This window comes from Coregonus lavaretus, assembly GCF_964263955.1.
Source record: "Coregonus lavaretus genome assembly, chromosome: 8".
Classification (NCBI taxonomy): domain Eukaryota; kingdom Metazoa; phylum Chordata; class Actinopteri; order Salmoniformes; family Salmonidae; genus Coregonus; species Coregonus lavaretus.
This window is the reverse complement of record NC_139995.1, coordinates 55293040-55353987: the sequence shown is the minus strand read 5'-3', so window position 1 is coordinate 55353987 and position 60948 is coordinate 55293040. Positions and strand designations below refer to the sequence as shown.

General features: G+C 42.8%; 5 protein-coding genes across 7 annotated transcripts; 1 reads left to right on the top strand and 4 right to left on the bottom strand.

Annotated features, from left to right (window-relative positions):
- Positions 1-331: 331 nt before the first annotated feature.
- On the bottom strand, positions 332-18238 carry LOC311133314 (DNA replication licensing factor mcm2). Its single transcript, XM_084166817.1, has 16 exons — positions 17736-18238; positions 16568-16761; positions 16224-16387; positions 15932-16056; positions 15624-15762; positions 13735-13954; positions 13265-13472; positions 12730-12864; positions 12266-12457; positions 9634-9727; positions 9174-9424; positions 8553-8792; positions 8169-8411; positions 7779-7961; positions 7287-7442; positions 332-1813 (listed from the first exon to the last, which is right to left on the bottom strand). The coding sequence occupies exons 1-16, from the start codon at positions 17739-17741 to the stop codon at positions 1703-1705; spliced, it is 2661 nt and encodes an 886-aa protein (XP_084022943.1). The 5' UTR covers positions 17742-18238; the 3' UTR covers positions 332-1702.
- A 7-nt stretch (positions 18239-18245) lies between these two features.
- LOC311133316 (mitochondrial potassium channel-like) lies at positions 18246-21823 on the bottom strand. 2 transcript variants are annotated; one of them, XM_084166819.1, is made up of 4 exons: positions 21735-21823; positions 20710-21144; positions 20224-20388; positions 18246-19998 (listed from the first exon to the last, which is right to left on the bottom strand). In XM_084166819.1, exons 2-4 carry the CDS (start codon positions 21082-21084, stop codon positions 19177-19179), a joined length of 1362 nt encoding a protein of 453 aa, XP_084022945.1. In that variant the 5' UTR covers positions 21085-21144; positions 21735-21823; the 3' UTR covers positions 18246-19176. The 2 variants fall into 2 exon arrangements, with proteins under 2 accessions (XP_084022945.1, XP_084022946.1); XM_084166820.1 differs by lacking the exon at positions 21735-21823 and adding an exon at positions 21326-21411.
- A 4030-nt stretch (positions 21824-25853) lies between these two features.
- On the top strand, positions 25854-27921 carry LOC311133324 (translation machinery-associated protein 7-like). Its single transcript, XM_084166828.1, has 4 exons — positions 25854-26005; positions 26477-26532; positions 26686-26773; positions 27215-27921. The coding sequence occupies exons 1-4, from the start codon at positions 25990-25992 to the stop codon at positions 27247-27249; spliced, it is 195 nt and encodes a 64-aa protein (XP_084022954.1). The 5' UTR covers positions 25854-25989; the 3' UTR covers positions 27250-27921.
- On the bottom strand, positions 27551-35079 carry LOC311133320 (deoxyribonuclease gamma-like; the record flags this gene model as incomplete). Of its 2 annotated transcripts, XM_084166824.1 has the most annotated exons (10): positions 27551-27735; positions 27923-27989; positions 28194-28290; positions 28461-28618; positions 28836-28948; positions 31401-31513; positions 31652-31738; positions 32061-32149; positions 34134-34222; positions 34667-35079. In XM_084166824.1, 9 exons carry the CDS (start codon positions 34212-34214, stop codon positions 27716-27718), a joined length of 825 nt encoding a protein of 274 aa, XP_084022950.1. The 2 variants fall into 2 exon arrangements, with proteins under 2 accessions (XP_084022950.1, XP_084022949.1); XM_084166823.1 differs by lacking the exons at positions 27551-27735; positions 34667-35079 and having other exon boundaries at positions 27894-27989; positions 34134-34214.
- Positions 35080-47417: 12338 nt separating this feature from the next.
- Positions 47418-57621, bottom strand: LOC311133321 (deoxyribonuclease gamma-like). The gene is made up of 10 exons (XM_084166825.1): positions 57552-57621; positions 50246-50331; positions 50011-50099; positions 49679-49765; positions 49426-49538; positions 49133-49245; positions 48729-48886; positions 48426-48522; positions 48179-48245; positions 47418-47757 (listed from the first exon to the last, which is right to left on the bottom strand). The coding sequence occupies exons 2-10, from the start codon at positions 50324-50326 to the stop codon at positions 47738-47740; spliced, it is 825 nt and encodes a 274-aa protein (XP_084022951.1). The 5' UTR covers positions 50327-50331; positions 57552-57621; the 3' UTR covers positions 47418-47737.
- Between the last annotated feature and the right edge of the window lie 3327 nt (positions 57622-60948).

Below are 60948 nucleotides of genomic sequence, written 5' to 3'. Positions count from 1 at the left end.
AGCATAAGAAGCTCGATATTTATTGGAAAGGAGCATCAAGCTGGTTATAGTGATAGCAAGGGTGCAGTGATTTTTAACCAGAAGAAACCGCCTTTATAAATTGTACCTATTGCGAGACTCTAGGCTATAACAATGTGTATTTCTATGTCGCCCACACATTTTTACTCGCTGATAGAAGAGCTGTTGAGACACGCAGCAGGCCACTAGGACTACGGATGTTGATCCTTGCAGTGGCAGCAGGTGACACACCGTCCGCAAAGGACATTTGGGTCCTCCTAAGTACACTTTCTGACCACGTCTGTCTTCAGTACACATTCAGGATGACAAGCTTCAACAAAATGTCATTTATTATCAAAAAAATTCTCCCATAATTCTACAGTCACAGACCAGAACTGGAAACCATGACGATCAGCACAAACTCATTGGTACTAATGAAGACTATATTACAAGACGACTGATAGTCCAACCTGAAATCACAACACCTTCTCTCACGGACAGACTATGTAAATATATACTGAACAAAAATATAAACGCAACAAGATTTTACTAAATTACAGTTCATAGAAGGAAATCAGTCAAGTGAAATAAATTCATTAGGCCCTAATCTATGGATTTCACATGACTGGGCAGGGTGCAGCCATGGGTGGGCTAAGGCCCACCCAATCAGAATGAGTTGTTTCCCCACAAAGGGCTTTATTACAGACAGAAAAACTCCTCAGCCTCCCCCCACCAATGATCCCAAAGGTGAAGAAGCCAGATGTGGAGGTCCTGGGCTGGGGTGGTTACACGTGGTCTGCAGTTGGACATACTACCAAATCTCAAAAACAACATTGGAAGCAGCTTATGGTAGAGAAATTAACATTACATTCTCTGGCAATATCTCTGGTGGACATTCCTGCAGTCAGCATGCCAATTGCACGCTCCCTCAAAACTTGAGACATCAGTAGCATTGTGTTGTGGACAAAACGGTACATTTTAAAGTGGCCTTTTATTGTCCCCAGCACAAGGTGCACATGTGTAATTATCATGCTGTTTAATCAGCTTCTTGATAATCCATCTACCTGACAGGTGTGGTCTATCTTGGCAAAGGAGAAATGCTCACTAACAGGGATAAACAAATTTGTGCACAAAATTTGATACAAATAAGCTTTTTGTGCGTATGGAAAATATAAGTTTTTTTTTTATTTCAGCTCATGAAACCTGGGACCAACACTTTACATGTTGCGTTTATATTTTTGTTCAGTGTACATGGTACAGTCATCAATTATGCAAGACTTTAGTTCTGGGTTAACCAAGATGAATCCACAACCATTGTAGGTCAACTTTCAAAACATGAATACAGCTCAACCATAAGATTACAAAAACACTTCATTTTTTGATAACACACAAGCTGTGTTCCAAGATGAAAAAGTAGAAAAGTTGGTCATGAAGAAATATATAGGTTACATTCACACACGTCGTACATGAATCCAGACAAATTGTAACATTGATAAGAAATTGGGCTATTTTAGGACTTAGAATTCTTCCTTCTTCCAACAACAGGGTGACAAACATTTACAATTATTTACACATCCAGACAGAAACTGTCCCAAATGGCACCCTATGGGCCCTGGTCAAAAGTAGTGCACTACGTAGGGTATAGGGTGCCATTTAGAACGCAGAGGGTAGTCTTTTTACTCCAGGCAACAGCAGATAGACAGATTTAGAACTGCTGCAGGATCAATTTCTTCTTCATGTCGTGAGAGAACTTGTTGGATCGGAACGCCTCGCTGTCATAGAATGCTGACAGGTTGTGAATGCTGATCTGTCTGGCCTGGGGAAGGAGAGAACAGAACAATTCAACTATACTGAACAAAAATAAAAAACACAAAATGCACCAATTTCAAAGATTTTACTGAGTTACTGTTCATATGAGGAAATCAGTCAATTGAAATAAATTCATTTGGCCCTAATCTATGGATTTCACATGACTGGGAATACAGATATGCATCTGCTGGTCACAGATTAACCACCCCCCTCCCCCCAAAAAAGGGCCTCAATGGGTGTCAGGATCTCGTCACGATATTTCTTTGCATTGAAATTGCCATTGATAAAATGCAATTGTGCTCGTTGTGCATAGCTTACGCCTGCCAGACCATAAACCCACCGCCACCATGGGGCACTCTTCCTGCAGTCAGCATGCCAATTGTACACTCCCTCAACTTGAGATATCTGTGGCATTGTGTTGTGTGACAAAACTGCACATTTTAGAGCGGCCTTTAGTCCCCAGCACAAGGTGCACCTGTGTAATGATTGTGCTGTTTAATCAGCTTCTTGATATGCCACACCTGTCAGGTGGATGGATTATCTTGGCAAATGAGAAATGCTAACAGGGATGTAAACACATTTGTGCACAAAATGAGAGAAATAAGCTTTTTGTGCGTATGGAACATTTCTAGGATCTTTTATTTCAGCTCATGAAACCAATACTTTACATGTTGTGTTTATATTTTTGATCAGCGTACAGTGCATTCGGAAAGTATTCAGACTCCTTCCCTTTTTCCACTTTGTTACGTTAGCCTTATTCTAAAATTGATTACATGTATATACACTGCTCAAAAAAATAAAGGGAACACTTAAACAACACAATGTAACTCCAAGTCAATCACACTTCTGGGAAATCAAACTGTCCACTTAGGAAGCAACACTGATTGACAATACATTTCACATGCTGTTGTGCAAATGGAATAGACAACAGGTGGAAATTATAGGCAATTAGCAGACTGTCCAGAAGTTGGCGGATGCTTTAGTCCAGGTCTGGGAGGAGATCCCTCAGGAGACCATCCGCCACCTCATCAGGAGCATGCCCAGGCGTTGTAGGGAGGTCATACAGGCACGTGGAGGCCACACACACTACTGAGCCTCATTTTGACTTGTTTTAAGGACATTACATCAAAGTTGGATCAGCCTGTAGTGTGGTTTTCCACTTTAATTTTGAGGGTGACTCCAAATCCAGACCTCCATGGGTTGATAAATTTGATTTCCATTGAAAATTTGTGTGATTTTGTTCTCAGCACATTCAACTATGTAAAGAAAAAAGTATTTAATAAGATTATTTCATTCAGATCTAGGATATGTTATTTTAGTGTTCCCTTTATTTTTTTGAGCATTATATATATTATTATTATTTTTTTCTCTCATCAATCTACCCACAATACCCCATAATGACAAAGCGAAAACAGGTTTAGACATTTTTGCACATTAAAAATAAAACACTGAAATACCTTACTTACATAAGTATTCAGACCCTTTGCTATGAGACTCGAAATTGAGCTCAGGTGCATCCTGTTTCCATTGATCATCCTTGAGATGTTTCTACAACTTGGAGTTAATGAAATTGATTGGACATGATTTGGAAAGGCACACACCTGTCTATATAAAGGTCCCTGAGTTGACAGTGCATGTCAGAGCAAAAACCAAGCCATGAGGTCGAAGGAATTGTATGTAGACCTCACAGACAGGATTGTGTCGAGGCACAGATCTGGGGAAGGGTACCAAAAAATGTCTGCAGCATTGAAGGTCCCCAAGAACACAGTGGCCTCCATCATTCTTAAATGGATGAAGTTTGGAACCACCAAGACCCTTCCTAGAGCTGGTCGCCCGGCCAAACTGAGCAATCGGGGGAGAAGGGCCTTGGTCATGGAGGTGACCAAGAACCCAATGGTCACTCTGACAGAGCTCCAGAGTTCCTCTGTGGAGATGGGAGAACCTTCCAGGACAACCATCTCTGCAGCACTCCAACAATCAGGCCTTTATGGTAGAGTGGCCAGACGGAAGTGACTCCTCAGTAAAAAGGCACATGACAGCCCACATAAAGGACTCAGACCATGAGAAACAAGATTCTCTGGTCTGATGAAACCAAGATTGAACTCCTTGGCCTGAATGCCAAGCATCACGTCTGGAGGAAACCTGGCACCATCCCTACAGTGAAGCATGATGGTGGCAGAATCATGCTGTGGGGATGTTTTTCAGCAGCAGGGACTGGGAGACTAGTCAAGATCGAGAGAAAGTCATACCCAAGAAGACTGAATACCTCATTTCTACCAGCATGTCACATGTGCAACCAGAGAGAGAAAAATAAAAATCTATGCCACCTTTACTCCACACACAGAGACTCATACAAAGCTCTCCCTCCATTTGGCAAATCTGAGCATAATTCTATCCTCCTGATTCCTGCTTACAAGCCAAAACTAAAAGCAGGAAGTACCAGTGACTCGCTCAATACGGAAGTGGTCAGATGACACGGATGCTATGCTACAGGACTGTTTTGTTAGCACAGACTGGAATATGTTCCGGGATTCATTCAATGGCATTGAAGAGTATACCACCTCAGTCAACGGCTTCATCAATAAGTGCATTGACGACGTCGCCCCCACAGTGACTGTACGTACATATCCCAACCAGAAACCATGGATTACAGGCAACATCCGCATCGAGCTAAAGGCTAGAGCAGCCGCTTTCAAGGAGCGGGACACTAATCCGGACGCTTATAAGAAATCCCGCTACGCCCTCAGACTAACCATCAAACAGGCAAAGCGTCAATACAGGATTAAGATCAAATACTACTAAACCGGCTCTGACACTCTTCGGATGTGGCAGGGCTTGGAAACTATTACGGACGAAAAAGGGAAACCCAGCCGCGAGCTGCCCAGTGACGTGAGCCAACCAGACGAGCTAAATGCCTTTCATGCTCGCTTCGAGGCAAGCAACACTGAAGCATGCATGAGGGCACCAGATGTCCCGGACGACTGTGTGATCACGCTGTCTGTAGCCGATGTGAGCAAGACCTTTAAACAGGTCAACATTCACAAAGCCGTGGGGCCAGATGGATTACCAGGATGTGTACTCAAAGCATGTGCTGACCAAATGGCAAGTGTCTTCACTGACATTTTCAACCTCTCCCTGACCGAGTCTGTAATACCTACATGTTTCAAGCAGACCACCATAGCCCCTGTGCCCAAGGAAGCGAAGGTAACCTGCCTAAATGATTACTGCCCCTAGCACTCACGTCGGTATCCATGAAGTGCTTTAAAAGGCTGATCATGGCTCACATAAACACCATCATCCCGGAAACCCTAGACCCACTCCAATTCGCATACCGCCCCAACAGATACACAGATGACGCAATCTCAAATCGCACTCCACACTGCCCTTTCCCACCTGGACAAAAGGAACACCTATGTGAGAATGCTGTTCAATGACTACAGCTCAGCGTTCAACACCATAGTGCCCTCAAAGCTAAGGACCCTGGGACTAAACACCTCCCTCTGAAACTGGATCCTGGACTTCCTGACGGGCCACCCCCAGGTGGTAAGGGTAGGCAACAACAGGCTGTAGTGGAACAGGTTGAGAGCTTCAAGTTCCTTGGTGTCCACATCACCAACAAACTATCATGGTCCAAACATACCAAGACAGTCGTGAAGAGGGCACGACAACACCTTTTCCCCCCTCAGGAGACTGAAAGGATATGGCATGGGTCCTCAGATCCTCAAAACGTTCTACAGCTGCACTATTGAGAGGATCCTGACCGGTTGCATCCCCGCCTGGTATAGCACCTGCTCGGCATCTGACCGTAAGGCGCTACAGAGGGTAACGCGTACGGCCCAGTACAACACTGGGGCAAAGCTTCCTGCCATCCCGGACCTATATACTAGGCGGTGTCAGGAAGGCCCAGAAATGTTTTTGTCAAATACTCCAGGTCATCCAAGTCATAGACTGTTCTCTCTGCTACCGCACAGCAAGCGGTACCGGAGCGCCAAGTCTAGGACCAAAAGGCTCCTTAACAGCTTCTACCCCACAAGCCATAAGACTGCTGAACAATTAATCAAATGGCCACCCGGACTATTTACATTGAGCCCCCCTCCATTTGTTTTTACACTGCTGCTACTCGCTGTTTATTATCTATGCAGTCACTTTACCCCTACCTACAAATTACCTCGACTAACCTGTACCGCCGCACATTGACTCGGTACCGGTATCCTGTGTATATAGCCTCGTTATTGTTATTTTATTGTGTTACTTTTTATTTTATGATTTACTTTAGTCTATTTAGATAATATTCTCTCTATTTCTTGAACGGCATTGTTGGTTACGGGCTTGTAAGTAAGCATTTCACAGTAAGGTCTACCTGTTGTATTTCGGCGCATGTGACAAATACAATTTGATTTAATTTGAGGCTGAAATCGCCGCCAAAGGTGCTTCAACAAAGTACTGAGTAAAGGGTATGAATACCTTAGTAAATGTGATATTTCCAGGTTTATTATACATTTGCGAAATTAAAAAAAAAAAAAAAAAACTGTTTTAGCCTTGTCATTCTGGGGTACATTGTGTATAGATTGATGAGGGGAATACAATGTAATCCTTTTTAGAACAAGGCTGTAACGTAACAAAATGTGGAAAAAGTCAAGGGGTCTGAATACCTTCAGAATGCACTGTACATGGGGGAAACTATTGAACTTCACAAAAGGTCCCAAATTATTTTTAATGCACTCAAGACATAGAATGTTGCATTTATATTTTTGTTCATTGTATATTTTACATTTACATTTTTTGTCATTTAGCAGACGCTCTTATCCAGAGCGACTTACAGGAGCAATTAGGGTTAAGTGCCTTGCTCAAGGGCACATCGACAGATTTTTCACCTAGTCAGCTCGGGGATTAGAACCAGCGACCTTTCGGTTACTGGCACAACGCTCTTAACCACTAAGCTACCTGCCGAAACATGATTATTCCCCAAGGGGAAGAACAGAAATAGAAAACAACTTCACACGATTGAGATTATGCCAACAGTTAGCATCTCGCTAGAGTGCAGATGAGGGAAAACCATCTCAGATTGAGATTATGCCAACGGTTAGCATCTCGCTAGAGTGCAGATGAGGGAAAACCATCTCAGATTGAGATTATGCCAACGGTTAGCATCTCGCTAGAGTGCAGATGAGGGAAAACCATCTCAGATTGAGATTATGCAAACGGTTAGCATCTCGCTAGAGTGCAGCTGAGGGAAAACCATCTCAGATTGAGATTATGCCAACGGTTAGCATCTCGCTAGAGTGCAGATGAGGGAAAACCATCTCAGATTGAGATTATGCCAACGGTTAGCATCTCGCTAGAGTGCAGATGAGGGAAAACCATCTCAGATTATTGAGATTGCACCATGGTTACCAGCTTGGTATAGTACATTAGAGGAAATTAAAAGGAAGACACCATTCATTGAGACACCACCATCATGACTAGCAGCTCATCATTACCTTGTCCACCAGGTCTTTCTCTGGGATCTCGATGGTGTCCTGCTGGGCTCCATATCGGTTCCTCTGATACGCCACCTGCTCTGACACCAGCTGCTTCAGGATGAACAGCAGCAACTCATTGTTGTCTTTTCTGAACGCCAGGTAACGGGCAAACGTCTAGAGAGAAGAGGAACCGAGGGATAAATGAGTTTCAGAATAAAAAGCAGCAGCTTGTCGTCTCGTCTGAACGCCAGGTAACGTCTAGAGGACCAGGAATCAGTGTTTCAGACATACTGTATTCACCTTGTTCTGACAGACAGTCCAATCCTAATTTAGTAATAGTGTATGACCACTAAGGGGAGACAAATCTATGTTGGGCTTTTTCACTCCTGCACAATCTTACCCTTTACAGAACTGTGTTTTCATCCATGCAAATGAACTAGAACACATATGACCCCTTTCCCATTGCAAAACGTTTTGCTACAGTTTGCTCTAGCGAACATCCCCGCCCACCTTCCGCATGCTCCTCATGACGCTGAACTTCTGCGTGTCGATGAAGCTCTCCAGCATGACTCTGATGGCCATGTTGACGTCATCCTCCACCACGTAGTCTCGGAGGTGCATCCTGGCGTGGGCCTCCGCCATGCGGATCATAGACTCGATGTGACGCACCGTGATGGGGATGCTGCCTGTCGCCTACACAGACACAACACATGAAGCTATTGAATCAATATTGACAGTACACAGTTTGGATATATGATGGGTCACGACGCCCCTCAAGCATTATACACACACGAAATCGACCCATGCCAGCTATGGACTTGCATTAGCTCCCCAGGCATTAGCTCAGCTAGCTTACAGCCTTATTGGAAGAGGGTTCGAATCACCGGTTGTAACACTCACCATGGACTCTTTGCGTAGGTCGCTGTAGATGCGAGCCACCTTATCCTGGTCCATCTGGTTGAGTTTGGGCCGGACCCTTTCCTTGGAGTACATGATGTATTTCCTCAGCAGCTCCTGGGGGATAGGAGGCACGTCTGTGGTGTTGGGCAGAACCACCTCCTCCAAGCCAGCCATGCCACCCTCCTTGTTGCTGGGATGGTGCTTGATGTGGCTGCCCACCACGAAACGAGCCAGCATCTCATCCTATAATGGTGGACAAAGACAAGTGCCTATTCATTCAGCCAACTAACAAAACATCCGGTCATGTCATTACAGGGATGATGAGGTAACAAACGTGAACAATTTGAATAATAGAAATCTGAGAAGTTGGCCAATAGTCTTTACCTGCACTGGGTCCACAGTATCTCTGACCACACACAGGACGTCAAAACGAGACACGATGGGCTCAGTCAGATCCACGTTCTCAGAGAAGGTCAGAGACGGGTCGTAGCGACCACCAATAGGGTTGGCAGCAGCGATGATAGTGCAGCGTGCCTGGAGCGAGGTGACGATGCCAGCCTTGGAGATGGAGATGCTCTGCTGTTCCATGGCCTCGTGGATACTGGTCCTGTCTGCGTCGTTCATCTGGAGAGGAGAGACACGTTGAGCACTGCAGTCCACAGGAGTGTCATGGCCAGGAAACACTCTAGACTTCTTATTCCATGTTATTGTTAGGAGCTTTTCCCTGACATGACCTGACCAGAAAATACTCCTGGCCCTGCACGAGGCACTGACATTTAAAAAAAACAAATTATTTACTTTGAATGTTGCTGGGAATATACTATACTTAAGTCTCCCTAGTCTAACCCACATCCTCAAACCCTTTCCCCCACACCTTCACAAGCCCTTTCCCCACACCTTCACAAAGTCGATGACACAGACCCCTCTGTTCGTTAACACCAGGGCTCCAGCCTCTAGAGTCCACTCCCTTAGTCTAACTAACCCAAATCCCTTTCTCCCTCTCACCTTATCAAACTCGTCGATAAGACAGACCCCTCTGTCCGCTAACACCAGCGCTCCAGCCTCCAGGGTCCACTCCCTGGTGACCGGGTGTCTCTGTACGTAGGCAGTCAGGCCCACAGCGGAAGCTCCCTGGCCTGTGGTGAACACCGCTCTGCTGGCCACCTTCTCCACGTACTTCAGGAACTGGGACTTGGCCGTACCAGGGTCACCGCACAGGAGCACGTTGAGGTCACCACGCACCTTGTGCTTCCCACCTGGAGAAGAGAGGGTAAGGTAAGAGGAAGGATAGAGGATATATCATAACCGAGGATTGAGTAGCCAACCAGGGTGGCCCTCATCCAAGAGAGCAACTGGAAATGCAGGTTTTTGCTCCAGCCCTGATCAAAACAACCAACTCTGTTTGAAGGAAGGTTGTTCTCCAGAAGGAAGGCTGACTACCGCTGATGTTGAATGGTCCACCAACCTGGGTTCTTGGGCTCTCCACCAAACAGAGCCAGAGCCAAGCCTCTCTTGATGTCTTCATGGCCGTAGATAGAGGGGCCTATACTGGCAAAGATCTGCAGAGACAGGAGACAGACCAGGGGATGAATAGGGTATACCAGTAGGCATGATATGACGAAAGAAAACACGACCAGAAAGGAGTTACTAAAAGCCCATCCATCTACGGATATTGACAATTAACATTTGCTATATACACTGACCAGATGAAAGCTATGATCCCTTATTGATTTCACCTGTTAAATCCACTTCCATCAGTGTAGATGAAGGGGAGGAGACAGGTTAAAGAAGGATTTTAAAGTCTTGAGACAATTGAGACATGGATTGAGTATGTGTGCCATTCAGACTGTGAATGGGCAAGACAAAATATTTAAGTGCCTTTGAACGGGGTATGGTAGTAGGTGCCAGGCGCACCGGTTTGTGATAAGAGCTGCAACACTGCAGGGGTTTTCACGCTCAACAGTTTCCCGTGTGTATCAAGAATGGTCCACCACCCAAAGGACATCCAGCCAACTACACACAACTGTGTGAAGCATTGGAGTCAACATGGGCCAGCATCCCTGTGGAGCGCTTTCGGCACCTTGTAGAGTCCATGGCCCGATAAACTGAGGCTGTTCAGACGGCAAAAGGAGGGGGGTGCAATTTAAATATTAGGAAGGTGTTCCTAATGTTTTGTGCACTCACTGTATATTGTGCTGCAAGCCATTAATAATGGTTTCCACAGTATGTCAATGGCCTTGTATCTGTTGCTATTAAATAAACCATACATAAATAAGAGGGAAGACTTGTGACTACAGGGTCCTCCTTGTTAAGTTTCATGTATCCCTATATTTCTGTTATTATGGTGTAGGAGTCTCACTGTAGACGGACCTGGCCTGAGTGTGATGGGGACTAGGTACTGTGGTAATACGGTGAGGTAAACGTTAAACTGGAACCTAGTCGTTGTGTCATTTTGAGTTAACACTCCTAACTCAGCCTGTCTCTGTTGGGCTCGTGGTCTGACATCGTCCCAGCAGAGTCCCTCCTAACTCAGCCTGTCTCTGTTGGGCTCGTGGTCTGACATCGTACCAGCAGAGTCCCTCCTAACTCAGCCTGTCTCTGTTGGGCTCGTGGTCTGACATCGTCCCAGCAGAGTCCCTCCTAACTCAGCCTGTCTCTGTTGGGCTCGTGGTCTGACATCGTACCAGCAGAGTCCCTCCTAACTCAGCCTGTCTCTGTTGGGCTCGTGGTCTGACATCGTCCCAGCAGAGTCCCTCCTAACTCAGCCTGTCTCAGATGGGCTCGTGGTCTGACATCGCCCCAGCAGAGTCCCTCCTAACTCAGCCTGTCTCTGTTGGGCTCGTGGTCTGACATCGTCCCAGCAGAGTCCCTCCTAACTCAGCCTGTCTCAGATGGGCTTGTGGTCTGACATCGTCCCAGCAGAGTCCCTCCTAACTCAGCCTGTCTCTGTTGGGCTCGTGGTCTGACATCGTCCCAGCAGAGTCCCTCCTAACTCAGCCTGTCTCTGTTGGGCTTGTGGTCTGACATCGTCCCAGCAGAGTCCCTCCTAACTCAGCCTCTCTCTGTTGGGCTCGTGGTCTGACATCGTCCCAGCAGAGTCCCTCCTAACTCAGCCTGTCTCTGTTGGGCTCGTGGTCTGACATCGTCCCAGCAGAGTCCCTCCTAACTCAGCCTGTCTCTGTTGGGCTTGTGGTCTGACATCGTCCCAGCAGAGTCCCTCCTAACTCAGCCTGTCTCTGTTGGGCTCGTGGTCTGACATCGTCCCAGCAGAGTCCCTCCTAACTCAGCCTGTCTCTGTTGGGCTCGTGGTCTGACATCGTCCCAGCAGAGTCCCTCCTAACTCAGCCTGTCTCTGTTGGGCTCGTGGTCTGACATCGTACCAGCAGAGTCCCTCCTAACTCAGCCTGTCTCTGTTGGGCTCGTGGTCTGACATCGTACCAGCAGAGTCCCTCCTAACTCAGCCTGTCTCTGTTGGGCTCGTGGTCTGACATCGTCCCAGCAGAGTCCCTCCTAACTCAGCCTGTCTCTGTTGGGCTCGTGGTCTGACATCGTCCCAGCAGAGTCCCTCCTAACTCAGCCTGTCTCTGTTGGGCTCGTGGTCTGACATCGTCCCAGCAGAGTCCCTCCTAACTCAGCCTGTCTCTGTTGGGCTCGTGGTCTGACATCGTCCCAGCAGAGTCCCTCCTAACTCAGCCTGTCTCTGTTGGGCTCGTGGTCTGACATCGTACCAGCAGAGTCCCTCCTAACTCAGCCTGTCTCTGTTGGGCTCGTGGTCTGACATCGTCCCAGCAGAGTCCCTCCTAACTCAGCCTGTCTCTGTTGGGCTCGTGGTCTGACATCGTACCAGCAGAGTCCCTCCTAACTCAGCCTGTCTCTGTTGGGCTCGTGGTCTGACATCGTCCCAGCAGAGTCCCTCCTAACTCAGCCTGTCTCTGTTGGGCTCGTGGTCTGACATCGTCCCAGCAGAGTCCCTCCTAACTCAGCCTGTCTCTGTTGGGCTCGTGGTCTGACATCGTACCAGCAGAGTCCCTCCTAACTCAGCCTGTCTCAGATGTGCTCACGTTCTGACATTTTACCAGTAGGTGCAACTAACTTACCCTCTCTCCGATGCGCTCGTCCTTGGACAGCGCCACGATGGCCTTGATGTCCTCGTCAGTGAGCTCAGCCACGGCCACTTTGTTGTCTCTACAAGCGATATGATTGGCCATGATGACCGTAGCGAATACTGGGAAGCCGTTGGCCATGTTCAGAGAACCGTCATAGTTGTTGTTGTAGATCCCGGTCAGTTCCTGGAGGAAAATAGTTATTTATTACCTTCATTTAACCAGTCAACATTGTGACATTGTCTTTTACAATAATATGATCTAGAATGTTAACTGGGATAAGAAAACAAAACAAGTTAAAAAACACGGATGTTCAGAACGGGCTACTAAAATCATACTTGATGCAATGACATTTGTCTTTCGTCTCCCAACCCTGTACATCACACTAGCAGATAATGTTACAGTGCCCTACAGTGTTTAGAATTAGAGAGGTCAGTTCTGTTAGGAGTCAGACTCACTATTTCGTCTCCAGGTTTGCATTGGTCCACCAGGTCAGCCAACAGGATGGCATCTTTGGAGCGTGGGAGGCGGCCAGCGGCGATCTTCCCGGGGCTCTCCTGGATGGTGATTCGCTGGTAGTTCTGGTACACAGTCTGACAAAAAAAAAAAAAAAAAAAAAAAAAAAAAATCGGTCTTATTTATTTTTTCCAATGCCTAGTCTTCATCTGTTAGCCAGCCCCTCACTCAGCCTTCACACACTGGTGAAGAATTAGCCCTGAGATTAGTGAGCCCAACTGTCGATCTCGGACCTTCAAAATATCCTCTTGGTCTAATGGTTAAGACGTTGAGTTGGCAAGCGGGAGACCCAGGTTCGATTCCCAACATTTAACCATTTGGTCCCTGGACTGATTGGTCCAGTGAATCACCTCCATGTTGATGACTGAGGGACTGGCTTCACTTCCTGGTTCCAACCTTATTAGATACTCTATTTTTATTGGTCTACTCATGTTTCTAACCCTTTTTAAGAGTATTTCTATTGGTCGACTGACTCACCAACTCCATATTAATGTCAAAGGGGCCGAAAGACTGGCACTCAGGGCAGGACCCTGGCTTCACTTCCTGGTTCTGGGACTGGAAGAAGGGCCCCATGATGAAGTTACACTTGTTACAGTTGTACTTGACCATGCCCAGCTGGGGTAGAACACCTGTACAGCAGGTCACCACTCCACTGGTACGGATCAACTGGTTCAGGTGGAGTTGTCTGGAGACGAGAACAGGAAAATACAGGAACATGTATTGGAAAAAGAGGCAAAGCAATCATATTAGTCCTATAGAGAGAGTGATGCCTGTGTGCATGGGAGTTCCCTTCACTCTACTGCTCCATCCCTGTTACAACTGTAGGACATTAGCCTCTCGCCCTGCTGTTGTTGCAAAAGTTGGCCAGATCTACTAAAATGTGTATCGCCGAGTCTACTTTTAAAATCATGGAAGACATGTGATCATCATTTCCTGTCAGTTTTTACCTGAGGGATCTCAGCTCCTCGACCAGGGGCAGGTTGCAGATCCTGACGTGGATCTCGTGGGCGATGCGGTCGTATTTGGGGTACATGGTCAGGACCACCTCCTTGGCTGCCTCGTCAAATATCTTCAGCATCTCAGTAGGCGCCTCAGGCAGGAAGTAGGCCAGGACATGCTCCCTGGCTGCTAGGTCCTCGTAGTTCACCACCAGACTCTCCTTGTTCTCTGGATGGGGTTGGTTCAAATACATCAGTAATGTAGTCTTCAAGACTGTGAACCTTTAGACATAGTCAAGGTCAACCCATTTCAAGATTCAGTTAAGAGTAAAGCCAGGTGCAGAATCCCTAATGTAGTAGTTATCTTATCGTTTGTTCTCCAACCTCTTTTTAAATAGTGAGCCAACGTGTTTTCAGCACTTCCCGGACTGATCAAAACTAGTTCTCATGGCTCTCTCGTCTCTCTGGAGCAGATGTATAGTGAGCAATGTTAGGAATATCAAATCGCAATATCGATTCGAAATACATATCGTATCAGCACCTATGTATTGTGATGTCCCTGGCAATTCCCAGCCCTACTATAGATGCAAGGTGATTTGTAAATTCAGTGATTCTCTGCAGTCCGACTCAATCTCAAACATGTGACTTCAGAACAGACCTAACAACAAAGTGCCATATGCGTGATCTTCAAATACACTACGACCAAAAGTATGTGGACGCCTGCTCGTTGAACATCTCATTCCGAAATCATTGGCATTAATATGGAGTTGGTCCCCCCCTTTACTGCTATAACAGCCTCCCCTCTTCTGGGAAGGCTTTCCACTAGATGTTGGAACATTGCTTCCATTCAGCCACAAGAGCATTAGTGAGGTCGGGCACTGATGTTGAGCGATTAGGCCTGGCTCGCAGTCGGCGTTCCAATTCATCCCAAAGGTGTTCGATGGGGTTGAGGTCAGGGCTCTGTGCAGGCCGGTCAAGTTCTTTCACACCCATCTCGACAAACCATTTTTGTATGGACCTCGCTTTGTGCACAGGGGCATTGTCATGCTGAAACAGGAAAGGGCCTTCCCCAAGCTGTTGCCACAAAGTTGGAAGCACAGAATCTTCTAGAATGTTATTGTATTTCCCGTCACTGGAACTAAGGGGCCTAGCCCGAACCATAAAAAACAGACCAAGACCATTATTCCTCCTCAACCAAACTTTACAGTTGGCACTATGCATTTGGGCAGGTAGCGTTCTCCTGGCATCCGCCAAACCCAGATTCTTCCGTCGGACTGCCAGATGGTGAAGCGTGATTCATCACTCCAGAGAAGGCGTTTCCACTGCTCCAGAGTCCAATGGCGGCGAGCTTTACACCCCTCCAGCCGACGCTTGGCATTGCGCATGGTGATCTTAGGCTTGTGTGCGGCTGCTTGTCCATGGAAACCCATTTCATGAAGCTCCCGTCGAACCATTCTTGTGCCGACGTTGCCTCCAGAGGCAGTTTGGAACTCAGTAGTGAGTGTTGCAAGCAAGGACAGATGATTTTTACACGCTACGCGCTTCAGCACTCAACAGTTCCGTTCTGTGAGCTTGTGTGGACTACCACTTTGCGGCTGAGCCGTTGTTGTTCCTAGACGTTTCCACTTCACAATAACAGCACTTGCAGATGACCGGGGCAGCTCTAGCAGGGAAGAGATTTGACTAACTGACTTGTTGGAAAGGTGGCATCCTATGATGGTGCCACGTTGAAAGTCACTAAGCTCTTCAGTACGGCCCATTCTACTGCCATTGTTTGTCTATGGAGATTGCAGGGCTGTGTGCTCAATTTTATACACCGGTCAGCAACGGGTGTGACTGAAATAGCCCAATCCACTAATTTGAAGAGGTGTCCACATACTTTTGTATATATAGTGTACCTTTGCACATGTCGCTGATCTTCTCCTTGAAGACGTTGTGCCCGTTCTCATCTACGTGGGTGCGCAGGAAGTTCTTGAAGCGGTGGTAGATCTCCAGACGTGGCGCAGCCATGACCACCCACTCCCTGACAGAGTGGCCCTGCAAGCAATCCAGCCATCAATAGATCCATCCACCAATTAATCAATCCATCAACCAACCAATGAATTCATCCATCCATTGTTTGTATAGCACATGTTGTACAAGGTAAAAATACAATGCGCTTCACAGTTGAATAAATCAATAATATGAATAAATATTTGATTATTACCTTCATGTCCTCCAGGTTCTCGATGCTCTCGATCATCTCCTCGTCTTCTGCCCCAGTGCCCTCTGCAGCCCGCTCCGCCAGGCGACGCCTCCGGGCTGGGCGCTCTTCATCCTCATCCTCACTGTCTGTTAGGAGGAAGAGGAAGGTGATGAGGAGGTGGAGAGTTGAAAGGTGATGAGGAGTTTCTTAAGCTGACCATTGAGTGTCGTTTCAATCCCCCAGTCTAAGATTAGAACAACTAATCTTATGGTCAGAAAATATATAACAGACTATGAAAAAGAGAAGTCCTCACCATACAGCAGTCCTCTCCTCAGCCTGCCTCCCTGCTCCCTGTCTCTCCTCCTCATGGCGTCCTCGGCAGCAGCCCTGGCTCCAGGAGACAGCTCTGACAGCTCCTCATCAAGATCCAGACCCTCCACCTCATACCTGTCCAGCTCAGGGATGGCTCGATAGTCTCTGCATGGGAAGAGGGAGAACGTATAAGCAAATATGATTGTATAAACCTATACAATTTGTGGTATAAGTCCTTAGTAAACATGCTATAACATAGTTATAACCTGAAAACACTACATGTAAAGCACTATAGTATAAGACTACAGGGACTGAACACCTCCTGCGCTCCTCTCCCTTGCTCACCTCTCCATTGCATCTCCAATCAGTTCCTCCCCGTCTCCCTCCTCCTCCTCCTCCCCAGGCAGAGGTCCTTCACCCAGGAGCCCCTCCGACTCATCCTCGAAGGGGGGAAGGTCTCTCCCAGGGCTGGAGGTCAGGTCCCCCCGCCTGGAGCCTCTGCTGGGGCTGGTTGCCATGTGATATGACTCAGATGAATCCTGACAACGGAAAAAATAACCGTCAGTCAAATCAGATGTATTTTGCATGTTACATTTGCATTTGATATATTCTAGAGTCCATCTATTGTCTTAACACATATAGTTTAGTGCTAGATAGCTTGCTAGCTAAGACTAATATGCCTATTCCTTAAACATGGTTAACAAAGGCTCAAACTGTGGTAAACAGAGTTTACTAGCCGGCTAGCTAACGTTAACTACGTAAGTCATTTATTGATACATTAACATTTTAGTCATTTAGCAGACGTTTTTATCCAGAGCGATTTATAGGAGCAATTAGGGTTAAGTGCCTTGCCCAAGGGCACACGTCAGATTTTTCACCTAGTCGGCTCCGGGATTCGAACCAGCGATATTTCGGTTACTGGCCCAACGCTCTTAGCAGCCAACTTTCATAGTGACAATGGGGTGCCAATGACATGCAAATATGTGCCTAACTATGATGGCTGACAAACTGGCAATCTCTAGCTAGCTAACAATAGAACCCATGCAGATCAAATGTTTTGCGTAACTTAGTTAGCCAACTACATGGCGAGGAACACTTAGTTACCTATATAATATAAACGATTAACTACAGATTTTAGATCAGTTTGATGTCTAACTAGCTAGCGAACTAATGAACATTAATCAAATTATGGATGTAATGTTAACCAGCACATGATTTGTCTGTCCCAGATAACGTGGGTCGATTCCTGACACTTTCTTTCTCAACTTTGACTGGCGAACAAAAGACATCACGATCAACAGAAATTCTCGGCTAATTTATCAAGGAACATACACAACTATTCAATTCAATGGGCTTTATTGGCATGGGAAACATGGGTTTACATTGCCAAAGCAAGTGAAATAGATAAACGTGAAATAAACAATCAAAAACAACAATCACCTATCTGTCAAATAAGAAATATGTTGAAACATCATATGTGAATATATTGTTGATTTTGACAATAATCACTCACCGCCATTATTTCGTGCTTGCTTCTCTATTGCTTCCACGCAAATGTTTTTTTTTACATTTGTTTTACCACACTTACTTTTCGCGCGAAATCGTCACGTGATATAGAAAGCGCGCGAAATGTCATGAATATGTAATATTAGAACCAAAGAGCAGCATTATGATTGGTCGGAGTACTCTGTGAAAGGCCAATCTAATGTAATGCCGGATGTACCTTTGGATACACTCGATTTGTTTCACCCAGCAAGCCGGGTAACTGATTTTCAGTTGTTTTACTGAAGACGTGAGAAATAGAATTGTGCCGTGTTCTCACATATTAACCATATTTTCTTTATGAAATACACATGATATATTACGCTAATTTTTACTGGAATGAGAAATTATTTTTGCAACAATGTATAGAACAATCTACATTAAAAACATGACTAAATATTTGACAATGTATAATAGATAGTGTTGATAAAACAAGTTTACTGGAGAACGGAGACCAAGTAGAGACTTTGGACAAGGTGGATAATTGTATAATATAAGGCAGTTTATTCAGAGGTAAAGATATCTGGAATCGCGTGCACGGACCCGTTCGTCAATCTCGTAGGGAGATATCTGAGAGAGAGCCCCTAAACATTGTGTGCTGACATTTTATACAATAAAATAAAGTAGGTTGATTCTAGTAGTTCTGATCTTCTGATTGGTCCTGATGAGTTGGGCGAGGTCACCTCCATTGCATTGGCTCTGAGTCGGGTTCTCTGTCTTCAGATGTTCAGCCTAAGAGAAGGGGGTTTTTGTGTGTGTGTGTGCTTGTGTGTGTGTTTGTATGTGTGTGTGTGTGTGTGTGTATGTGTGTGTGTGTGTGTGTGTGTGTGTGTGTATGTGTGTGTGTGTGTGTTTAACAGTGGTGTGTGTGTGTGTGTGTGTTTATCAGTAATGATGTGTGTGTGTGTGTGTGTGTGTGTGTATGTGTGTGTGTTTAACAGTGGTGTGTGTGTGTGTGTGTGTGTTTATCAGTGATGATGTGTGTGTGTCCTCAGAGCAAGAACTCGTGAGTTGGAAGAACTGAGAGACCTATGGCGTGGGTGTTGTTCTTAGCCACCTGCTGATAAGGCTGACAAGATAGAAGTCTTTTGTGCATTGTATCAAATACAAAGGCCCAACACAAGATGGGTCATGCACAAGATTTTAGTCAGACCAAGCTATAACATTATATATTTACTACGACAAATGTACTCTAATTCAAATATTCTACAATGTATTACATTTGATTTTCATATAGATACAGCACTCTAATATTTTAATTTTAAGTAATTGATTTCACATCAGTGCATGGTTCATTTTGCCTGTAGTAAAAACATGAACAGCAATCACAATATTAATTTGTAATCATTTCATTGTAAATCAAGATGGACCTTGTAAGATTAATATCACTCTCTTACAGTACATAACATTAGTTAAACACCTCTAAAGAGGATATACAGTGCAGGAACAGTGACAGCAAGTGCACCGTATGCCAGAACAGTGTTGTACATGGTAGTCTGGCCTATTGAGGCTTCAAGTCTTTTCTCCGTCTGGTCAAGACCTTGCATAACGCTCTTAGTTTCGCAAACAAACATCTGTGAATCTTGCTGACTTATAACTACTGACTGCTTTTCTTCCCTATGATAAGTCTCAATCAAATTTTGAACAGCCAGAAGTTCCGATTCCACCTTCCCAACACTCTGTTCAAGCTGTCCTAGCTGTGGCTGGATGCCTTCTAGAAGACTCTGTGCTTTCTGACTATAGAGCAATATCTCTTTCAGAACTGTCTCGGAGGCACTCGGAGAAGGCTGGTGTGGAGGTGGAACCACGATGTGTTCCGGAACCGGAACAGGAGCAGCCACTGGCTTCTTCACATCCTCCTTCTCAGCCACCACCTGAGCTGCTCTATGCTGAAGTGTCACCCTCAGGGTGTCTATAAGGCCTCTCAGCTCCTGTTGTTGTGTCTTATGCATACCGGCCTGGACTTTTATAGCCTCCTGTAGACTAACAGGTCCTTTCTGAGCCTCCAGTAGCAAGGTCTTCAGCTCCTGTAGGCGTACTCTGTTGATATAGGTTGACCCCATGACCCCTATCAAAGCTCCGAGCACTGAGCCTATCACGGACCAGTTCTTTGTGCGCTCTGCCCGAGTCCGCTCTTTTTCGTGGCTCGCACGCACACCAGCTGAGAATAAGGCAAACTTCTCTCTTTCTGCACTCTCTGCGTTCTCGTAGGCTGTCCGCAGGCGACGCTCCTCCTACAAAAATGATAAAAATGTTTTATTTTCTTTATAAAAACGTGTACAACAAGTGCATAACTAAAGTTCCCCAGTGTGAGTCTCTTCAACTCAAGCACAACAAACTGCTTTGCAGCTGAGACTGTGTGTGTGTGTTTTCATGGGATTGGGCAATGTGACAGCAAAAAGATACATTCCTATTCAACAATCGATCGTAAATCTGATTATGTCTCTTGACAGTATTACCTGCAGCAGCTTGTGCTCCAGCGTGGCCAGCTCCAGGTAGTGGGCCTCCTCTCGTGAGACCCGATCCAGTCGGTCTCTCACCTCCTTCAGCCTAACCTGTAGGGCCTCCAGGCTGCCATGGGCCTCACGCACCATCCCTCTGGCCACCATGAAGGCCCTCTCTGCCTAAATATACAGATGATTAGAAGTTTAGGGAAAGTATATGATCTGACCAGGAAAACCTCTGAGGCCTTAAGTTATAAGCTATGGGTCTTGAGCTGTTCAGATTACAAGTTTAGGAAACTGTGATGAATAGAGATGGGAGTTTTTCCTGACCACCTGACCTGAGCAGGAAGAACTCTGGGCACTAGTTATAGGCCTCCAGATATAACCTATAGACAGGACCCAGAGTTTTTCCCTTGTTAGGTATGTGGTCAGGAAAAACTAAGACTCAAGTGACACAACCTCCAGTTTCGTATGCCTGACTTGCCTTCTATACTGACTTACCTCTGTGACTTGAGACTGAGCATCTCTGACTTCATTCAGGCCGACAAACTCCTCGTACCTCTCCCACCAGTAGTTAACTGTGTTTGAGGCAGTGGTCATAGACTTCTGCCCCCACTGTGACGCTGTGCTCACAGATTTCTGTCCCCACTGCTTCCCCAAGTCAGTCAGATTCTGTATTGTAGCCACGGCACGCTCTTGAATAGGAACAACAGGTTTGTCTGCTATGTCATCTTTTGGACGTGATGGCGGATGTTGTTGTGTGCTGTAGGTCCTGCTGAAATACACTGTCCCTCTAACCGTTCCAGTGATGTTGAAACGGTAGAGACACGATGTTCCATGGCACCATGGTATGAGCTGTTTACCTCTGTACCTCATTGACAAGTCAGTGGTTTATATTCACTATGCTGCTAAAGCACAAGACATTGGAGCTGCCACCTGTAAAAAACAAAAACAGTACAGTCAAAGCCTGTATCAAAGTACATCGGCTGTTGAGGTATCAATTAATGTTTATCAATGTTTTATATTGTTTCGACATAGCTATAAAAAATGATATAATAACTGTAGCACAGTTCAGTTCGCTAGATCTTCCAAAACGCCACTGTCTTGGTTACTGTACTTTGTATCCCTCAGGCATTTCCTGTATCCTTGTATCACCCCTGCTTCGGATATGCTGACCTATCTGGAGGATAATATCTACATTTCTGCAACACTGCAGAAGCTCGGTTGACCTCTACAATGCTGATGTTTATGCAATTCATTGAAAATCTATGGCCATTTTGAATGTCATCCATGACGCAGTGGCTGAGACTCCCAATGAATTACCATAGATAGCGGCCTAGCTAGCTAGCATAGCTACCTAGCTAGCTAGCATAGCTAGATGGCTTGTTAGCATAACTATCTAGCTAGCTAGCAGCTGACAGTTTTCAAACTTGCTTTAGGCAACCCAAGGCTAAATACACATCATGTTCTAGTCCTGGCTATTGATCTCTGATTTGTTTTTGTACCCAATAAGTATAATCACGTACCGGTTGTCTTCAAGTATTAAGCAAATTATCAGCTGGCTACAGAACGTACATAGCAATTCTATCATACATTTCTTATGATCAGGCACATCACAGACATCCTGCATCCGGTTTAGAGTGGAAGTAAGGTCCTAACAGCGGCAATTAGAAACAAAGATTGTCTAATATATTGACAAGATAGTCAAGTGACCACTAACAATTAAAATACACTTTCTCAAATACGTAAGCAAAGATTATGGATATACTGACAAGATACACGTCTCTCTGCCCTAACAGTGGGAATCGTTGTCCACAAAGCGGCACGGCAGGCAGTGTAGCTCCCGTCTACCCTTTCTTTGGATTAGTGGACACATCTCATTATTGTCATCTTATTTTTAACATTCGATGAGGGTTGTTGATGTCAACAGCCTGTATTCAATGGAGAGAGACGCTATATTATGAATATGCATAGCAATTTCGAGACAACTCCAATATAAAGTGTTTTTTCTCAAAGTTGCCGGAATGTCATGTGTCCTACTTTTGTCAGTACACTCATAACAACTTAAGCAGTACGAAACTTCTATTCGATCAAATAAACCACGCGTAGAAAATAAGCCATTCATTTTTTTTGTTGACCAAATTCAACACTCTCATTGACCTCCACACGAAAACCCCTTGATTGGAGAGTGAAACAACGAAAAAACGCAGCCGAGTTGGGCGTCTCTTCCTCTTCTTTTCTGATGTAAAGCATGCGGGAAGAGACCAGATCAAGTGGGAACATTCTAGCCAATGAGAGGGTAGATACGCATGTGACCAACAGGCCATAGAGATAGATATAGCTAGGCCTCATCTTTGTATCTGTGCCATTATAGCATCTATGACAGCATGGGCAGCGTCATTGAGGCTATCTCCATTTTAAAATAGTCAATTTTATTTTTCTTCATTGGCAGATTGCTCCCAACTCAGGATTCCCAACCCAGTTAACTCCTTTAAAATGGTGGAAGCCCTCAATGGCTAATTACCATGCTAAAACAAGTTATATACATGATGAGTCATCTATCTGTCTCTATAACAACAGGCATAACTCTGATATAAAGTCATTTATTTTTCAAAGTTGTTGAAATGCCACGTGAGTCCACCTATATCAGTGGATTCATAATAACCTAGCTAGCTATTAAGAAACACATATTCGGTAAAATAAGCCTAACGTGGCAAATTAGCAATTACATTTCTTGTTCACCACATTTGACACAATGACCTCCATACAAACATTGCTCACTTCGTGGGTTTATTTACGTGACCTGAGAAGTGGGTGACGATCGCCGGACAATGGGAGAAGCGGAGCTGGAGCTTGAATCTGACGTGGGAAAGGAAACGTCTAGTGTTTGTGGGAGCTCGTTTTATGGGAGGACTGGGGCCTGATCCGTGGACAGTATCCGAAAGATGAAGAAAGCCTTGGGAAAGTACAGTCGGTGAACATCACGAGGAGTGAGCTTGTATTGATTTTGTGCGTTTCTGCTGACCAGAAAAAGGTTGAGAGAATGCCAAGAGTGTGCAAAGCTGTCATCAAGGCAAAGGGTGGCTACTTTGAAGAATCTCAAATATAAAATATATTTTGATTTGTTTAACACTTTTTTGGTTACTACATGATTCCATATGTGTTATTTCATAGTTTTGATGTCTTCACTACTATTCTACAATGTAGAAAATTGTAAAAATAAAGAAAAACCCTTGAATGAGTAGATGTGTCCAAACCTTTGACTGGAACTGCATATATATATATATATATATATATATATATACACATACACACACATATACACATACAGTGCATTCGGAAAGTATTCAGACCCCTTGACTTTTTCCACTTTGTTATGTTACAGCCTTATTCTAAAATTGATTAAATCCCCCCCCCCCCCAATCTACACACAATACCCCATAATGACAAAGCAAGCAAAAATAGATTTTCATGAATTTTTGCAAATAAAACACTGAAATATGACATTTACATAAGTATTCAGACCCTTTACTCAGTACTTTATTGAAGCACCTTTGGCAGTGATTACAGCCTCGAGTCTTCTTGGGTATGATGCTACAAACTTGGCACACCTGTATTTGGGGAGCTTCTCCCATTCTTCTCTGCAGATCCTCTCAAGCTCTGTCAGGTTGGATGGGGAGTGTTGCTTCACAGCTATTTTCAGGTCTTTCCAGGGATGTTCGATCGGGTTCAAGTCTGGGCTCTGGCTGGGCCACTCAAGGACATTCAGAAACGTGTCCCGAAGCCACTCCTGCATTGTCTTGGCTGTGTGCTTAGGGTCAATCTGGAGCAGGTTTTCATCAAGGATCTCTGTACTTTTCTCAGTTCATCTTTCCCTCGTTCCTGACTAGTCTCCCAGTCCCTGCCGGTGAAAAACATCCCCACAGCATGATTCTGCCACCACCATGCTTCACCGTAGGGATGGTGCCAGGTTTCCTCCAGACATGACGATTGGCATTCAGGCCAAAGAGTTCCATCTTGGATTCATCAGACCAGGGAATCTTGATTCTCATGGTTTGAGAGTCCTTTAGGTGGCTTTTGGCAAACTCCAAGCGGGCTGTCATGTGCCTTTTAATGAGGAGTGGCTTCCTTCTTGCCACTCTACCATAAAGGCCTGATTGGTGGAGTGCTGCAGAGATGGTTGTCCTTCTGGAAGGTTCTCCCATCTCCACAGAGGAACTTTGGAGCTCTGTCAGAGTGACCATCGGGTTCTTGGTCACCTCCCTGACCAAGGCCCTTCTCCCCCGATTGCTCAATTTGGCTGGGTGGTCAGCTCTAGGAAGTCTTGGTGGTTCCAAACTTCTTCCATTTAAGTATGATGGAGGCCACTGTGTTCATGGGGACCTTCAATGCTGCTGCAGAAATTTTTTGGTACCCTTCCTCAGATCTGTGCCTTGATACAATCGTGTTTCGGAGCTCTACGGACAATTCCTTCGACCTTGGTTTTTGCTCTGACATGCACTGTCAACTGTGGGACCTTACATAGACAGGTTTGTGCCTTTCCAAATCATGTCCAATCAATTGAATTTACCACAGGTGGACTCCAATCAAGTTGTAGAAACATCTCAAGGATGATCAATGGAAACAGGATGCACCTGAGCTCAATTTCGAGTCTCATAGCAAAGGGTCTGAAAATGTATGTAAATAAGGTATTTCTGTTTTTATTTTTAATAATATTTTTAAATATATTATAAAAACCTGTTTTCGCTTTGTCATTATGGGGTATTGTGTGTAGATTGATGAGGATTTTTATTTATTTAATCAATTTTAGAATAAGACTAACCTAACAAAATGTGGAAAAAGTCAAGAGGTCTGAATACTTTCCGAATGCACTGTATATATAGATCTCGCTCTCGCTCTCACTCTCACTCTCACTCTCACTCTCACTATCTATCTATCTATCTATCTATCTATCTATCTATCTATCTATCTATCTATCTATCTATCTATCTATCTATCTATCTATCTATCTATCTATCTATCTATCTATCTATCTATCTATCTATCTATCTATCTATCTATCCATCTATCTATCTATCTATCTATCTATCTATCTCACAGAAGGTTGGCGGCACCTTTAATTGGGGAGAACGGGCTTGTGATAAAGTCTGGAGCAGAATTAGTGGAATGCTATCAAATACATCCACATCCACCATTCCATTTACTCCGTTCCAGCCATCATTATGAGCCGTTCTCCCCTCAGCAGCCTCCACTGATATAGATATATATATACTGAACAAAAATAGCATAATCATTACACAGGTGCAACTTGTGCTGGGGACAGTAAAAGGCCACTTTAAAATGTGAAGTTTTGTCTGGGCCTGGCTCCCCCATGGCTGCATTTATATTTTTGTTCAGTAGATATATATATATATATATATATATATATATATATATATATATATATATATATATATTTAAAAAAAAAACTATATAATACTTTTATATATTTTTTATTTCGTATTTTGTGTGGATTAACGTTAGTTCTATTTTCCCCGTAGTGGAATTACTTTTCTTTTGTTAAGTTTTTCACCCCCGTCCAGTTGGTGGAGACAATACTCCTTTTGCGTGTAGTTCGCCAATAAACCCGAAGAAGAAGAAGAAGCAGAAGAAGGCTTATTTTCGTGGACAGTTTTTGTGCGGAGTAAAATCGCTCGATAAGCCTCTTCATCTCTGTTAGAAAGCAACTGTGAACACGCTAGCGCGGTTGTATATTTAGATTTTATTGACAAACTCGCAAATATGTCCGGAAGAGAAGGTAAGATTAACATTTACATATGTTACATACACCTCGGTATTTATTTTCAGGTGAAACTTAATATTGACTAACGTACTAGATAGAAAGTTGGCTAGCTACGACTGTCCAGTGTATCTAGCTAGCTGGAATACCTGGCGCCTGGCAAGCCATGCTACTAACTTAGGCTAGAAAGCTGAATCTATTTACAGAATTGGCATTCGTGTGTACCGTATATGCCCATAAATTGCTGATTGCTCAAACCATCTTACTAACTGCTGCTAATTAATAGATATATCGAAGTTATTCTAGATGGTTAGCTGTGTAATGTGTAAAATTGGCCCGCATGTCATGATCAGTTTAGCTAGCTAGCTTCCTACCTCCTGAAGGCTTCTGTGTGTGACGCGCTTATGCGGGATTCATTCATATTTTCATTCATTCATTCATGATACATTGATTCATATTAATTCAATGGGATATATTCTTGTATCATAGGTGGTAAAAAGAAGCCCCTAAAAGCTGCCAAGAAAGCGACCAAGGAGATGGATGATGTAAGTTTGTAATTGTGTTGGCACGATGTTAATATGTAATATAAACTATTCTAATGAGGGAACACTCTGTCTTTTTCTAAATGTTGGAATTAAAATATAGACTACTGTATTTCCATTGGAATCCTGATCACATTCGCTTAATGTCAAATCCAGGATGAAATGGCTTTCAAACTGAAGCAGAAAGAAGACCAGAAAGCCTTGGAGGCATTGAAGACGAAAGCAGCAGGAAAGGGACCATTAAGTAAGAATAATTTATTTGTTTTTGTTGACTATCAGAATCTAATCAGGATTCCTACGTTTTTCTGATTTACTGAACAGCCAAAAGTAATCAAAGGGTGGACTTTCAATTCCCCCCAAATCTACCCAACTGACTCCAGATATACAGAGTATTATTTATCCTTTCCAATGTTTGTAATTGTTTTATACTGAAGGGGATAACGCCCAATAGCCCAAAGAAAAAGCATAGCAAGCGAGTCAATGCTGAGCTGAGGAGAATAAGCCTAGTGATTCTGATGTCACTAGATGGCAGTGTTAGCTTTCTGGGTTTTCTTGCCCTGTCATTCAATGTACTCTGCTTGCCACAGCTGTTTTAGTAGTCCCTCTGTCTACTTTAGTTTTCTAGAAAAAGTGAAACATATTTTGCACGGTTTTCTCATTCTCTTGATTTTTCCTTTTCTTTCAGCTGGTGGAGGAATCAAGAAGTCTGGAAAGAAGTGATTATGCATTTGAAGATCATGGAATCATTTTGTTGCTGAATCACAGCCCACGGTCAAATCCAACCCCTGCTAACCCCTCCCCCTTATCTTTTCACGTGGGTCCATTGTAGAAAGAGGGAAAAACATGTAATGACCTTTTTGAATAATTTCCGATGTGTTCTTGTAAAGAAAGCTCTGAAAGAAAGTATTGTAACTACTGCAGTATTTTCACTTAATCTAGATTGAGATTCTGTCAAGAAACACGTCAGTATTAGATCAGTAGCTACACTAGAGATACAAACATGACATACAGTACAAATATGACTAGTATTGTGGTAAGATTTAATCACAGTTCAATGTAACTTTTCCCAAGCTTGGCCATCTGCATCTTCAGCACCTGTATCTCCAAATTCAGCTTCTCTTATTGGAGGAGGCTTCTCCAGCTCCATCACCTCTTCACACACTCCCTCTTGTCCATGTACAGGGTTCTATTTCCCAGTCCCCGAACCTGAAAAGGAGTTATTTTTATCTACAATTATTTTGCTGTGTAGATGTCTACACAATATTTTTTGAATGTGCTTGGGAGTGATATTTGTGTGTGTGGAGTGATATGTGTAAAGATGTTGCCGTTTTGACGATTTTCTTTGAAAGGAAAGTTTGGGAGATTCAGAATAAAGAGCAATGATGCTGCTTACTCTGTTCTGTAGGTGTTGATCTTTTCAGCTCTACCTCCACAGGGTAATGGTCGCTCACCTTCAGGGCCTAATAAAGCATGGTAGTTGCATGTTGAGACATAAGCCAGAGGGCTCAACTTTTATATGTACTTTATTGCTAGTCCCCTTTTACGTGTATTTCTAGAACCGTTTTTTCAAAATGTAGGCTACTAACATGTTCATTTCATCTAGTTATAATATTGTAATCAAACCATCTACCAGGATTGAACTCGTCTGTAACGTGCATACTTACATCTTCTTCAGAAAGACCATATGCAATCTGGAAGTTGAATGCTTTGGCAGAGTTTGGCACCATGGCGTCAAGCATGTCATCTCCATAGATCACAATCCTAGATGTTGATCAGAAGATCAAGTCAGCAGTCATTCCATATTACACACAAGTAATTATTTTTTATGAAACCTTATGACATTTTAACGACCATTTATCAATACCAAAAAAATTACATCTCAGGTTTCATGAGGCATTCATAAATGTATTGCACAAATCACAGTGAGCAACCTGTCATAAGTGTTCTCGTTGCCTGTGTTTGCTGTGGTATCCACGTCATCTTTAATCAGCCAGTGGAAATTTTTGTCACTGCGGATACGGAGGACTTTCATGCCCTTTTTAGAAAGGTAGGACCCGTCTGCGTTGAAGTCACCTAGGATCATAACGTTCTGGGACAGAGAGAAACATTCCACAACAAAGTTACTTGTGATCCTGAGAGCAGTTAAATCGATGTTATTCTCATATATAGTTATCTTGAAATCACCATGTGGCTAGTTTTGTATTTTACTTGTCAAAGCCTCATATATTGTAGGATTTGGTGTCAAGTACACTTTCTAAACCCAAGGGTGGTGTTAAGCTCTGTCAATGGTTTAGCTCAGAACTTACATCAGTCTTCCATTTCTTTGTCACTTCCAGGAAGACATCATAAAGCTCATCCAGCTCCTTCTCTGAGTCGTCAGGCTTGGTGTGCACTGGGATCAGTACCAAGTCCTTCAGCACTGAGAAACACAGGAAGAGATTAGAAGTATATATTACAGCTGTTTATTAATGGTATTTTATTCTCTGCTGCAATCTCCAGCTGTCTGTCTGTTTGCCATTCACTTTCATATTATTTGCCAGAGATGGGACCAAGTCACCATTTTGCAAATCCTAAGCAAGTCTCAAGTCTTAACCTTCGAGTCTCGAGGCAAGTCTCAAGTATAGTCCAATGTTCCTCAGCTCAGGTCGAGTCAAGTCACAAGTCCCTAATTTGGGGTTTTCTCAAGTCAGTCCTCAAGTCAATGGTTAAGTGTTTTATGCAAATGTAATTGCAATTGCAATGCATCATTGATTTTGGATCCACATGTTTTACTAACTGCATCCCTTTTCCCCCCATTACCACCGAGTCTTTGCCCTGATGCAGAGGTGGCACCACAGGTCCCAAAGTGGTGGGGCAAATTGTTTTCCCTGGGGCCCGGAGCTTTTCCTCATCTGGGAACCTAAGCAGGTATAAATCAGGAGGGGGGATGCAGAAAAAAGATGCCTGCGCTGAAGATGTCTATATCGGAAGGCCCTGTGAACTACTTTAGTGAAAACATTTAAACTAAATGTATTTGAGTGTTTACCAGCATTTGTAACTTGAGTCTGATAATTATCTGCACAAAACAGTTAATCTGATAATATATGGTGATGGAAAGTCTACAGGTACAAACCTAGATGACCAGCCTATGTACAATACAGTAATTTGGCATGGGTCCTCAGATCCTCAAAAGGTTCTACAGCTGCACCATCGAGAGCATCCTGACTGGTTGCATCACTGCCTGGTATGGCAACTGCTCAGCCTCCAACCGCAAGGCACTACAGAGGGTAGTGCGTACGGCCCAGTACATCACTGGGGCCAAGCTTCCTGCCATCCAGGACCTCTATACCAGGCGGTGTCAGAGGAAGGCCCTAAAAATTGTCAACGACTCCAGCCACCCTAGTCATAGACTGTTCTCTCTGCTTCCGCACGGCAAGCGGTACCGGAGCGCCAAGTCTAGGTCCAAGAGGTTTCTTAACAGCTTCTACCCCCAAGCCATAAGACTCCTGAACATCTAATCAAATGGCTACCTAGACTATTTGCATTGCCCCCCCACCCCTCTTTTATGCTGCTGCTACTCTCTATTTATTATCTATGCATAGTCACTTTAATAACTCTACCTACATGTACATATTACCCCAATTACCTCAACTAACCGGTGCCCCCACACATTGACTCGGTACAGGTACCCCCTGTATATAGCCTCGCTATTGTTATTTTTACTGCTGCTCTTTAATTATTTGTTACTTTTATTTCGTATTATTCTATATTGTAATTTTTGTGATTTTTGTGATTTTTTTTCTTAAAACTGCATTGTTGGTTAAGGGCTTGTAAGTAAGCATTTCACTGTAAGGTCTACACCTGTTGTATTCGGCGCATGTGTCATAACATTTTATTTGATTTGATTTAATGTACATTTACAAGTGGTTTGTAATGATGGTAAATGAATACTGCACAAAAAGTCGTTGTTTTCCCATTTTATTTGATCAAGAAAAATATTTTATTTCATGTGGATGTTTTGTGTCTTTGCCCATAACTTTGCAACTTTTGATGTAAATGTTTGAGGATGGGTTTTGTTCTTTTCTGGATTCCATTAGAATCGCAGAGAAAGTGACACGGCAACAACTCGTACAATTCCAACTATTAAATCCTGCAAGATACTGTTCTTAATTATACAACTACCTTTTTTTGCCAAAGCAGAGATGCTGATTATTATAATTTTTGCCTGCGCTACAGACGTCTATATCGGTCCGCTAATACTAGTAAAGTCCGAGTGCACTACTTTAGTGAGAAAAAAAAAATATATATATATTTTTCTTATTAACATTTGTTTTTCATTCAGATTTTTCAGGGGGTGCTGCAGCACGCTCAGCATCCCAACTTCCCGCGGGTGTAAGTCGCTCTGGATGAGAGCGTCTGCTTACTGACTAAAATGTCAATGTAAAATCACATTCACATGTTCTCCTAACACAAATAAATGGGCTACAACTAGGCTACATAAAATTACCACGTTTACCCAGAGGGCCAGAGGGGACAGGGCGCATTGGCTGTAGCCTATGCAGCTGCAGGCTGTGGTTGTTATCAGTAGCCTAGTTGATGAGACTGAAAAATCATCTAAATGAAAGACAGATAGGTCTACATTGTGCGTGAGATGACAAATCGAGTCTCTCGAGTCATACAGCTCAAGTCCAAGTTGAGTCACGAGTCATAGAAGCTCAAGTCGAAGTCGAGTGGCAAGTGTTTTTTCTTTTTGCCAAGTCAAGTCTCAAGTAGAACAATTAGTAGTACTCCAGTCCAAGTAATGTGACTTGAGTCACACATCTCTGTTATTTGCTAAATCAAATTGCATTTGGATGGATCACTCTTAATTCTAGTGCTCCTATGCCCCTTACCAGTGTTGAGACATTTGAAGCGGAGAATGTACGGCTCCCTGGCGAAGGCATCCACATCTCCAGCCTGGTTGTCCTCATATTGCCAGGAGCCGACCAAGTCCACCAAATCATCCCTTTCAGAACAAACAATGCAACACATTTAATAGCATTAGTCCTGCATAAAAAAATAATAATCAGATCACCATGTAAAAAATGAATGGCATCAGATAAAGTTTTATGAAGGTAAAGTTGACCATGGGTTTGAATTGTACCTGTACAGAAACATAAACTGCTCCTTGTATCTGTTTCTTCCCAGACGAGTGCTGATTTTCAGAGTGTAGTGATGCTTCTTATTGGCCCTGTTTGGACAAGAACACAAGATCAATGAGTGATACGTGTATTCCAGGGGTGACAAACTCATTCCATGGAGGGCCTAGGGCCTAGTGTGGGGAGTTCCTAATTAGCGACCTTAATTCATCACTCAAGTACAAGGGAGGAGCAAAAATCCACAGCCACTCAGCCCGTCGTGGAACGAGTTTGACACCTGTGGTGTAGGGCCAGGAGTATTCCCAGATATATAGTTATATGGTCCGGAAAACCATCCGCCTACAGCACCCTGATATGACCATTCAAATCACTGTTATGAAATTACACAGCCTTGAGGGAAATCACTTGACTTACTTATTTAATTCCTCTAGGAACTTGTTCACTGAAGTACCGCTCACATCCACCACCTCCAGAATCACTATGATGTCATAGCGAGACACAATCTGATAGGACGAAAGGAAGGAAAAGGAGAAAAAGTTCATTAGTTTATCTGTTTATGTATAGGACAACGTCCTTGTTTTGAGGATAGTTTGCCAAATGTTTCTGTGAGGGAATTACACTGAACAAAAATATAAATGCAACATGTAAAGTTAAATAAAAGATACCAGACATTTTCCATATGCACAAAAAGCTTATTTCTCTCAAATGTTGTGCACAAATTTGTTTACATCCCTGTTAGTGAGCATTTCTCATTTTCCAAGATAATCCATCCACCTGACAGGTGTGGCATATCAAGAAGCTGATTAAACAGCATGATCATTACACAGGTGCATCTTGTGCTGGGGACAAAAAAAATGCCACTCTAAAATGTGCAGTTTTGTCACACAACACAATGCCACAGATGTCTCAAGTTTTGAGGGAGCATGCAATTGACATGCTGGCTGTAGGAATGTCCACCAGAGCTGTTGCCAGAGAATTGCATGTTAATTTTTCTACGATAAGCCTCCTCCAACGTCATTTTAGAGAACTTGGCAGTACGTCCAACCAGCTTCACAACCGCCAACCATGTGTAACAATGCCAGCCCAGGACCTCCACATCTGGCTTCTTATATATATATATATATTTTTGTTGGTATTTTACCCCCTTTTTCTCCTCAATTTCGTGGTATCCAATTGGTAGTTACAGTCTTGTCCCATCGCTGCAACTCCCGTATGGACACGGGAGAGGTGAAGGTCGAGAGTCGTGCGTCCTCCGAAACACAATCCAACCGAGCCGCACTGCTTCTTGACACAGTGCCCGCTTAACCCGGAAGCCAGCCGCACCAATGTGTCGGAGGAAACACCGTACACCTGGCGACCGAGTCAGCGTGCACTGCGCCCGGCCCGCCACAGGAGTCGCTAGTGCGCGATGGGACAAGAACATCCCTGCCGGCCAAACCCTCCCCTACCCTGGACGACGCTGGGCCAATTGTGCGCTGCCTCATGGGTCTCCCGGTCGCGGCCGGCTGCGACAGAGCCTGGACTCAAACCAGGATCTCTAGTGGCACAGCTAGCACTGCGATGCAGTGCCTTAGACCACTGCGCCACTTGGGAGGCCCCACATCCGGCTTCTTAACCTGCGGGATCGTCTGAGACCAGCCACCCAGACAGCAACTGCTCACCTTTGATTGCCACTGGCACGCTGGAGAAGTGTGCTCTTCACAGACGAATCCCGGTTTCAACTGTACCGGGCAGATGGCATCGTGTGGGCGAGTGGTTTGCTGATGTCAACATTGTGAACAGAGTGCCCCATGGTGGCGTTGGGGTTATGGTATGGGCAGGCATAAGCTATGGACAATGAACACAATTGCATTTTATCAATGTCAATTTGAATTCACAGAGATACGGTGACGAGATCCTGAGGCCCATTGTCGTGCCATTCATCCGCCGCCATCACCGCATGTTTCAGCATGATAATGCACAGCCCCATGTCGCAAGGATCTGTACACAATTCCTGGAAGCTGAAAATGTCCCAGTTCTTCCATGGCCTGCATACAAACCTGACATGTCAGCCATTGAGCATGTTTGGGATGCTCTGTATCAATGTGTACAACAGTGTGTCCCAGTTCCCGCCAATATCCAGCAACTTCATACAGCCATTGAAGAGGAGTGGGACAACATTCCAGAGGCCACAATCAACAGCCTGATCAACTCTATACAAAGGAGATGTGTCGTGATGCATGAGGCAAATGGTGGTCACTCCAGATACTGACTGGTTTTCTGATCCACGCCCCTAACTTTGTTTTAAAGGTATCTGTGACCAACAGATGGATATCTGTATCCCCAGTAATGTAAAATCCATAGATTATGGCCTAATGCATTTATTTCAATTGACTGATTTCCTTATATGAACTGTAACTCAGTAAAATCTTTGAAATTGTTGCATGTTGCGTTTATATTTTTGTTCAGTGTATAATATCAGGAATACATACAATCATATAACTGTACCTTCACAAGGATAGCAAGGGTCTGTGGGTCTGATAGCTTACGCTTCCCAAATTTCTGGATGTTGAAAGATGCAATCTTCATGACTGCTGCTGGAAAAAGAGAAACATTAAATCACATTCATGTTTTCACATCCATGTAAAACTCATGAACTACTAGTTGATCAAACAAGCAAAGATTCCAGAGAAAGGAAGTCATTACCTAAACCAATAAAAGTTTAATAGCCTACTTGTGTTTACTGCCCTTAATGCACAACAGCAGTGTCTCATAAATGGCTCAACACAAGGAAACATGCTTCAGGACATATATTCTGTCCATCTGGCTAGATTCTTGTTATAAAATCCCTGATGCAAAGGTAGGGTTTGTATTGGTATGGCCACATGCTGAAACTATTTTAGTGAAAGTGTTGGAAAGCATGTCTCTGTGGACACCTATTTAAAACCTTTAAGAAAGGGTTCTTCGGCTTGACCCTGTAGAACCCTTTATGGTTCCACTATTTGGTATCAAGAGTACTTGTCATATCAACGGTTACTCACGGTTGGGTGGAGGTGAAACCAGTTAATCAAGGTAGGATGGAGCTAGATAAACTGGAGCTGAGGCTTTCAAATGCAAATGCTTCAAGATGAGTGGATCAGTTGACAACAGAACGGAGGGTTATTGTAGGCTTTGTCACTCCATATGTGTAATTCCTCACCAGACGTGAAATTCCTGGTTGTGAGGAATTCCACCAAGCAGGACAGATAAAAAAACACATGACATCACTTTAGTCCTACAGTGACTCAGCCTATGGACTGGGAGTAGGTTACTGTAGTAACAGTCTGTTACTGATGCTAACTTCTATTTGTTTTGCAATTAACAGGGTTTCTTCTCACAGAATAGTAGTTCTGGATGACTGGCTGGAACAGAATTACGAATTCCATGTCATGTAGGTAGCATGCAAAAACAATCCAGCATGTTTCAGGCAAATGAAACCACTTGAGTTGTAAAAGGATGTAACATGATCTCTGTTGACAAGCTCAAACATGCTCAGACATTACCTGTGGTATATTGTGTGGGAAGGGGCTTACAAGAATGTTCTATCTGGTTTCTTTCACTGACAAACTTGCAAAACCAAATGATATATTTTACCATAAGTTCAAATACTTCCAAACCCTAATAGCACGATAATAACAGAAGGCTTAGAACAGTCTTTCCCAACTCCAGTCCTCCAGTACCCCCAACAGTGTTTCCCAACTCCAGTCCTCCAGTACCCCCAACAGTGTTTCCCAACTCCAGTCCTCCAGTGCCCCCAACAGTGTTTCCCAACTCCAGTCCTCCAGTACCCCCAACAGTGTTTCCCAACTCCAGTCCTCCAGTACCCCAACAGTGTTTCCCAACTCCAGTCCTCCAGTGCCCCCAACAGTGTTTCCCAACTCCAGTCCTCCAGTACCCCCAACAGTGGTTCCCAACTCCAGTCCTCCAGTACCCCCAACAGTGTTTCCCAACTCCAGTCCTCCAGTACCCCAACAGTGTTTCCCAACTCCAGTCCTCCAGTACCCCCAACAGTGTTTCCCAACTCCAGTCCTCCAGTACCCCCAACAGTATGCATTTGTATTGTAGCCCTGGACAAGATCACCTGATTCAACTTGTCAACTAATCATCAACTTTTTCCAGGGCTTCAACAAAAATGTGTGCTGTTGAGAGTACTCAATCACTGGAGTTGGGAAACACTTGCTTAGAGAGAATGATCTCTGTAGAGTTGGCTACATTTCCAACATTTCACAATTCCCTAGCCTTTTATTGCAAAGCAAAACAATAATCAAGAAGAACATCTAAAATATTCAGAGAGAGTATTCCAAATAGTTTGTGCTGGAGTCTGCATACAAATGAAAGAATACCTGATATATGTAAATTCCAGTTCGACTTCACTTACCTGAAGGGATGATAGGCTCTACGATGTTGTGGTGCAGTACAAAATGCAGTATCTAGTTCATCAATGAACAACTGTAACTTTCTCGGGCTTGGCCTTCTTGTAGCGATCACCTGATTGGATGAAACTTGTGTGCCAAGCCCCTGGTTGGTTGGGAGGCCCTATAGACAGGCCCCAGCTAAACCAGCCAGTACATGATAACCATAACATCAACACACCAGTCTTCACTGCACACCACAACATTCCTGCCCACACACTTATCTCCGAGATCCCCCACAACGACATCTGGAAGTGGCTTAGCTTTCTCTTGGAGGATATAGAAGTATTATAAACCTGTTAGTTCGAGCACTGGATGCTGATTGGCTGAGACAATATACCACAGGTATTATGCAAAAAAAACTGGTTTACTGTTCTATTTACGATAGTCACCTGTTTATAATAGCAATAAGGCACCTCTGGGGTTTGTGGTATATCATATCAAATTCAAATCTAATTTTATTTGTCACATGCTTAGTAGACAACAGGTGTAGACTAACAGTGAAATGCTTACTTACGGGTCCATTTCCAACAATGCAGAGTTAAAGATAAGATACAAAATAAATAAAAAATAGAAATAGTGACACAGTGAATAAGGAATAAAAATAACAATTAAAAATAACATGGCTATATATAGGAACTAGAAAATAACATGGCTATATACAGGAAGTAGAAAATAACATGGCTATATATAGGGAGTAGAAAATAACATGGCTATATACAGGGAGTAGAAAATAACATGGCTATATATAGGGAGTAGAAAATAACATGGCTATATATAGGGAGTAGAAAATAACATGGTTATATACAGGGAGTAGAAAATAACATGGCTATATACAGGGAGTAGAAAATAACATGGCTATATATAGGGAAAATAACATGGTTATATACAGGGAGTAGAAAATAACATGGCTATATATAGGGAAAATAACATGGTTATATACAGGGAGTAGAAAATAACATGGCTATATATAGGGAGTAGAAAATAACATGGTTATATACAGGGAGTAGAAAATAACATGGCTATATATAGGGAAAATAACATGGTTAAATACAGGGAGTAGAAAATAACATGGTTATATACATGGTGTACCAGTACCAAGTCAATGTGCAGGTGTACGAGGTAATTGAGGTAGATATGTACATCTAGGTAGGGATAAAGTGACTAGGCAACAGGATAGATTACCACACTAGCAGCAGCATATGTGGTGTGTGAAAGTGTGTGTGTGTGTGTGTAAGTGTGGCGTCAGTATGCATGTGTGTGTGCATGTTATGTGTGTGTGGGTGTATGTAGTGTCTGGGTGTGTGTGTATGTGTATGTGTGTGTGTGTGTGTGTGTGTGTGTTGGGGTGTCAGTATAAGTATGCGTGAGTGTGTGGGTAGAATCCAGTGTGTGTGCATAAAGTCAGTGCAAGAGAGTTAGTGTAAAAAAGGGTCAATGTAAGGTGTAGTGTATTAGCGGCACCTAGTGGTGCAATACCAGTGGGTCACTAGGAGACACGTGAGGAACAGAGGGAGGCTTGGGGGACCAGGAATAAAGTACAAGTCAATGATTCCCATGAGTCTGAGTCAAGTCGATACATTACAACAAGGTGACATGGTTCTGCTACAGCAACCAAAGCAGAACAAGTTGTCAACTACCTTCGAACCAGAGCCATACACCGTCGTGGACAGGAAGGGGAACTCTGTTGTCCTGGAAAGGAATAGCAAGAGGGCCATGCAACATATTTTTTTTGCGAAACTGTGGATACAACCACAGTCAGGACAATGGACTGCAAGTGACAGAGACACTGACCGGGCAGAGCCTGACACACTGCCTAGACAAGAGGCTGCACCTGACGAGGTCATTCAACCACAGCCTCGACCCCGAAGACATCAGACAACAAGCTGTGCATCTAAGAAGAGGAGGGGTGTAGTGTGTTATTAAAGCATGCCCCACTGACATGTCATAACTGTGATTATGATCTAAGCAGCACTATCAAATGCCAGCGAGACAGTGGCTCAACTTGTTAAATACTCGGCTACAGAGACTTTATGCAAGTAATGCAGGACGGAGATGTAAAGCCACAACCAAGCAAGGCAAGGCTAATGCTGCACGATGGCTGGGTTATTACACCAGTAGTGGAGTATGAACTACAAGCCAATCATGACGGGGAAACATAAAGGTGGAAACCTTGCAAAAGCCTCTCCTTTCAGCAGAAACGTGTGAAAAGCTCAACCTGCTACAGCTCAACCACCAGCATGTCGTTCATCATGTCAGCACCAAAGAAACAACAAAAGGCCCCATCAGACTTGAACACCTCAGAGGCAATACTGAAACAGTTTGAGGATGTTTTTGAAGGGATGGGGACTTTGCCAGGTGAGCTCCAACTGGTGGTGGATGAGTCTGTCAGACCAGTTCAACCGCTTCCCCGCCAAATCCCCATTCCACTGAAAGAAAAGATACTAAAGTCTGTTGATTCGATGGAGGAACAGGGTGTGATTACGAAGGTCACCAAACCTACTAAGTGGATAAGCAGCATGGTTGTGGTGGAAAAACCTGTCAAAATAAGAGTCCAAGTGCCCTGAACAAAGCCTTATGTAGGGCACATGACCAAATGCCTACCATTGAAGAGGTACTGCCAAGCCTGGCAAAAGCGATAATCTTTTCTGTTATGGATGCATAAATGGATACTGGCAGGTACGTTTAGATGAAGAAGGCAGTTACCTCACCACATTTTGGACCCCCAAGGGGAGATATCGGCGGAAAAGGTTACCTTTTGGAGTGAAACCAACTGCAGAGGAATATCAGCCAAGGCAACATGATGCACTTCAGGGACTGACAGGAATAAGCGTCCTAGCTGATGACAACACGGTTGTGGTGCCACAATGGAAGAAGCAGTGCAGGACCATGACCACAACCTGACTCAGCTCCTACAAAGAGCAAGAGAGATGAATCTAAAGCTGAATAAAGACAAAGTTAATCTTAGGCTCACAAGTATTACATACATGGGGCATCTCTTGACAGCTGAAGGCCTGAAAGTAGACCCCAAGAAGGTGGAGGCAGTACAGAAAATGCTGCCACCTACAGACGCAAAAGCAGTGCAGCGACTGCTTGGTTTTGTAAATTACTTAAGTCAAATTCCTACCTCATCTATGTGCCTTATGTGAGCCATTGCGTCGGCTGACCAATAAAGATGCTCTGTGGGTGTGGCTTCCTCAACATGATGCTGAATTGGAGCAAATCAAGAAATTGGTAAGCAACCAACCAATACAGAGGTACTATGACCTCTCTGAGGAAGTGACCCTACAATGGGCCGCCCATTGCATTTGCTTCAAGGATATTGACACCCACAGAACAAGGATACGCCCAAATTAAAAAAGGAGTGCCTAGCCATAGTGGTCGTCTGTGAACGTTTTGATCAATACCTTCATGGTAGGGACTCTATCACGGTGCACACCGACCACAAGCTGCTTGAGGTTATCTTCAAAAAAACGTTTCTGTCTGCCCCCGAAGAGACTACAAAGGATGATGCTAAAGCTTCAGCGTTATCAACTACAGGTAGTATACAAGAAAGGAATAGAGCTCCACATTGCACATTTCTTGTCCAGGTCAGCACCCCCAGCAACTAGTCACCTGCAATATCAGACAAATGAGACTGTATATGCTCTACAGGCTGAGTTTGAAGATGTGAACCACGCTACTGATCAAAACATGTCCCCACTGACACGGGATGCTATCAAAGCTGCCATAACTGACAGTGGTGTAGGTACGGATAATGGGCTCCAGTTCACGAGTCAAGACTTTGCTTTTTTTTTTAGCAAAAGCCTGTGAGTTACATCATGTGACCTCCTCACCCTACCACAGTCAGAGTAATGTTAACGCGGAGTCAGCAGTGAAAATAGCAAAGACCCTCATCACAAAGGCTATGCAGAAAGGCACAGATGTGTGGCAACCCATTTTGGCGTTGAGAAATACTCCCACAGAGGGCTTCGGCAGCAGCCCTGTACAGCGCTTAATGTCTAGACTCTAGACGCTCTCTGTCGCCAACAACTCCCAAGCTCCTCGCACCAAAGCTCATTAGGGACGTTCAGGCACACAAGCGTGCACGAGATGGCGCTAGTGGGTCACCTATCTAGGATAGATAAACAGGTGCATTATGAGTGTCGTGACCTCTAACATGTTATACCTGAGTAAAGGATTATGCTTGCATCTTATCTAACTCTCAGACGTGAGTTATTCACATTCACATATGAACAGTAAGTACACAGCAATGAAAAATATAGATGAAAACTATCTTGGTAGATAGTATGGTCTACATCTTATCATGAGGTATTATAACTCAGGCGTGTTCAGAACGCTGCCGTTCTGTCCTGCCGAGGCAGAGAAAAACCAGCTAGATTTATATTAGGATATTTCAGTTCTTCAGCTTTCTTTCAGATATTACACGTTTCTAATTTTGTCAGAAAGTTGTTTTAATTGCAAGTTAAAGCTTACTGTTAGCTAACTAGCTGACGTTAGGTGGCTGGCTCGCTAGCCAACATTAAAGTGTATGATCTTTCATACAAGGAGAATGGTTTCATGCCTCCCATCAAAAAGAGAGCTGGCCCAAGCAAGAACAGAGTCTATCTGTTCATCAGTGGTCACATGACTCTCTCTTTCAAGTCATTTCAGTTCAAGTCAAGTCATGCTGTAGATGTTTATCAGTGGAACAAGCAGCTAAGGATGAAGCGTCACAACCTATAACCAGAGGAGGCTCTTAGCAACCCAAAACATGTTTACAGTATTAGTCTGTGATTATAAAAATAAGCAAACCCCAGGGGGTGTTAGGAGGATTTGGGGACATTTTCAGAAAATTGGTATGACATTAAGCACTTCTTTGAGTCAATAAAAAAGTAAACAATTGTTCACAAAAAAGGAAAAACATAAGCTACCCCACCCAGCTATCAGGAGATCCAGACACATCCTGGATACCACCAGCACCAGATTTACAATACCTTTAGAGCTATTCATAGGCTACCCATGATGACAGATGACACATACCTATTCCAGATAAGTACTGTTTATGTATCCCTCTCCCGCCCGCACCCACAGCTTTTCATACAGCACCCGCCCACACCCGCTGGCTTTCTGTCCGACTCCCCACCTGCTACCGCAAGAACTGGTCCGAACCCACCCGCAGTGCCGCAATGTTATTTTAGGCGTATGTGACGCAATTCACTTGCCAACCATGGTCCCAGCAATATCAAAATGCACAAAAATAACCCCCCAAAATAGGTTAAATCACCAGAGATTCTCACGTGTCAAATGATATTAGGCTTTCGGTATTACTGGGCTATACCAGCCAATAGGCTAGACAGACACTGAGTGAACAAAACATTAGGAACACCTTCCTAATATTAGGTTGCATCCCCTTTTGTCCTCAGAACAGCCTCAATTCGTTAGGGCATGGACTCTGCAAGGTGTCAAAAGCGTTCGTCAAGGATGCTGGCCCATGTTGACTTCAGTGCTTCCCACAGTTGTGTCAAGTTGGCTGGATGTCCTTTGGGTGGTGGACCATTCTTAATACACACAGGAAACTGTTGAGCGTCGAAAACCCAGCAGTGTTGCAGTTCGTTACACACTCAAACCGGTGCGCCTGGTACCTACTATCATACCCCTTTCAAAGGTACTTAAATCTTTTGTCTTGCCAATTCACCCTCTGAATGGCACACATACACAATCCATGTCTCAATTTTCTCAAGGCTTAAAAAGTTGAGGTAGAACCATATACAGGGGGTTCTATGAAGAACCCTACATAAAGGGTTCTAGTGAGAACCCTCTGCAAAGGGTTCGTTCTACTTAGCACCAAAAGGGGTTCCACCTATGGGGACAAACCGAAGAACCATATATGGTTCTCCTTAGCACCATTTTTTCAAGAGTGTAGCTTTTAGGAGTGGGAAGATTTTCGGATGGAGAAAAATATGGGTGATAAATATTTATTTAGAGGCAATGTAGTTAACTATAGTCTAATCACATTTAGGACTTACATTTCCTTGGAAACATAACTGCCCCGTGCCTCTTCGCCCCTGCTCTATTTAATTGAGACCACACGCGTACCTGATCTCACATGTATGGCTACTGAACTTGAAGCAGAAAGAATGATGAGAGCAGACACTTGCACTTTCTCTTAAACCACTAACCCTAACCCTACCTATTAGAATGACGATTTGCAGGCAGAGACAAATAAATGGGTAAAATCTATATTTTTTGAAAAGGTGCAATGCTTGGTTACCATGGTAGCCTATGTGCATGTTGCACCTTTTCCTGTTCAATGATGATCCAATTGTTTTATTGCACCTCGACTCACGTTGGTTGAGCGCCCTCCTCTTCTTTCCATTATCAATATTTATTTACAGACACTGTAGTAAACTATAGTCTAATCATATTTTATTTTATTTCCTTGGAATGATAACTGCCACGTGATTCTCCGCCCATTGCTACTCTATTTAAATGAGACCACACATATATACTGGGCGCAATTAATCAATTAATCTCGCACGCCCAACTAGGAGAGGAGAGGTAGGTAGTGGTGGAAAAAGTACCCAACTGTCATACTTGAGTAAAAGTAAAGATACCTTAATAGAAAATGACTCAAGTAAAAGTGAAAGTCACCCAGTAAAATACTACTTGAGTAAAAGTCTCAAAGTATTTGGTTTTAAATACACTTAAGTATCAAAAGTAAATGTAATTGCTAAAATACATTTAAGTATCAAAAGTAAAAGTAAAATTATAAATAATTTCAAATTCCTTATATTAAGCAAACCACACCGCACCATGATTTTTTTTTAGGATAGCCAGGGGCACGCGCCAACACTCAGACATCCTTTACAAATTAAGCATGTGTTTAGTGAGTCTGCCAGATCAGAGGCAGTAGGGATGACCAGGGATGTTCTCTTGATAAGTGTGTGAATTAGACCATTTTCCTGTCCTGCTAAGCATTCAAAATGTAATGAGTAATTTTGGGTGTCAGTGAAAATGTATGGAGTAAAAAGTACATAATATTCTTTAGGAATATAGTGAAGTAAAAGTAAAAGTAGTCAAAAATATAAATAGTAAAGTAAAGTACAGACACCCCAAAAAACTACTTAAGTAGTACTTTCAAGTATTCTTACTTAAGTACTATACACCACTGGAGGTAGGCTACTTAACTTGAAGCAGTGAATTCTGAGTGTGTGAATAATGCGAGAAATATGTGATTTTAATACAACAGGGAGGCTAACTCATACAAAGCAGAGTGTAGTTCCCACCGTAAAGCATGGAGGAGGAGGTGTTATGGTGTGGGGGTGCTTTGCTGGTGACACTGTCTGTGATTTATTTAGAATTCAAGGCACACTTAACCAGCATGGCTACCACAGCATTCTGCAGCGATACGCCATCCCATCTGGTTTGGGCTTAGTGGGACTATCATTTGTTTTTCAACAGGACAATGACCTAACACACATCCAGGCTGTGTAAGGGCTATTTTACCAAGAAGGAGAGTGATGGAGTGCTGCATCAGATGACCTGGCCCCCACAATCACCCGACCTCAACCCAATTAAGATGGTTTGGGATGAGTCGGACCGCAGAGTGAAGGAAAAGCAGCCAACAAGTGCTCAGCATATGTGGGAACTCCTTCAAGACTGTTGGAAAAGCATTCCAGGTGAAGCTGGTTGAGAGAATGCCAAGAGTGTGCAAAGCTGTCATCATGGTAAAGGGTGGCTATTTGAAGATGATCAAATATCAAATATACTTTGATTTGTTTAACACTTTATTGCTTACTACATGATTTCATATGTGTTATTTCATAGTTTTGATGTCTTCACTATTATTCTACAATGTAGAAAATAGTAAAAATAAAGAAAAACCCTTGAATAAGTAGGAGTGTCAAAACTTTTGACTGGTACTGTATATAACGTTTGTCATAGAAAAATAGATGATTTGCAGTATGGATCAGATGAGATGGAGGTCATTACCACTAACTAAATTAATAGGGACATTTCAGATGTGCTGCAGAATTTTATATCCCATCAATGTGTGCCACGGTTCAAAAAAGGTTGGGAACCACTGGTCTAGTGGTCTAAGCCTCTGCCTCTGCAACATACTGTATATATCATTGGCCTGCTGCAGCATGGGGTTTGAATCCGGCCCACTGCTATTTTAGCACACTCTCCTATCTTTCCTCTCTTTTTCTATCCTGTCCAATAAACATGACAAAATATGGAAAGAGTGGGAATGCCCCACTACTTAATAAAGAATAGATAATGGTCCCCTGGATACACCCGGATCAGATGACAGGTCCCCAATCCCAAATGTCTCTCGAGATTCAATAGTAACTTGCCTGGCTACCCAGACTCCTTGCTCCGGCCAAGCGCTAGGCCACGCCCACGGACGTTAGTTTCTTCTCCTCAATGAGTCTAGATCTAAGTACCTCCCCAACCCTTCACTGAATGCCAACACATTCTGGGCCATCTGATTGGTTCAGAAACCGATGGGTTGGGCCAGAGCCAGAACACACATGGGTAAAGCGGTGGTTTGAAAATTCGCAATTGGCTTTGATACCCTGATTGGTTAGAAAAGGTCCAATCGCTGATGACTTTGTTTTGTAGTGCCCCTTGTCACCACAAAGGACTTCAGTGATGGCACTCAGACTAAAGCATGTAGCGAACGACAGAGCAAGGACTTCAATGATGGCAGTCTCAGACTAAAGCATGTAGCGAACGACAGAGCAAGGACTTCAATGATGGCAGTCTCAGACTAAAGCATGTAGCGAACGACAGAGCAAGGACTTCAATGATGGCAGTCTCAGACTAAAGCATGTAGCGAACGACAGAGCAGCGAAATCATTTAGTGTGAGGCAAAATAATATCATGTTCACCATCTTTTAGGAAGAAAGTGGGCTGTCTGAGTGAAAGACAGCACAGCACAGTGTGAAAAGTGATACAAATGTCACTGTGCTAAATTGTTGGAAATGGAAAGAAAAGATGAAAAACACAGATAATGTCCAAACCCACAAACTGTTCTTCAGATACAGGAAGTGCTCTCTGATAAAGTTTTAGCCACCACCGCGGTATAGAGATGGTTATACCGCGGTGGTGGCTAAAGGCACCAGAGCATCCTTCCTGGGTACATCATCATAACACAGTAAGGACTTGGAATAAAGACAAAGTTATGGTGTTCAAATAGAGACTAAATAAAGAAGTTAAGACAACTGTTATCAATCAACTTTACTCATTTTCTTTGAGTTAATGTCTTTATCTTGGCCAGGTCGCAGTTGTAAATGAGAACTTGTTCTCAACTGGCTTACCTGGTTAAATAAAGGTGAAATAAATAAAATAAAAATAAATAAATACAAAATTGTTTACAATATAATTATTTTGTACCAAAAAAAATGGAGCAAAAGAGTTATTTCATGTGACAAACAGCTGAGAGACTGCACAGTAACTAACTGTATGGCTGTTTTAGATGTTTAGTGGTTTCCACTCTTCTTGAGGTAAGGCTGGTGTTCTGTTTTCTGTTTTTAAAGCCTTTTAGTCTGTACTGATATCTATTGACAATTTACAGCTGAACTGGATGACCAGGACTGAACCGGACTTCGATGAACACTTGGGGAGACTATAACAGAAAATTATTTTTACCAGATCATTTCTACCATAAAACGTCAGGAAGTCTAACATCTTCTTGTATGGTAAGAGAATGGAAACATATACTGCACTAAAACAATGTTTGTTTATGTTAAAATGTATGTGAAATATCAGGTTTAACAAGTCATCTTGACAAACATGTTACATCCAAATACAAGCATTGTGGATACAGACTGTATAAAGACTACACTTTATGCATACTAAGGCATGTGTAATAAATCCTCTATTACTGTCCTACAGGAATCATGAAGGTGGCATCCTTCAACGTCAGAAGATTGGGCACAAGCAACGTGGCCGATAAGAATGTCCTGAAATATCTCATCAAGGTGATTATTCTCTCATTCTCCAGAAAATGCAAATATATCAACATGATCTATTCAACTTATTATTCTGTTCCATCCCATGTGTTCAGATTGTTCACATGATCTATTCAACATATTGTAAGACAGCTTATAAGACACTATTTATTTAAGTACTATTTTTCTAGCATTTATTTTATTTAACCGTACTATGGTGCCTGATCTATTCAATTTTCTTCATGCCATTTTAATCCAAATTTGTGCTGACTGATCAACAGTGTCAAGTTACTTTTCAGCATGTTACCAAAAATCTCAACACAGTAAGCAAAATTATGTTTAAAAGACGTATTTTCCAGACGTTGAAGTTAGGTTCTGAATAGATCAATTACGTTAGCGAAAAATGCTCTCCTAACCCGCTACGAATAGTCACTTGTTTCGAAGTGGCGTGTTTATAGGGAGTCCAGTCTGTGGATATTGAAATAAAGTCCAGACAGGACCAAAAAAAAGATGGCCAAAAGATGTCGGCGTAGGTCCCCTTGGTGGAAAGTAGCCATTAACAAGTTTTTTTTTTTAACTGGAGGGGGTTCTGGGGGACCTTCCCTGGATTTTGAGGTGAATTTCTTTCCAAATGCTCACTCTTATTCTGTACTTTGAGAGTCACTTACAGGAACTGGTTTGATGTTAATGTAAAGCAGCTGTTGATATTCACCCCCCTCCCCTCTTTAAAGGGAGAATCCATACGTTTTGCATAAATGCAAATAGCCATGTCTATGAAGTAATAGCCAGGGCCCGGTTTCCCATAGCGATGGAACTTAAGCTTACAATGCATCGTTTCTATAACGGCCAAAGAAGTCACATGCCTTTCCCAAAACACCACGTCGGGAGAACTTTCAATAAGAGCGTTGTGAGAGCATTTGTCGGTACTGACAGAATTGAAAGAAAGGCATCGCTGATCTCGGATCAACATACTCCATTCAAATCTTACCATAACATTAGATACTGACTATGGATTTACATTTACATTTACATCCTTTAGCAGACGCTCTTATCCAGAGCGACTCACAAATTGGTGCGTTCAACTTATGATAGCCAGTGGGACAATGGCTCAGCTCCTAGAGAGAAATAATAACATGCCATTTAGCAGACGCTTTTATCCAAAGCGACTTACAGTCATGCGTGCATACCTTTTTTTTTTTGTGTATGGGTGGTCCCGGGGATGGAACCCACTACCTTGGCGTTACAAGCGCCGTGCTCTACCATTGAAATCCAACCCCTCTCCCTCTCTCTCCCTTAGATTTTTCATTTCGGTTAATTGTAGAAAAAGGAAAAACATGAAAATACCTTTTTGAATTATAATTTCCAATGTGGTCTTGTAACGAATAAAGTATTGTAACTACGGCTGTATTTTCACTCCATCGTCTTTATTTGAGATTCTGTCAAGAAACACGTCAGTATTAGATCAGTAGATACACTAGAGATACAAATATGACATACAGTACAAATATGACTAGTATTTTGGTAAGATTTAATCACAGTTCAATGTAACTTTTCCCAAGCTTGGCCATCTGTATCTTCAGCACCTGTATCTCCAAATTCAGCTTCTCTTGTTGGAGGAGGCTTCTCCAGCTCCATCACCTCTTCACACACTCCCTCTTGTTGGAGGAGGCTTCTCCAGCTCCATCACCTCTTCACACACTCCCTCTTGTCCATGTACAGGGTTCTATTTCCCAGTTCCCGAACCTGAAAATCAGATGTATTTTGTTATATCTACAATAAATAAATAAACTTACATACGATTTTTGAGTGTGTAGAGTGAAATTTACACGTGTGTGTGGAGTGATATGTGCACGTGTGTGTGGAGTGATATGTGTGTGTGGAGTGATGTGTGCACGTGTGTGTGGAGTGATGTGTGCACGTGTGTGTGGAGTGATGTGTGCACGTGTGTGTGGAGTGATATGTTCATGTGTGTGTGGAGTGATATGTGAATGTGTGTGTGGAGTAATATGTGAATGTGTGTGTGGAGTGATATGTGAATGTGTGTGTGGAGTGATATGTGCGTAAAGATGATGCTGTTTTGTTCTTTGTCTTTACCCCATTTTGACAATTTTCTATAAAAGGAAAGTTTGGGAGATACAGAATAAAGAGCAATGATGCTGCTTACTCTGTTCTGTAGGTGTTGATCTTTTCAGCTCTACCTCCACAGGGTAATGGTCGCTCACCTTCAGGGCCTAATAAAGCATGGTAGTTACATGTTGAGACGTAAGCCAGAGGGCTCAACTTTTACATGTCCTGTATTTCTAGGACAGGTTGTCAAAATGTAGGCTACTAACATGTTAATTTCATCTAGTTATAATATTGTAATCAAACCATCTACCAGGATTGAACTCGTCTGTAACGTGCATACTTACATCTTCTTCAGAAAGACCATATGCAATCTGGAAGTTGAATGCTTTGGCAGAGTTTGGCACAATGGCGTCAAGCATGTCATCCCCATATATCACAATCCTAGATGTTGATCAGAAAATGAAGTCAGCAGTCATTCCAAATTACACACAAGTAAATGTGTTTTATAATAGCTCTCATTACAGCTCTTATGACATTTTAACCTACTTTTATCAATACCAAAGAAATGTCAAATTAACTCCATAGGTGATAATCTGTTTCAAACATGAGTCGTTCGTTAATTAATTTCACAAATCACAGTGAGCCACCTGTCATAAGTGTTCTCGTTGCCTGTGTTTGCTGTGGTATCCACGTCATCGTTAATCAGCCAGTGGAAATTTTTGTCACTGCGGATACGGATAGCTTTCATGCCCTTCTTAGAAACGTAGGACCCGTCTGCGTTGAAATCACCTAGGATCATAACATTCTGGTACAGAGAGAAACATTCCACAACAAAGTTACTTACTTGTCATCCAGAATAAGGACACTGTTTTTAGGAGAGCAGTTTGTTCTTGAATCCATGTTATTCTCATACATAGTTATCTTGAAATCACCATGTGGCTGGTTTTGTATTTTACTTGTCAAAGGCTCATAAATAGGATTTGGTGTCAAGTACACTTTCTAAACCCAAGGATGGTGTTAAGCTCTGTCAATGGCTTAGCTCAGAACTTACATCAGTCTTCCATTTCTTTGTCACTTCCAGGAAGACATCATAAAGCTCATCCAGCTCCTTCACTGAGTCGTCAGGCTTGGTGTGCACTGGGATCAGGACCAAGTCCTTCAGCACTGAGAAACACAGGAAGAGATGAGAAGTATATATTACAGCTGTTTATTCATTGTATTTTATTCTCTGCTGCAATCTCAAGCTGTCTGTCTGTGTGCCTGCCATTCACTTTCATATTATTTGCTAAATCAAATGCCATATGGATGGATCACGCTTAATTCTAGTGCTCCTGTGCCCCTTACCAGTGTTGAGACATTCAAAGCGGAGAATGTACGGCTCCCTGGCGAAGGCATCCACATCTCCAGCCTGGTTGTCCTCATATTGCCAGGAGGCGACCAAGCGCACCAAATCATCCCTTTCAGAACAAACAATGCAACACATGTAATAGCATTAGTCCTGCATTAGATGTTTATTTTATCCGATCACAATTTAAAAAATGACTGGCATCAGATAAAGGTTTATGAAGGTAAAGTTGACCATGGGTTTGAATTGTACCTGTACAGAAACATAAACTGCTCCTTGTATCTGCCTCTTCCCAGACGAGTGCTGATTTGCAGAGTGTAGCGCTGCTTCTTATTGGTCCTGTTTGGACAAGAACACAAGATCAAATGGCACACCTGTAATGAGTGATACTTATCGTGTAGGGCCAGGAGTTTTCCCAGTTGTATATTTATAGCGTGAGGGAAATCACTTGGCTGGAGTATTCCTAGATATATAGTTATAGTGTCTCAAGGTTCGGAAAGAACATCCGGCTACAGCACCCTGATATGACCATTCAAATCACTGTTATGAAATTACACAGTCTTGAGGGAAATCGCTTGACTTACTTATTTAATTCCTCCAGGAACTTGTTCGCTGAATTGGCTTTCTCATCCACCACCTCCAGAATCACTATGATGTCATAGCGAGACACAATCTGATAGGACGAAAGGAAGGAAAAGGGAGAAAAAATTAATTAGTTTATCTGTTTATGTATAGGACAATGTCCTTGTTTTGAGGATAGTTTGCCAAATGTTTCTCTGAGGGAATTATAAGATCACGAATACAATCATATAACTGTACCTTCACAAGGATAGCAAGAATCTTTGGATCTGATAGCTTACGCTTCCCAAATTTCTGGATGTTGAAAGATGCAACCTTCATGACTGCTGCTGGAAAAATATAAAACAATTCACATTCATGTTTTTACATCCATGTAAAACTATCATGAACTACTATTTGATTAAATAAGCAAGGATTCTGGAGAAAGGAAGTCATTACTTAAACCAATAAAAGTTTAATAGCCTACTTGTGTTTACTGCCCTTAATGCACAACAGCAGTGTCTCATAAATGGCTCAACACAAGGAAACATGCTTCAGGACATACATCAGGATATACTCTGTCCATCTGGCTAGATTCTTGTTATATCAATTCCTGATGCGAAGGTAGGGTTTCTATTTTCATGGCCACATGCTCAAACTACTGTAATGAAAGTGTTGGAAATCATGTCTCTGAGTACACTTACAGTGAGGGAAAAAAGTACTTGATCCCCTGATGAGTTTGCCCACTGACAAAGAAATTATCAGTCTATAATTTTAATGGTAGGTTTATTTGACAGAATAACAACAACAAGAATCCAGAAAAACGCATGTAAAAAATGTTATAAATTGATTTCCATTTTAATGAGGGAAATAAGTATTTGACCCCCTCTCAATCAGAAAGATTTCTTGCTCCCAGAAAGATTTCTTGCTTCTGTGGACACCTGTCCACAGAAGCAATCAATCAATCAGATTCCAAACTCTCCACCATGGCCAAGACCAAAGAGCTCTCCAAGGATGTCAGGGACAAGACTGTAGACCTACACAAGGCTGGAATGGGCTACAAGACCATCGCCAAGCAGCTTGGTGAGAAGGTGACAACAGTTGATGCGATTATTCGCAAATGGAAGAAACACAAAAGAACTGTCAATCTCCCTCAGCCTGGGTCTCCATGCAAGATCTCACCTTGTGGAGTTGCAATGATCATGAGAATGGTGAGGAATAAGCCCAGAACTATACGGGAGGATCTTGTCAATGATCTCAAGGCAGCTGGGACCATAGTCACCAAGAAAATAATTGGTAACACACTACGCCGTGAAGGACTGAAATCCTGCAGCGCCCGCAAGGTCCTCCTGCTCAAGAAAGCACATATACAGGCCCGTCTGAAGTTTGCCAATGAACATCTGAATGATTCAGAGGAGAACTGGGTGAAAGTGTTCTGGTCAGATGAGACCAAAATGGAGCTCTTTGGCATCAACTCAACTCGCCGTGTTTGGAGGAGGAGGAATGCTGCCTATGACCCTAAGAACACCATCCCCACCGTCAAACATGGAGGTGGAAACATTATGCTTTGGGGGTGTTTTTCTGCTAAGGGGACAGGCCAACTTCACCGCATCAAAGGGACGATGGCCAGGGCCATGTACCGTCAAATCTTGGGTGAGAACCTCCTTCCCTCAGCCAGGGCATTGAAAATGGGTCGTGGATGGGTATTCCAGCATGACAATGACCCAAAACACACGGCCAAGGCAACAAAGGAGTGGCTCAAGAAGAGGCACATTAAGGTCCTGGAGTGGCCTAGCCAGTCTCCAGACCTTAATCCCATAGAAAATCTGTGGAGGGAGCTGAAGGTTCGAGTTGCCATACGTCAGCCTCGAAAGCTTAATGACTTGGAGAAGATCTGCAAAGAGGAGTGGGACAAAATCCCTCCTGAAATGTGTGCAAACCTGGTGGCCAACTACAAGAAACGTCTGACCTCTGTGATTGCCAACAAGGGTTTTTCCACCAAGTACTAAGTCATGTTTTGCAGAGGGGTCAAATACTTATTTCCCTCAATAAAATGCAAATCCATTTATAAAAATGTTGACATGCGTTTTTCTGCATTTTTTGTTGTTGTTATTCTGTCTCTCACTGTTCAAACAAACCTACCATTAAAATTATAGATTGATCATTTCTTTGTCAGTGGGCAAACGTACAAAATCAGCAAGGGATCAAATACTTTTTTTCCTCACTGTATTTAGAACCTTTAAAAACGGTCATTTTGGCCAGTAGAACCCTTTATGGTTCCAGAACCTTTTCACCCAACAAATAACCCATTTAGAGCCCTTTATTCTGTAGAGAAGGTCCCTGTAAATAGAACTTGCTCTGTGGCCCTTTGAGATCCATAACAACCCTCCATTGTCTTCAATGGCAGAAGATCTCCTCATGGTGTGAAATAACATGACTATTACAGCGCTACACATGAAGCTGCCAGAGGACATATTAGTAGTTTACAAACGATGTAATATGATGGTCATTACATTGTAAATTGAATACAGCAAATCTAATTTGGACCAGTATCGTATCTGAAGATTATGCCTTTGTTAAATGTTTTTCATGACGAAATGGAATGTTGGTTGTTAGTATAATGTAACATATAATAGACAGGAAGTGTATTGTAAACTGGCCAGCAGAGGGAGCCATCTTGTTGCATTGGTTATAAATAGGGGTACACGAAGAAGATAGGTCAGAGCAGACATGAAAATTGGACGACACTGCTCTCCGGACAAACGCGTGTCTGTGAATTTATGCTGTAACCTCGTGGTATGAATAAAAACTTCTGACACGATGCAGCATAACGGACTTTTTGTTCATCAGCAATATTACCACCATTCATCATATACGACATAATGGCGCCCAACGTGGGGCATGGGTTTGCGTCTCCTCTTTGTTTCAGTCAACCGCCGGCCTAACTCTCTCTGAAGCATGGCCGAAAAAGGGTGAGTGTGTTCTTACCGCTTCGGAGTTTGTTAGATTGGATATGACTTGTGTACATTGAGGGGATGTTCCATATGACCTGGCCTCAGGTGGTGTTTGTTGCTGGTCGACTGAAGTCTGCTAAATTTATTTCATCGGAAACGACAGTTAATTGGAATTTAGAGCATTAAACGGTAGGATTTAAGTATTGAACGTGTATAATTCATTGGTAACGGGTGACAATGGGTTGGTAGAGAATAATGTTGGAATACGTATGCATTTTTAGGGCACCGTGAATCTGGAAAAGACCTCGAAACGAGGCGACTTGTAATAATTATTATTATTATTATTAAGTGGGCTACAAATCCTGGGCTTAGTTAGACTGAATCAGGTTGATTTCTTAAGCGGGAATTATGAAGTGAATTGGTGTATTTATGTTATACTCCGCCTCTGGTCGACGGGAAATTGGTTTGGGGATAACCGCTTGATATGAGATTCATCTTTCAAGGCAGCATAAAGTTAGAAGGAGATATTATTGATAATCATGGAAAATGATTGGGCCGCGGTGCGGGGTGTTCATTTGTATAGCTAGTAGGCTACAATTAGCTGGAGGTTGGTGTTAAGGCTGGATTGTTTCAGGCCACGTGGTGCCTCGTTGCTAAGGCTTGATTGTATGGTTCGGGTCACGTGGTACATCGTGGCGAAATGCTAAATGCTAAGGCTTGAGGCTAAAGGAAGGCTAAAGTGTGAATCATGCTACATCGTGGATGCTAGTGCTAATTGTGTTTTGTGTCACGATGTACCGTAGGCTAAGCTAACTGCTAAGGTTGAATGCTAATTGTGTTGCGGGCTATATGCTAACGGATATCCTTAGAGATTCCGTTGCGACGGGTGAAAGTCTCTTAAACTTGTTTATGTGTTTGTAAGTCAGGTTATATGTTTTGTGAGCGCTGGTAAATGTTGTTTGATTATAAGGGGGAAATGGGAATTACAGCTGGACTGTTATTATGTTTGGGGAGAGAGAAGAGAGAATCTTTCTTCCACGGTGAAAAGTATTTTTGAATGGTTATGCGCATGCGTTTAATTTTGCGACACTACACTACAGAAAGGGGGAGTTTATGACACGAGATTAGGACACGTTTTGGTTTATGGCACTAAATCTACGACATGCGGTCGACGAAACAAAATGGTGGTGTAAGGTCATATGTTTGTTTGGGGTTTCTTGTTCAGGGGTTTAAGGGCTACCGGAAGAGAGAGGTGAACACGACTCTTTTAAAATCGTTAAAGTAACTGTTATGTGAACGTTAAACTATTTGGCGAGATGTAGTACATTTATAGATCAAATATATGTTGACGGAGTATAATTAATTAAAATAGGACTATTAAAATTAAATGAAATGTTTTGGAGCGATCTATGTAATAAAGGATATTTGCGCATGCGTGGGATTTCTGTAAAACAACACATTGGTTAAACTGCAGGGGGAGACAGAGGAACCCAGACGACGGAACAAATAGGCCCAGGGAGAGTTTAACACGAATCTTATAAGTTTATAAACGGCGGTGGGTTAAGATGAAACTTGTTTTGGGACCTATTAAATTTATAAATTAAATATATGTTGACGAAGTATAATGCATTGAATGTGGATAACTTGATTAATTGCATAAACTGCTGAAATCTTGTGTGTTTCTATGTTTTTTGAAATATGAGAGGAACATGGAATGGCGAGACGAGAGAGAGGAGGGGTGACGTCACATGACGTGACATCACATGATGCAGGAGAGGATCGGATCAGGCTAGTACACAAAATCATCCTAACCAGATATGTGATGTTATGACAATTTTACATCGGCTTGGCAAATACTATTTCATTAAAAATTGCATTTTGGAGGCTATGTGCATCACTGGGGTTTAATTACAGATGTGTTGGGAATCCAGGATGGATTGAGGATTCTTCTGTAAATTTATGATAATTAGAGCTAAGGGAGCAAGGGGTTATGGGAATTGGAGTATTGTAGTATTGAAGGTTAGGCTTTGTTTATGGGTATTTTAGTCTGAAGATTACTAACTTGCATTTACTTTCAAATTGGTTTTTCAATATTAGTATGATTTTTAGTGTGATTTATGAATCAATGGGGGGAATGGATAATGTGATTCATGCATCATTTATGTATCATTTTTTAAATTCTTAGGTGAAATGGAGGTTTAATTTGAAAGTGGTTGTTTTGCAAAGGATACTGTTTGGTCGTTTATTTTCTTGTCATTCCAGAAGCATGTGGGAGAAGCATGTGGAGATTGGAATACTCAAACAAAGACAATATGACTGGAGGAGAGGAAACAAGGAGGGTGTGGCTGATTCCATCATCAACAAGTCCATTGGAAGAGGACACTACAGGAAGAGGAAGTGTAGTGGACTACATTCCAGTGTCTGCAATGAAATATAGACATGTGTAATACATAATTGGGTCATATTCTTAGGTATTGATTTTAGTAGAATTATGTTTGATGTTATTGAATGCAGATGAGGATCGTAGATGCTTTTGTTTGTTTCGATGGGGTTAGGGACAGAGGGTTACGCAGGGAGAGATTCCCTTTCAGGTCCTATGGGTTGACCAGCCTGAGAGTGGATATTTATGGATAGGATTTTGTTTACATGGGTATTTAATTACATCATAGTTTCAAATGCATTTACATGAGTTATGAGGTTATCTGGAGTACCGACGGTGGTTGCCTGGGGCAGAGGGACGGTGAGAGAATTTTACTGTCTTGATTGATATGGATGGATGGCTGCTGGACAGTTTTTCGCTCTCACACTCCATAGATATTTATTCATAATTCATAGTAATGTGTTCATACTTCATAAACAGTTGTTCATATGTCATAGTAATGTATTTACACTCCATAGAGATTTCTTCATGGGTCATAGTAATGTATTCACACTTCATAAACAGGTATTTCATAGAAAGGTATGTACACTCTAGAGGATAATGTTTTTGGGTTTAAGGTTAAGAATATTCAATGAGATAAATGGTTAATAGTCATAATCTTATTCTGTTTGTTTTCGAGACGTTTATTTCGTCTCGAAAGGGGGGAATATCGTATCTGAAGATTATGCCTTTGTTAAATGTTTTTCATGACGAAATGGAATGTTGGTTGTTAGTATAATGTAACATATAATAGACAGGAAGTGTATTGTAAACTGGCCAGCAGAGGGAGCCATCTTGTTGCATTGGTTATAAATAGGGGTACACGAAGAAGATAGGTCAGAGCAGACATGAAAATTGGACGACACTGCTCTCCGGACAAACGCGTGTCTGTGAATTTATGCTGTAACCTCGTGGTATGAATAAAAACTTCTGACACGATGCAGCATAACGGACTTTTTGTTCATCAGCAATATTACCACCATTCATCATATACGACACCAGTCTCCCTCAAAAAAATCAATTATTTATGTCAAGGGACTAAGCTAAAATGTCCCTTCATTGTGTTAGGTTAAATGTCCACTATTATGATTTGGTATCCAGAGTACTTGTCATATCAACGGTCACTCACGGTTGGGTGGAGGTGAAACTAGTTGATCAAGGTAGGATGGAGCTAGATAAACTGGAGCTGAGGCTTTCAAATGCAAATGCTTCAAGATGAGTGGATCAGTTGACAACAGAACGGAGGGTTATTGTAGGCTTTGTAACTCCATATATGTAATTCCTCACCAGACGTGAAATTCCTGGTTGTGAGGAATTCCACCAAGCAGGACAGATAAAAAAAACACATGACATCACTTTAGTCCTACAGTGACTCAGCCTTTGGACTGGGAGTAGGTTACTGTAGCAACAGTCTGTGACTGATACTGACGTTTTGCAATGAACAGGGTTTCTTCTCACAGAATAGTAGTTCTGGATGACTGGCTGGAACAGAATTACGAATTCCATGTCATGTAGGTAGCATGCAAAAACAATCCAGCATGTTTCAGGCAAATGAAACCACTTGAGTTGTAAAAGGATGTAACATGATCTCTGTTGACAAGCTCAAACATGCTCAGACATTACCTGTGGTATATTGTGTGGGAAGGGGCTTACAAGAATGTTCTATCGGTTTTCTTTCACTGATAAACTTGCAAAAACAAATTATAAATTGTTTACTTCCAAACCCTAATAGCACGATAATAAGGCTTAGAACAGTGGTTCCCAACTCCAGTCCTCCAGTACCCCCAACAGTGGTTCCCAACTCCAGTCCTCCAGTACCCCCAACAGTGTTTCCCAACTCCAGTCCTCCAGTACCCCCAACAGTATGCATTTGTATTGTAGCCCTGGACAAGATCACCTGATTCAACTTGTCAACTAATCATCAACTTTTTCCAGGGCTTCAACAAAAATGTGTGCCCCTTGGGGTACTGGAGGACTGGAGTTGGTAAACACTTGCTTAGAGAGAATTATCTCTGTAGAGTTGGCTACATTTCCAACATTTCACAATTCCCTAGCCTTTTATTGCAAAGCAAAACAATAATCAAGAAGAACATCTAAAATATTCAGAGAGAGTATTCCAAATAGTTTGTGCTGGAGTCTGCATACAAATGAAGCAATACCTCATATCTGTACATTCCAGTTCGACTTCACTTACCTGAAGGGTTGATAGGCTCTACGATGTTGTGGTGCAGTAGAAGATGTGGTATCTTGTTTAGCAATGAAACAACTGTACCTCTCTGACAGGGGCTTGGCCTTCGTATAGCGAGCACCTGTCACTTGATTGGCTGAAACTTGTGTGTGAGCCAATCCCCTGGTTGATTGGGAGGCCCTATAGAGAAGCCCCAGCTGAACCAGCCAGTACATGATAACCATAACATTAACATCCTGCCCACATACTATTCTCACAGATCTCCTGCAACTATATCAGGCTTATCTCCTCTTGAAAGGAGGATATTGAAGTAATATACATTAGAAACACTCCTACACTTGTTTAATAGTAATATATATTAGAAACACTCCAACACTGGTTTAAGAGAGGTAGGCTTATGTGCTATCTATAGATACAGTAGCAATGTATTTCTGTATGTAATGCTTTTGCATACAGAATGAAAACTTCAGTCTCAGAGAGAGTCCAGAGTCCTGAATAGAGGGCACTCTCTGTTCAAGTCAAGTCATGCTGTAGATGTTTATCAGTGGAACAAGCAGCTAGGGATGAAGCGTCACAACCTATAACCAGAGGAGGAGGCTCTTAGCAACCCAAAACATGTTTACAGTAATAGTCTGTGATTATAAAAATAAGCATACCCCAGGGGGTGTTAGGAGGATTTGGGGACATTTTCAGAAAATTGGTATGACATTAACCACTTCTTTGAGTCAATAAAAAAAAGGAAAAACATAAGCTACAGTGGGGGAAAAAAGTATTTAGTCAGCCACCAATTGTGCAAGTTCTCCCACTTAAAAAGATGAGAGAGGCCTGTAATTTTCATCATAGGTACACGTCAACTATGACAGACAAAATGAAAAAAACAAATCCTGAAAATCACATTGTAGGATTTTTTATGAATTTATTTGCAAATTATGGTGGAAAATAAGCATTAAGTTAACATGAGAAATGTTTGTGTAATATTTCATGTTCATGTTCGTGTGAGAAACCGCTGCGTCTGGCCGCACAGGAAGTAACGACTGGCTGTACAGGAAGTAACTCCATTGTATGCATGTCAGATGTTTTGAGGCTTCCGCTCTTTTTGAGGTACGACAGTCTGCAAGGCTAGTGTTCTGCTTTCTGTGCGTCAGACACAGGAGGTTAGTGGCATCCCAATTGGGGAGGATGGGCTCATGGTAATGATAGGAGTGGAATGAGTGGAATGGTATGAAATACATCAAACACGTGGTTTCTAAGTGTTTGATGCCATCCCATTCCAGCCATTATTATGAGCCGTTCTCCCCTCAGCAGCCTCCACTTATGTTAGATATGGGAAAAGTCCGGTTATTTTGTGCTGCCTTCAGGAAAGGATGAACGACAACCAGGCATGATTCACAATGAACAATACTTTATTAGGAAAAGGTAGGAAGTGTCTCATAAAAATGGTGGTACAAAAATGTGCAATGTCTCTTTCAAAGTCTCTCCTCAAAAATAGCAATTCCTTTTCAAACACAAACATGACATACAGTACTAATATGACTAGTATTTTCGTAAGATTGAATCACAGTTCGTTGTCACTTTTCCCAAGCTTGGCCATCTGCATCTTCAGAAGAAGGTTCCTTCTCTTCAGTGCCATCACCTCTTCACACACTCCCTCTGTCCTTTTGTCTGTGCCCCCATGTACAGGGTACTGGTTCCCAACCCCATTATCTGAAAATAAGTTATTTTTGTTTTATCTACAGTACAATTCCTTTTTTTAAATGTTGTTGCAGATTTCTACACAAGATGTTGAATGTGTGTGTGCAGTGATATGTGAATGTGTGTGTGGAGTGATATGAAAATGTGTGTGTGCAGTGATATGTGAATGTGTGTGTGGAGTGATATGTGAATGTGTGTGTGGAGTGATATGTGAATGTGTGTGTGGAGTGATATGTGAATGTGTGTGTGGAGTGATATATGAATGTGTGTGTGGAGATATACAGTATGTGAATGTTACTCAGTTCTGTAGGTGTTGATCTTTTCAGCTCTACCTCCACAGGGTAATGGTCGCTCACCTTCAGGGCCTAATAAAGAATGGTAATTACGTGTTGAGACATAAGCCAGAGGGCTCAACTTTTACATGTCCCTTAAGCAAGGCACTTAACCCTAATTGCTCCTGTAAGTCGCTCTGGATAAGAGCGTCTGCTAAATGACTAAAATGTAAATGTAAGTTAGTGTACTGTTAGCTAGCAGGCTGGCTAGCTAGCTAATGTTACATGTATGATCTGTGTAGTAATATTATTCGTATCTCAGAGCCATTTGCATTGCTAGTTATAGCCTAATGTTAGCTAGCTTACATTGAACCTGGTTGGTTAGCTACCTGCAGATTCATGCAGGATAGTAACGTTATGAGTTGGCATTATGGTTCATTGTTTCGCTAGCTACATGTCTAAACAAAAGACTCCACTATGCAAGTAACAATTTCAATAGAATGTTTATGATGTCACTGCGACAACTGTCGATAGACGTAGCTGGTCAATTCGCTCTGGCCATCTACTCCGATTTCAGAGCACTCGTCTGAGTGTGCCAGAGCGCAGAATAACTGAATATTCAACACCCGTTGAATATGGCCGTGTCAGTAAACGTTGGCATAAAAGCGTAATTAAATTGTTGCCAGTAGCACAGTTGCAGTCACCAAATCTCTGGATAACATAAAACCAGCTCTGTTAGGGCGAGTCAAATGGTCGAGTGAGCTGTTCTCTCATTTGTGTCTGGAAGTAGCTAGCAAGCTAGCCAACATTAGCCAGTTAGCTTGAGTGCTTGACTGCTGTTGTTAGGTCAGAACGCTCGGATCAACCCTACTTTTCGGCCAGAGCGTCCAGTGTGCGTTCTGAACGCTCAGAGAGCGAAACGCTCAGAATTTAAGAATGGCCAATCCGACAACGCTCTGAGTTTATAAACGCCCAGAGCACACTATGAGCACACTCTGGCACTCCAGATTAAATTAAAGAACACACCCATAGTATAAACCAGCCTTTAGTCTTGAAGTCTTTTTTTGTTTAGTAAATGGCCTCACATGTGAATCCTTAAAGAGATAGGTGGGGCTGAAGCTTAAAGGGTGTGAACGATGCTGAATGGGTGTAGACCAAGAAGAGCTCTCCAGTAGGTACCAAAACATTCAAGGGCATTTTCTCAAAAGTGAGGTTACAATTTATCAACTTTCAAAGCAGAATTACTTTCCCATTGTTCCTCAACTGTGGTGTATGATATGCAATCTAGCTCTGAGTCTCTACTTTTATCCAAAGTAAAAAACACAATTTCAAATGATGTCCTTTTTGGAAAGGTAGGACCCGTCTGCTTGGAAGTCACCCAGAATCAAAATTAGAAACGTGTAATATCTGAAAATGTAACATCAACTGTTCAGAGGAGA

Bases quoted from the DNA above. Each gene is read 5' to 3' on its own strand.
- LOC311133314 (XM_084166817.1), bottom strand. The intron at 12,458-12,729 runs GTGAGTCTGACT...ATTTTCCTCCAG, and splicing joins GCAAACCTGGAGACGAAATA to GAACTGACCGGGATCTACAA. The intron at 9,425-9,633 runs GTTGGTGGACCA...TCTCTTCTCCAG, and splicing joins TGGAGAGCCCAAGAACCCAG to GTGGGAAGCACAAGGTGCGT.
- LOC311133316 (XM_084166819.1), bottom strand. From the start codon at position 21,084: ATGAGGTACAGAGGTAAACAGCTCATACCATGGTGCCATGGAACATCG. The intron at 20,389-20,709 runs GTAAGTCAGTAT...CTGTATATTTAG, and splicing joins CTCAGTCTCAAGTCACAGAG to GCAGAGAGGGCCTTCATGGT. The intron at 19,999-20,223 runs GTAATACTGTCA...TCATTTTTGTAG, and splicing joins TGGAGCACAAGCTGCTGCAG to GAGGAGCGTCGCCTGCGGAC.
- LOC311133324 (XM_084166828.1), top strand. The intron at 26,533-26,685 runs GTAAGTTTGTAA...TGTCAAATCCAG, and splicing joins CGACCAAGGAGATGGATGAT to GATGAAATGGCTTTCAAACT. The intron at 26,774-27,214 runs GTAAGAATAATT...CTTTTCTTTCAG, and splicing joins AGCAGGAAAGGGACCATTAA to CTGGTGGAGGAATCAAGAAG.
- LOC311133321 (XM_084166825.1), bottom strand. From the start codon at position 50,326: ATGAAGGTTGCATCTTTCAACATCCAGAAATTTGGGAAGCGTAAGCTA. The intron at 48,246-48,425 runs GTAAGTATGCAC...ATGCTTTATTAG, and splicing joins ATGGTCTTTCTGAAGAAGAT to GCCCTGAAGGTGAGCGACCA. The intron at 47,758-48,178 runs GTAAGCAGCATC...TCTGATTTTCAG, and splicing joins ATCAACACCTACAGAACAGA to GTTCGGGAACTGGGAAATAG.